This window comes from Nuphar pumila, chromosome 12 (genome assembly GCF_984573655.1).
Source record: "Nuphar pumila chromosome 12, dmNupPumi1.hap1.1, whole genome shotgun sequence".
NCBI classification, from domain to species: Eukaryota; Viridiplantae; Streptophyta; class Magnoliopsida; order Nymphaeales; family Nymphaeaceae; genus Nuphar; species Nuphar pumila.
Genome location: NC_143260.1, coordinates 11,840,272 through 11,912,360, shown reverse-complemented (window position 1 = coordinate 11,912,360; position 72,089 = coordinate 11,840,272). Strand labels below are relative to the sequence as shown.

Sequence of the window (72,089 nt, the reverse complement as noted above, 5' to 3'; positions counted from 1 at the left end):
TTCCATTAAATAAACTTTATAGATCACATTTATAGTGTCTGGTTCACAAAACATGCAAAATTTGAACACTAAATCATCCACACTCTAAGCTGGTATAGAGAGAGAGAGAGTTTTTTTTTTTTTAATTTATAACCCGAAGAAAATGCACTTGGTACAAAGACTTGGTCACGCTGACTTAGCCCGTCATATCTATGATCAGTGCGCCAGCAGCGTAAAGCTAGAACCCCTGATCCTAGGGTCTATGCTTAGCATTGGCTTGCGCAAAGAGGCAACACCCATGAGAATAGAACCTTGACTGCCTGGCTAGCAGCCAACGCCCCCACCCCACTATGCCAACCGCTTAGGACGAGAGGGATGCATCATTTTGAGTGTCATGAGTGACACGAGTCAGACCCACTAGGTGTGACATGCTTTCACGACCTTAACACGTATAGATATTATTTTAATGTTTTTTTTGTAATATTTTAATGATTTTTAATAATATTTCATAAAAGTATCTTTATGTATTAAAATGTCAAAAATAAATTTTTATTAGTTACATTTAAAAAACTTTTTGTCCTTCTGACTTATTTTCCAAAAAATTCTTCAAAAGTTTCAAGCTCTCATGTCCAACTCAAGTCGTACTCGTACCCCTATATATCCTTGTAACATAATAGTTTAACGAAATGAATTTTTCATTTGCAGCATGGGAGCGCATTTGCCTAGCTAGATGTCACATGGACACGTCTAAAAGAACATGTTACACGCCTTTTTTTTTTGCAAATTTTCTTTATGAATAATCTGACAGGGGCATAAATTGAAGTAACACTGTGACATAGTTGCACATTTAACATTGATTCGATATCTACTGACTGAGCATGAAATTCCTTGTTCTAAGCCACCAGTCCCTTAGCAAGAGTAGGCTACTTATCATATACTCGACATTCTCCGAGCAAGTCAAAGGTGGTCTATTCTTAGCTTTGCATATAGATTTCTCTACGTTGGGAAAATATGGGATGCCATCGATTGTTATGAGCACCGGATTGGCCGAACAAGGCATGCACCATTTATAGGCCAAGCTACTTCTTTTTATACTGATCGTAACATGGTATAGTTGTTTGTCTCTTTTCATCTTGTTCAATTATTTGTGTGGATATTGTGTGTCCTAGTTATCTAATGACCCAAATCGGGGCCTCTTGAGCCCGAGTTCATGAACGTTAGTTTTCAAAAAAAAAAATTTACTTAAATAACATCAAAATCTGTCAAAAAAAAAATTCATAAGAATTAAAGGTTCATATATCCATCAATAATAATTATTACCATCCAAATAAAAGTATCATAATTACATAAGCAGAATCAATAAAAACTGTAAATTGAATAATACTTTGAATGTTGAGAAGTATGATAGCAGTTGAATCAAGGTCCACGATCAACTCCTTCGGCTAGCAATAATCCTTTATCCTACAGTTGTAATCAAAAGAGAGGATGAGTATACAACTCAGTATGTTTTTATTTATAAATTAGACACAATTGTTACAACTATAGTGAACTCTAAGTTTCTAATCTTAGTTTAATTCGCTAACTAAGCACACATATTATTTATTAATTTTACCTGCTTTACAATTCGTCATTATCATTCTCAAAGTAAATATTCATATTCTACTTTAATTAGATTTTTCAGAAATAACCTTTCTGGACATAGCAACCCATGTAGACAACTCAAAGTCTACGATGTTGACTAAAATATAAATCACTCACAACAATATAGTGCAAACTGACACAGACTATGGATTCACAAGTGTTGCGGTTGCTCGCAGGTTGCAAGCCGGAAGCCACAAAGTGGTCATCGATAGCTAACCGAAGAACTCGAGAGGCTATACCTGCCCTAAGGTACTCAAGGAGTTATGCATGCCCCCAAGATGTAAAGAAGTTATAACTGCCCCAAAGGTTTTGTAGTCCATGCTACATCTTACATGTATCTAGTGGGAATGTTTTAATCCTTAAGGGTCACCTAAAAATTTTTAAGCAAATCCCAAGGTACGAACGAAGAACACATCTCAAACCATGCCTCACCTAGTAGAGTTTCTTATCATGCTTTGTATTGTTATCCTATGTACATTATTCTTTCAACTTTTATTTTTAACGTTAATGCCTTATACAATCATCAATATATTTCACTAACTACTTTTAACAAGTATATACATATCATATATTTAAGGATAACATCCCACCGTAGAGTCAACTCACTAAGTTACGACACTTGTAATGCCGCTCCCAAGGCATAAGTGTGATATTATCAGGACAAATACTATCCTGAAACTCTACACTCATTTCTTAAAGTCATATATCAACCTTTAACAACATTTTACATACAATAATGACATGATTATCTCCACACAGGATACAGTCATAATGAAGTGAGGCATAAGCCTCGAGGCGTTGAAGCGTAAGCTTAATGATCAAAATAATAAAAATTTTAAATAAAAACTACTAATAAATGACAGTATAAAATAAATACTACTTTCCTATAATTAACTCACATTATTCAGCATGTACATGTAAACCACAATTAAGTTAGACTCATAGTGCAAGACAAAACAAGTTATATCTACAATCATGAAATCATATTGAATACATGCGGGGCCATCTCCAAATCGACCTGTTCTAGAAATACCTTTTATGCACAAAATTTTTGTTATAATAATAGAGTTCAAATGCATAATTAATATAAAATAAGTTAATTCTTGAACTATTGTACAAAACTAACATTCACAGAATCACAAATGAATAAATAAAATTAAAAATATCTCTTCAAATATTTAACAAAATATAAACAAGATACCTCTTCAAGTCAAATAACATCAAATATTTAATAAGTCATAAGTCTTAAATGTCTCCTTAAAAGCAAATAACATAAAATCAAATCTTTTCAACGTCACAAGTATTAAATAATATCAAATATTTAATAAGTCATAAGCCTTAAAAAATATCAAATATTTTCAACAAAATTGTATTCACTAGGACTAGATAGCTAGTGTAAAAACATTTTATGTTATCTATACATAGAATATATATATGCATATATATTTATATATATTTTACATGTTATACTTAATACTTTTTATTTTATGTATATATTTTTCATTCATCCTTCCCTTTTTATATATATTTTATACATTATTACTTTTATGTTATACATAATATATTATTTTTATTATACGGGCTCTCTCAAGCCAAATCTAACACCTTGTGTTCGGGCTGTTCGGCTCGGCAGCCAAGTCACAAGCTGCTTGGTTCGTTTACCAGCCCTGGATCCTATCAGTGCTATTTGGGCCGGGTCGAATCGGATCGGATCATACCACTAACCCAACATGCTATCTTGCTAGTGTCGGTCTACAGTGCACCCATTCAGATCAAACTCCTACTTTTTGTTTTGACAGCTTTTCCATTAATTACTGTTCTTCACTTTTTTGACTCGAGCATTTATTGCCATGTGTCAGGCGAGAGAGATCCAGATCAACGCCTGATTCCAGCCTATCATAAATACTATGGATATATTGAATTTATCGTTATTTTCTGCTATAAAATCATTCTATGTGATGCATACGCCTCAGAAGCAAAGCGCACCTCTGAGGAGTACGCTTCAGGTACTGAGGCGTTCGCCTCTAACAACCCTGGTTAGGATAACCTCTATGTGATGGAAGGTTTGACTTAAGAAAAGATAGGTGCTTATACAAGGTCCCTAAAAGGTTTTCAGCTCATAGATTTCAATGTTCACAAGTATCCATCTACTGAGTGTCCTGGTTGAAGAAAACAAGGGTTTAATAATATTGACTAGACAACCAAATCACAAGAATAATCTTTGAGTTCCCATTAAAGGGATGTACCTGATAACACCAGTATCAATTTTGTTTAGATGCAAGGAAATTCATATTGCTTATCTGCAGATTTCAACTTTGGATTGTGATTTTCTTCTTGGCTATATTTCAGCTGAGTTTAGTAATTCCTGGCATTTCCGCATCACCCTGAGTTTAGGGAAAGATTGTCATTACAGTCCAAGACAAGAGAAACATGTATCAACATGTAGAGGGCATTGAAAGACAACTCACAAAGAGAGAGAGAGAGAGGGTCGGCGATGGTGGTGGCCGGAGAGAGCGGGCCGATGATGGGGGCAAAGGCTCGGCTGAGAGAGAGCAGGGGTCGGCAATGGAGGTGGTCGGAGAGAGGGCCAGCGACGGTCGTAGCCAGAGAGAGCTGACGGTGGGGACAAGGGCTCAGCGGAGAGAGAGAGGAGGATGGCAATGGAGGTGACCGAAGAGAGAAAGGGCCAATGATGGTGGTGGCAGGAGAGAGAGGGCCGGCGATGGTGGACCTCTGCTGAGGGTTTGGGACTGCTGAGAGGGAGAAAGATAAATATATATATAGAGAGAGAGAGAGAGTCTCGAAATTGTGGAAGGGACCCGACCCCTAACATCGGGTAACCTTAATAAAATGTGGATCGTTCGATCTGAGATGATGGGACAATCCTAATTGGTTCAGCAATGGGTGTTGTTTTAAACAAAACAACTGTCATTGTGCTTCTGGGTTGCCACTAAAGAGCAATTTTCTGCCCCAGTTCGATGATTGAGCATCCACTATTACACCCTTTTTTGTTATAGTCTTTTGAGTGTGCAAATATCATTTGCTATAGTCTTTTGAGTGTTCAAATATCATTTTCTTTTTTTTGTTAAACTAACATCATAGATGTGCTCTACTTGTTTTGTTTAGAGGAAATTTGCACTTGGACTGTCCAATTACAACATAGGCAAGACTTTGGAAGGTTAAAAAAAATCAAATGCTCATAATGTGTGATATGTTCATGACACCAAAAATTATGCTTTTAAGTAAAAAAATTGTGATTCAAATAATGGTTTTCAATATATATATTAAGAGAGAGAGAGAGAGTTCAAGCTTGGCTCATTCTAGTGCCGAGCCAAGCTGAGTTTGAGCTCATAATCAGTCTGAATTAAATGGTCAACTTTTTGGATTTATAAATGATAAATTTTTAATTATAAATGTTTTAATATCGATAAATATTCATTTCTCATATATTTTGGGAATCAAACCAGTCAAATTCGAGTTTGGATCAGCCCCATTTGGATTCAGAGGCATAATCATAGATGATGTGCTTTTTGGGTAAGAGACATTACTAGTGTTCCTAATAAAGAGTTAGGTTATTTTGTCCTAAAGACAAAGAAGGAATTCCTAAAATAGATATTGATTTTTAAGAGTCATAGCAGTCTTATAATTAGGTCAGCAAAAAGGGGCAAAATAAGAATAAGAAAGTTATGAAGGGCATCTTGGCCATTACAATGGGGTCAGCTATCATTAAAGAGGGACAACTCAGCCCTCACCGACTAAGCATGTCCTAACCTATATAAAGTAGGGGCCCCGCCCCGCCTCGCTCCGTTTGGACCGGGGATGAAGGGTATGAAATGGGGATGGAGGCGGGGGTGGAGGATAAAATCCATCCCCGCCGTGGAGGCGGGGCGGGGGTGGACGTGCACTTTTCCCCGCCCCGCCCCGTCCCCGCCACGATCCCCGCCAAATCCCCGCCTAATCCCTGCCCCGACCACTTTTCCCCACAATATCCCCGCCCCGCCCCGCCCCGCCCCACTGTCATCCCTAATATAAAGGGTTCATTAGGCTACTTTAAGAACTCATTACGCATAAAAAAAATCCTCTCTCGCCACCTTCTCCTCCTTCACAAACCCTATAACTGAATCCTCCTCTTCCACCCTCTCACTCACCTCCATCCTCTTCTTTTTTCAAGACTTGCAGAGATTATGGCAAGAAGAGAAGTTGAACTAGTTGAATCCTTTTTTTAGGAGAATTAGTGCCTTGAGGAGTTCCTGCAAATTGGGATTGAACTTGATTAGTTTTTGGATTTTTATTTTTTGGCGTTGTTGCATGCTCCAGGAAGGTACAGTGCCCTACTCCTATGATTTCTAGGAAGTATGCAATATGTTATGTTTTGTTTGCAAGTGGTTTTAAGGAACCATGTTAGAAAATGAGAGATTTTTTAGAAACTTCATGGCAAAAGGAGGAGCTAAACTAGTTGATTTTTTTTTTTGAGGACCATTAGTGCCTTGGAGAGTTTCTGCGAATTGAGATTGAACTTAAATAGTTTTTGGATTTCTATTTTTGGGTGTTCTTGCATGCTCAAGGAAGGTACAATGCCCTATTGTTGTGATTTCTAGGAAGTATGTAGCATGTTTATGTTTTGTATACATGTATTTTTGAGGAACCACGTTAGAAAAGGAGAGATTTATGAGAAACTTCATGGTTTTGCTTAATATATGACTTGAAATATGTTTAGCATGTGTTTCTGAAGCTTTACATAGTATAGTTTTAATTTCCTATGCAAAATACTAGAATCTACGCATGAACCCATGCTTGAACCATCATTTTTTTCTAAAATTTTTGGATTGTTTTCAACTCTGTCCAAACCCAGGAATCGACCCTTGTCATTTCTCACCTTCGATTGGTTTGTTTTGTAGCAAAAAAGTCGACCCCTTTGTTGTTCCTTATGTAAAGCTAGGCAAGAGGCGACCCTCATGTTTAGAGAGTCGACCCTCATGTTCAGAGAGTCTACCCTTTCTGAAAAAGAGCAGACCTCTGAATGCTGAGTCAACTTTTTCTGAAAAGAGTCGTCCCCTGTGAGCCAAGAGTCAACTCATGAGTTTCTCAAATGGGTTTTTTTGGTATTTTGAATTTGGGTTTGGGTTGGATCACCTTGGGAATAGATTTGGAGGCTTATGTTTATGGTATTTTTGGTATTTTGAGTTTGGGTTTGGGTTGGATCACCTTGGGAATAGACTTGGAGGCTTATGTTTATGGTATTTTTGGGTTTATTGCATAAAATTATGTTTGGTACTCTAATTTAGAAACTTGGGTTGTATCGAAATGTATGAGTACATGAGCATGCATGCATGATACGAAATTTTAGTTATTGTATACAAAGAATGTGCATTAAGTGACTGAATGCATGACATAAGAATGATGTCAGTTGAGTATGGCTTGTATGGGCATTGACCCGAGGTACTAAGAGGAGTGCAGTGTTATTCATAAAGAATTAATTTAAAAAAAAACTATACTAAATGATTGATCTGTGTTCGTCAAAGTATGTGGCTGGAGCGAGCTTGTCAAATGTGAACAAGCATTAGCACAAACCTTGTGGCAAAGAGTGTATCGTTAGTTGGTCAATTGTTGACCGTCCCTAGTTATAGGGATTAGGAGATCAGGCCTCCAATACTCGAGGCAGAGATAGAGTTGTTGTAGTATATCTAGTGGTGCATTACTTTAACTTTAAAAAAAAAGGTCTCATATCTTGGTTTTAGGGAGAGAGATGCCTTGAGGAAGAGTCATAAACTCTGGCGCAAGTGTCTAAGTATTTTTCAAGGGTTAAACACCTACAAGGGGCCAAGAGAGTGGTGCTCCTTAGATTGAAAGCAGAATGGTAACAAAAATGAATCTTGTGGTGTATTAAACATGATAAAACCTTTTAATATAGTAAATAAATCATGCTAAATACATCTATATGTTTAAATATACCATTTGTGTAGAAAATTTCAGATATTTTAAAAGCATTGATTTTTATATTATGTACGTAAAAAAGTTTGATTTTAAAGTCTATTTTATAGTTTTTCGACAATGAAGATCATATTCATACAATCAGATATGCCAAAAAACAGATCTACAAACAGTTTTTAAGGTCGCTGCAGATAGGTGGACCATTTAGTTTGAGAACCCTCTCTCTCTCTCTCTCTCTCTCTCTCTGCCATTCTTGACGTTTGACGTGGCTGACTTGATAAGGATGAATAAATCATAATCAAGTGAACCAATTTCCAGGATCCATTCACCTATAGCCTTTAATCATAAGTAGCATGCATCCAGGTACCTTTCCCCATCCTCTACTGCTCTTAGTTTTCTTTGTACCATCTTGCGCTCATTTTGCAACAAGCCCCAACAATAATTAGGCTAACAACATGTTGGTTGACGGAAGCAGATCCGCCGGTCATGCTGAAAATGAGGGTTTTTGCTCATGCGGACATCGTGGCCGTCTGTTTGCATTTTGGATGAATGCCATGTGGGTTTGTTGACTTTTGAGCTTTTTAAAATGCAAATCGGATGGCCACGATGTCAGCATGAGCGAAAACGCTCATTTTCAGCATGACCTGATCTGCTTCCGTTGGTTGACATGCCATTGATTAGTTCAAACCCTCTCAATCACCACAAGACAGTAGCCTAACCTCAGCAACCAACTTGGTGAAATTACTAAAGAACTCACTTCAGGTAATTATTAGCACAAGCAAAAACCTAACACCTAAAACTCAACAGCTAGGCTGAGTTCTTTTCTTTTGGGCAAAATGGTTGGTTCCATGCGTAGGATGGTGAGGGATCTGGTTGAGTTTGGGCCAGTTTTGTTGTGGGTTGTCGTCATCATTGGCCGTTGATTGTATATGACTCAAGCTCACGGGAAATAAGGTTGAGTAGCTCGAGCACCAAGCTAGTACCAGCTTGTAAAGACGTGAAATTGAGGTCAGATGCAAGCCCACATCTAAGAAATCAATTAGCTGGCATGGCGATTTATTACAGTATGACTAAGCAACACTTAGAAGGACAAGCACATGCACATAGACAAGCATGCGTCTCTCTCTCTCTCTCTCTCTCTCTCTCTCTATATATATATATATATATATATATATATATATATATATAGTGGGTTTTTACCCAGATACACTTATTTGTAAGGATTTAGAGTTTTATCTAAGTGGGGTTTTTTTTCATGGAGGTACCGGGAAAAACGGGGTCCCTCCCCGCTTCGCCCCGTTTGGGCCAGGGATGGACGACATGAAATGGGGATGAAGGCGGGAATGGAGGTTAAAATCAAAACTCGTGCGGGATGGAGGCGGTGATGGACTTACCCTTTCCCCCACCTGCCCCATCTCCAATTCTTTTTTTATGGATGACAATAGATCGAGGAGAAAAGGGGCTTCGCCCCACCTCAGCTCGTTTGGACCAGGGATGAAGAACATGAAACGGGGATGGAGGTTAAAATCAAAACCCATGCATGGATGAAGGCAGAGATGGAGAGCGGGATTTTGAGGCAGGGCAGGGGTGAAGACCTTGTCCCCCGGCCCGCCTTGGTCTACTGCCATCCCTACATGGAGGACAAGGAAACCACCTCAAAATCATATACATAGTAGTGTTGGGAAAGTCTGTCATACTTACCGTCACTGTCCCAACACTGTAAACCTCCCTTGCCCCCCTTAATGAAAGGGCTGATGCTCATGAGAATGAAACCTTGACCACCCGTCTAGCTGCCAAGGCCTCTTGCACTGCACCAGACCCATGGGGCTTTGATCAAAATGATTATATTTCTAGGTTTTCAACCGTATGGTCAGATTTGCCAGAAAATACGTTTATATACAATTTTTTAAGGTAGGGACTGGTAGGTGGACCATTTAATGGGAGAACCATGCGCATTGGTGATTTAATGGAAATCAACCCTTGAAATTTGAATCATGTTCTTTTTTGTTTGACAAAAGACAATGGTTTTCTTTTTTTATAGTTTTGAAAATTTTTTATACGCTTACAAGTATCGGTTTTTTCACCACTGAGAAAACCTATGCATACATTGAGATCGGACAATCTAAAAGTAGATCACCATAGATCACATATAATGTTAGTTTTACTAAAAAAAACCCAAAAAAAGAAAGTTTTGCTAAGTGATTGTAGGTACAATCGGTTGTGGCATATATATATATATATATATATATATATATATATATATATATATATATATATATATATATATAATCCTCCTTATGATTCTTGATGGCAGTAATTAGGGTTGCAAAGAGGTTGGATTCAGGAAGCCAAATTTGCAAATTTGGCCGTCCCAGATTCCGAGTTCCCAATGTATTTTGAGATCCCATATCTGATCCGTTTGCAACCCTAGCAGTAATGATCGTTGAACTGAGCACGAAGCCTCTGAGGTGACCAAGTCCAACAAAGCCACCTCCCGTATGTTGAGGAATAAAGTGTCAACGTCCCTAAATGGATAGGGTCAAGTGCGAGGGCTAACTATTGGTTTGAACTTTAAACTTTAGAAAAACTATAAACTAAGTGGACAGAGACCCATACTGGCTATTAAATCTGCCCTCAACCCTCGAGTCATGTCTTTTTTTTTTAACAAAAGATCATGTTTTTTTTTTATTTAAGTTGAAAATTTTTAATGAAAAAAGCACGAAAAATCCAATAACATATTTCATTTAGCAATGTACCCATTTTGTAGGTTTTCATTTTCATATATATATATATATATATATATATATATATATATATATATATATATATATAAAATGATCATATTGTATGACAAAAATGATATGTTTTCTGAAATGCTTCACAAAATTTGAAATATCTTCACTTTTAAATTCACAAATGTTCAACTTTTTTATGACTATTTTATCCTTCGCATGATATGTTGCGTTTCAAAAATATATGAATTTATTTTTAAATATATGAATTTTTTCTTAAAATTTAATTTTCTCTTTCAAATATGTGATTTTTCTCTTAAATATATGCTTTTTTTTTTTAAATATGCGATTTTCACTTTCAAAAACATGATTTTTTTCTTAAATATGTAAAAAAAATTCTAAATATATAATTTTTTAAAAATATGTAAATTTTCTCCCAAATATGCTAATTTTTTCCTAAATATATGATTTTTCTTTCAAATATGTGAATTTTCTCTTCAATATGCATATTTAAAAAAAAATCACATATTTAAAAAAAATTATATATTTGAGAGAAAAATCACATTTAAAAAATTCACATATTTAAAAAAAAATTGTATATGTGAAAAGAAAATCACATATTTTAAAAAAATTACATAATTGAGAAAAAATTATATATTTTTGCAAGATTTGCTGCAATTGGATAGGGTCAAGGGAGACGGCTATAACTATTGGACTTGAGAAAAGGTATCGACTAAGTGGTTGAGGATGAGGGCAACCCACCACCTCAAGTGGGGCATGTGGGGGGCTACCCTTTCCTTTTTGCCCACTCAACCACAAAAATGTATTGGGGATTTCACACCAAAAAATTGGAACATACATGCGGTCAAGAGATGTCCTCTTCTATATATGTCCCACGTTTTCATTGGTCCACGTCAAGTCCTCTCTTATATGTCATACTGTCATTGGTCAACCTCATCTTGGCACTTAAAGGCTATGATTGGATGATATCCAGTGCAGGGAAACGAATGGGGGCTTTTCAATTTGTGAAAAGATCAGGTGCAATATGATTGCACAAATATTTGTGCATTAGGCACCTGATCACCCTCCATCTTGGGGACACGCCTGTCAGTTGTGGGGTCCCAGGCCTGACGGAGGCAATCAGGCGCTTAATGCACAAATTTTGTGCCATGTGATTGCACCCGATCCGGACTCTTTGAATTGGACCAAATTTTGGGAAAGGGAATAATAAATCCAAAAGCTTAAGAAAAAACCACTACCTTGATAAATTACTACATTTCTGCCACTTGCATCAAAGATGAACCTTGCAAGTGGAGGTTTTGGTAACCTTTTTATGATGTCTTTGATGAAACAATTTATCAAGAAATGTACAAAACAATTTTCCAACTTACCCTGCTTTTCAAATAAATCAATGCATTCAAAGTTCCAAACTCTGTATAACCTTCTCTAAGTCACAATCTTTTTCTTAGCAAAATCTTGAAAATATAAATATGGATAAAATAAATGTATAGGTTTTTTTTTTCTAAAATTTCACTGTACGGATGCAATCTAGATGATTGATTTTTATAGAAACAAACTCTTAGATTATCCTGTTACAATGTATAAAAAGGGTCTTTTAAGGCATGAAAATCAACAAATAAGATTTTTTGTAAAATATTCAAGCATAAAAATCATATTTTTATCTGATTACGATGATCTAATAGTCGATTCCAAGCAAATGGACCACGCCGAATGCGCTTGTAGGGTTAGATTTGCAAAAAAGAACTATGAGAATCTCGGTTCACACCAGTTTACATATTTTGCTGGTTTACATATTCTAATTTTCCTATATAAACATGCCAATATATAAAATATAAACAAAAAAATAGTAATTATTACAGAAATATTTTATGACATTTAATATGTGTTCAAGAACACAGTATTATGAAAATAAAATGATAATTTAAAAAGTATCTTGTTTTTATGGTATTACATTGGCCTTTCAAAATATAGCAATAAAAACATGATATTTTTAAATATTCACTTCTACGGATATGTTAAATATGGAAGTTAAGGACCAAGTTTGCTTGGTTTGAACTTTGGATAAACTAAAGGTTGAAGTGATTGTGTAAAGCATAGGCAACAACTTCCAATTGAGCAAATTTTAGACAAAAACTAGTTGAATACTAACTCCTCTTTGAACTCATTATCTAATTTGGTCCACACCGTCTATCTCGGAGAAGGAGGGTAGATGTGACCACAAACGTATACTAAAAGGTTTGGTCAGTTTACACCTCTCAATGAAATACGTGTACCAACCAAACTGCCAACTTTTTTAGTGATATCATTCAGATGACTTTGTTGCACTGTGAAATGGGCACATGCCACGTGTGTTGCTGCAACCAATGTTGTCAATATCGGCCTGTATGTATCGTATTGGCAGAAAATTGATACGATACTAACCTGAATTGATTATTTTTTAATAAATATAAAAAAAATACTTACAATTAATTTTTAATATTATTTTAATAGTTTTAACACATGTCATGTTTTGATTGACACAAATTTTTTTTTAATTATTTTTTAGCCGATTCAGAACTATTCACTTGAGAATCGGTCGTATCGGCTTATTCACCTGAATTATTGGCCAAACGATTCAGGGCAGATACCACAGCAATGGATGCAAATACTTCATCCTCATATGGAAATGGGAGATGTGAGGCTATGGGTGCGAGTTGGCCAGGTTTGATCGGATGTTTAAAGTAAAATTAGAATGTAAATTCAAATTGGATTTGGATTTGGATTTGGATTTGGATTTGGATTTGGATTTAGATTTCATTAGTGGGATTATTGTTCAGATTCTGATGAGATTCAGCTTTCCTGTTGGGATCCATGTCTGGATACAGATTTTGTATTCTTTATGCATGAAAAGTTTTTTTTTTTTGGTCTAATTTAGTTCCTCACACTTTAGTTCTTGGTGGACAAGAAGTGAACAAAGGTACGCTCACTTGTTGTCGTTTTCATAGCCACGGACTGGTATCGCTCATCAGCTAGGTCAGATTAAAACAACATTGTACGAGAACATACTACCCATGTCCCGGGACAAGGGGCGGAATGACCTCTTGATCTACTTACTTTAGGTGTTCCGTATTGCTCTGATCTCCCCTAAGGCTATAACATTGTCTAGGTCAAGAGCTATAGTTAAGTTGCTATCTTAGCTTGGTTGTTTTTTCTTATTGTTGGTTGGTCAGTGGTGAGAGGACTCTTAATGCCTGCATACCGAAAGGAGGGGCGGGTGAAAAAAGCATGAATTATATATATAGTCCATTTTGCTAGAAATTGACTGTTGGATAATGTATTTTCAATAAAAAATACAATTTTTTGATGCTTAAAATTTTATGAAAATTCTAAGCCATTAATTTTAAAACCTTAAAATATCTTTCTTATGCATCATAATTGATGATCTAAGAACATAAAAAAAATAAAAACCCCATAAAAATCTTGATTCATACTCCAGTTCACATATTTCTAGTTAACATATTCTAGTGGCCCATATATAACTATGTGAACTGGACTATGAACTGAGATTTTCATGGTTTTTTTTTTTATTACTTTTCTTAAATTTCATGGTATGGACGTGTTCTAGATATTTGGTTCTATAGAAACAGACTCTTGGATCATCTGATTATGATGCATATGAAGGATTTTTTAAGGCTTGAAAATCAATGACTCAAAATTTTCGTAAATAATCAAGCATCCAAAAATCTCATTTTCATCAAAAATACATGATCTAACAGTCGATTCTTAGCAAATGGACCATGCCGAATGCATATGCAAGGTTGGATTTGTAAAAAAATGTCAAAAATGCTTATTTCACACTCCCATGATCATATATATATATATATATATATATATATATAAAGAGAGAGAGAGAGAGAGAGAGAGAGAGAATCCAGATTCAACCCTATTGTATATCATTCAGATTCAAAATCTGATTTCCATCTATTGCATGCATTTTGGATTCAGACTCAGATATACCCAATCCGGTTACACCTACATGATACACTACTGTATGTGTGGGAGAGCAAAAAGAAGTATTACTAGTTTCCTAAATTCATGAAAAAAGTGGGTATATTATGCTTCACATGTGAATCTTTTCTTTCGTAAAAGAAAAAAAATGAGTAAAAAGAAAGGGAACTTGACATGAGAATTTTTACAGGTAGTGATAGGCAAATTAAAGTAGTTGGCTTTATTTGTTTGATGGATGCAAATGCTCTCTCTAGGGCAAAATAATAAAAAAATAAGATAAAATGGTTGACTTTGTTAAAAAAAGGTTTTACTTCATGGTTGGTTAATCATATTAGTACCCAAACAATATTAATCCACAAAATTTATGGCAACTTTCATTACTTTAATAAATATGAAAACCATATATTTGTACTAATTAGTAATTAAGTTTCATTTCATGTACATTTCATGAAATCTTGTTGCCCCAAGTTAACCCATATTAAGTATATATACCTTAGGAAGGGTGAACCTCTCTAGCTTGAATCTAGTTGTATTTGAGATGCGGAAAAAGAATATGAATGAATTTTTCTATCACTTGCTCAAGTCATTGTCAGATCCTAGCATTTTGGCAATGATACTTTTTCAATCAAACAAATTTTATAGTGCATAGGTAACTTCGCTAATTAATATCCAAAGAAGGGATTCGGGTTGCTCTATTCCAAATGAATGGGGACAAGAAACTTGGCCCTGATGGATTTACTGCATTTTACATGGTTTCTCAGGTGTTTTCCAACTTCTTCCTAAAAATGAAATGTTAATGCCTATATAAGAAAGACTCTTGTGATGGTCAGTTGCACAGGGTAATCCCTACATTTCTCATATAATTAACATGTCGGTGTATAAAAGGACGCATGCGACTACAACAGACACTTTATAGATGAAACACATGGGCCGAAAGTGTTTGGATGACTCAAACAGTCATGTTGTCTCAACCATATATATACATGATGCACGAGACTCAACGAAGTGAAGGGAATTTCATGATATTGTGGATAGCATGCATTCATTGCATGCAAGCAACTCTAATTAAGCAAACAACTCGTGCAAAGAGGCAGATGCTTTAGCATTCATCCATTCTAATTATTATTAGCATCCATCAAAGCATTATGCTCTTTGTTATTGTTGTTGTTACTTCAACATATTCCATCACAACAACTGGTAGTGGCCGATTTGGTCTAACGACTTCAACAATGAAATCCGAATTGGTAGCTCCACCAAAGAAGTGAACGACTCTCTTGGATTCCAGATTATTATGTTATACACAGTTATTGAATGCTTTCAAAACAGTTTGCATCCCTGGTCTGACGGCTTCAACAATGAATTTCGAGTCAGTAGCTTCACGAAAGAAGTGAAGGACGTTCTTGGCTTCTAGATTGTTATGTTCTACAAAGTTTATTGAATACATTCAAGATGGTCATGTCATTGGGTTTCAATTTCTACCAATCATACTGCAAGTCCTTGAAGTTTTTACTCCATGGGCTATGATGTGCACCAAGGATCCAAGGGAAGAAAAGTGAAGCATGTCCCTTTGGTGCATGAGCAGCTTGTTGTGATGCCTCGATACGTCTGTCCAGGGGAGCTCCTTGAAGAGAAAATCATTAATAGGCTATTGATGATCAATAGGTAGCCTTGAAGAAGAACTGTCTTGCCCGTAAGTCAACTACCCACAGAGTCCAAGCAAACAATTGCAAACTTGTTTGTGTAACATGCAAAACAACAAAACCAAACTTTAGAACAAGCCATCGAATGTGCACACAGGGCATTCCCTATGCAACAACATCGATGTATAAAGAGGCACATGGGATTACAACAAACACTCTATGGATGAAACACGTGGGCCAAAATTGTTTGGACTACTTAGTTATTGGTACTGAGATGCAATAGTCATGCTGTCCCAACTATACATAATGTATGAAACTTAGTGAAGAGACAATTTCATAGTATTGTAGATAGCAGACAACTTGTGCAAAGAGGGGGGTGTTCTAGCATTCATTTATTCCAATGATGTGTAGTTTGCATATACAATGAACTAGGGGGCCATCATGCCCTTCAGGCAAAATGGTGCCCATTCACAATTGCAGCAGTAGTCCAATTGGACATGCATCAAGAAACTCTCCTAGTGTTCTTTAGTCGAGACTATTGATGTTATGCTTATATGAGATGCACTTGGTTGCCTACCACCCTTGGTAAAAAAATGTTGATCACCAAAATGATGCAATAAATTGTTGGGATTCATAGTACTGATATATAGCAATGTTATATACTCGTGTGTGAGATCAATTTAGTCATTTTTTGCATGTCCAACAATAGTTTGTTGGAACAATTAGTGATCAAAAACAGGATTTAGGAAAATTGAGATCTAAAGCTTAGAGGTACGTTCTTAAAATTGTTATCTTTATAACTTCAATCGCCTCACTTCAGGAATTTCGAAGATGCGAAAAGGGTTTATTCACGATTAAGTTTTTAGGATACAACTAGGCTTGAACCTCAAGAGAGTCACTGCTTCGCAAGATCAGGTGACCTCTTTCACACATAAACTTGTTATGTCAAATCGAGAACAAAAGAATAGAAAAAAAAAAGCTTGAGAATTAGAAAATTAATTTGATGATCCAAAAGACGAAAAATAAAAAATTTATAGATTTTAGGAAGGATAAGACATTTTTTTGTGATAAATGAAATTAAGGGTTATTAATCCAATGGTTTGAAAATTGAACGAAAATAACCCTGAATGATCACCCATCTTTGACTAACGATCAAGGACCTTTAAAACCGTCCAACAGTTACAATGCCTCATAAACGCTATATAAATGCATTTTAAAATCTTTCAAATGATCAAACCATTCAAAAAATAAAATGTCAAAAGACAACTTGGTCAAAGCGGACCCAACACCTAACATACGTACGCCTTGCGCCGCTGCAAGAGTGCGAAGTGCAAAGTGTGCCTCAAGCGAGGTGGTATGTGATATCTATGAATGAAAGTATATTGTTACAAAGATAGATCATTGTTCAGTTATGGGAGAGTTCAAAAACTTTAGTAAACAGGCACGCTATGTCAAGATATATGAGAGTGTGTGCAATAACATACTAGGCTTAAGTTTCTCGTTAGTTCGGCAACTTATTGGACCATCGCTACCACAAGGGCACATGCACTAAGTGTGAAAAGCTCAAGTAATTCCCTTATTGTCACCTTGTGATAACATGACCAATGTTTTTCGTTTGACACAAATATTTAATTTTTTTTTTATAAAAGTTGTTATTTCAAGCGAAACCAGAAGGAAAATGAAGATATCTACATTCGAATTCCGGTTAAAAAACAACAAATATCGTATTATAGTAAGGCCTTGTAAAATCCTGCTAAATGAAATCACGCACTAGTTCCACTGGATATACTCCACCTAGGGATGCAATCGATTCAAATTCTAATCTAATGTGTGGTTAGTACCAGAACCAACTAATTGGATGTTGCCTAAACAAATTTGGACTCAAAATTGAACTTTGATGGTGAAAAGGTCATACCAAATTTGTTTTTTCACAAGCAATTGGATCCGAATATCCATCAAAACCAAATATCCTTTGGATTCAATAACAAAAAATCAAGACACATGCAATTATAATCTTGAATATGGTTTCTGCTTACCCAAACTGAGTTTGGATTGGGTCAGATATTGGGGAAAATACGGTTCGTTGACATCGATACTCTACCTTCACCAGTTCACCAGCTACCCAACCTAGATTTAGATCAGGTATCTAGACGGAACTGCCATTACTTGGACATAGACTCCCCAAAAGCTAAGAAATTGCTTTAGGAGGACAAGATGACTTTAACTATCCGACCCATTAGGATGGACCCAAATCAAATAACAAGTTATTGGTTTGTGAGTTACATCTTGTCGTGAAAATAGAATCTAAAACCCCACTGAGTGTATTTGGAATATATTTTTGTAATATATATATATATATATATATATATATATATATATATATATATATATATATATATAATGTTAAAGAAAAAACTCGAACCAAAAGTCATTTATTGGGTTCGCCTTCCTGCAAGGTAAAACTCTAGGTTGAGGTCATGACCACCCAGCCATACTTGCCCTAACTGTGATAAAACAACAACAGTCCACATACTCGTACACCAGCGAGATTTGATCTTGGGCCTTCACCTTGACAAAGAGGATTCCTCTGACCACACGGGTAACCACCGAGGTGGTAAACCTGACTCGTGTTTAAGTAGAGACCTGAACAAAGATTGATGTCGGCGCCTACAGGACCCAATCCGGTATCCGGTTCAAAACCGACCCGTTGACAGGCTTTCCAGCCGGGACACGTGAGGAGAGTCCACTTTCGGGGCTTTCCCAACTCGGCACTCAAACCTGATTAGAAAGCAAGGGAGATTCTCGGAAGACTCCCTACGGACAAAGGATAAAATAGTATTTCCCCGTACGTTTTAAAAATTCGTGGGCAGTTCCTTCGTCATCATCGATCACCGTCATAAAAACTGCGATGAGATGAGAAACGACCAAACCCACACACCCACCGCTTCCTCTCTGTTTCCTAATACGTAACGAATTCCTTCGGCCGCCTTCCTTCCTTCCTTCCTCCTTCCTTCCCTCTCTCTCTTCTTAAGGTTTCCTTCTCCTGAATCTCCCCCTGAAAATATCATCTTCGTCGTCGGATTCTCGACTCTCTGACCGTAATTTGGAGTCCCCGATCGCAGGCGACGACGGGGAATCCGGTAAGTTTTTTCCTCCTCTTTGGTGTTAATTATGGCTTATACTGTTGCCCCTGTGATTTATTTTAGGATTCCGGTTTTTTTTTTTTTGGCTTTTCCTGTTGAGGTTTTCACGTCTGGACGATCGTATGGTTCGATTCTTCGGTTTTCGTTTCTTGCTTGAAGCGGCAAAGTCTTTTGCCGATTTGAGAATTTTTTGTAGATATTTTGAGGGTTGTTTTTTCTTCAGGAGTTTGCTGATTTCGTGTCTCATTTTTTCTTTTTTTCTTTTGGGGTGATATGCGGCGTGTGGTCTTTTTGATGTTTTCTCTCAATCGAGTGATCGAATATCTTGAAGTTGATTGAACAACGTGCTATCGATTTGTCGTTCCCGGTTGTTGTGGTTGAATTTTTGGGGGAAAACAAAAAACTTGATTTCGGGAGATATAGAATGCATACATGCTAGGCTAAATTCTGGTTTGATTGTGGAACCCATCATTCTATACGCACTAGTTTGTGCTAATTGAGATTCCTGGGAGTAATTGGAATCGGGGGATTACGTTAGCATTCATCAGAAAACCTGTACCCCGACCCTCCACGTAATCGGTTATCGATAACATATATTTTACTTATTTTCTCTGGATTGTTATGCAAAGATAAATCCTTCCCTAACCGGTTGCCCTCATGGATTGCTAAAATATGTTCTTTCTTTTTTATTGTGATATTCTTCATATTTTTATGTGCAAGTTTTTTTCTTAATTTTTTTGATGTATTAAAAAACCTACAATTCCTAAGATTTTGCTATATAAAAATCTAATAGTGGTAGCAGCAGATACCCCATACATTCATACGTACGTGTGTGTGTGGTACGTGCTTTTGTTGGTTTTATGCCTGTAAAAATCTTGCGCAGGTCTAAAACATCAATACTTGCATTTTCAGTCGAATACATGTTATCAATTTGGACTCTTTTCCATACTCATAGAGCTGTTAAGGTGAGGCATTCATTTTTCACTCAATTTATCCAAGACCAAGCAATTCTTCAGATTTATTGTAACCCTTTGCCCTAGCAAGGGACAACTCCTGAAGTGGATGTGGGTCTTACTATCAATATATTTTATTTGAATGTCTGCCATGCAGTTATGTTGTCTGATCTCATTTGGGGTTTCCATTTTGGAAGTCTAAATTTGAAAAGCAGCCAACATTGACCAACCAGTGCCGGTGAAGAAGTAGCAAATATGAGGAAGTCAGAAGGAATTCACACCTAAGAATTATACAAACAATGCAAAGCAACATTGTCATGTTATGCGACATACAAGGCCAACCACTCATTTAGAGAGGGTTCTTGTTGTCCACTTATTGGCCGTTATGCCAAAAAGTGATGATTTTTACTGTGGTTCGATAGGTGCTTCTTTGATTAAGAGGTACTAGGATATAAAGACACTTTGTGTTGAATTTTGTAGGAGCTGGGTGTATCATTTTTCAGTTGGACACAATCTCATAATAATTGTTTGTTTCACATGCATAATGATTGAGTGGTGACTTTTGACATGGGCACACACGTATTAACTGGTCCATAAGAATGATGCTTCATAAATTCGTGATCAATTAATGTATCCTTTAGAACATGTAAACTTTGAGTTTGTTTGAATCATCATATAAAAATTAACATTATTCTATACATGGGGCATTGCTCATGCTCCAAATGAATTTAGTGAGTTTAAAGTGAATGAGATATTAATTTCCTTTTACTGGTCAAATATTTATAAACCTTAGTCTGATATATATTATTCTTGTGCATGAGCTGAGTTCTTGCTTATAAAAAGGTGCCTTGTCTATTGAATGTGAACATTCTATTTTAGGCAAATATCAAGTGCATGAGTTGAGTCTGCATATTGGAGTATGAACTTTCTATCTTAAGAAAGTTTCAGGCTGCAGGTGTTTTTGGTGATGTTATCTCTATTGATCAGCACGAGTTTTATATTGTAGATGAACTATATGTCATGTTCAATATAAATATATTTTTTATTTCTTTTGAATCAAGGGATAGCTAGATGTAGGGTTCACAGAATTTTCCCTTATTTCCATACTTTATGAATGTGGAATTTGTGATATTTTTAGCATGTTGAACAGATTTCATATTTTTCATGTTTCTGGGAGTATTTTCTATCTGTATGCAGTTAAAAAGTTTTAAATCCCCACCTACCCTTCAGTTACAATTGTTTTTGCTTTATCTTTGCTCTGGTAGTTTGTACATCTTAATCATGGATAGCATGCTTTTGAAGTTGTTTTGATGATCTCTCATTTATGAAATATCTGATTTATTTTTAGTGCTTCTCTATAAATTTTTATTCAACTTTGTTACTAATATTTTTCTCAGTTGTTCATTATTCTTTAAAGAAAAATCTTAGCAACTGTACATGTTTCAGTTGCAATATAGGAAATTCTGATTAAAAGTATTTAATAAAATCTTTTTGTCTTGATTTTGAGCTACATCATACACATATCTAAGAAAGAATGGTCTAGTTGACTAGTGTTATATGACTATGCACGTTCTATTATAGAGTATGCCTTTGTGGTAGTTAACAGGATTATTTAAGATTTTCTATTTTTCACTTCTACAATGATCTGTTTTTATGTGAAATAAACTGAATAGATCTTTCTATATGAAATGATTTCCATACATTGGTCATCAAGGCTTATATTTTCTTGTTCGTCTTTTCCTACTTTGTGTAAGTCCTTATTGAAAAATGCAGTGCTTTCCAGTTGTTTCTTTTAATTCCTGTTTCGGTTTGAATTCTCTTTGCTTGCATATTGTGTATAAATCTCTTTGCTCATAGATCTTTCAAACACAATGTATGATTGGACTGATGTTTTCCACTTTCAAGTGTATGAATGGGGATGTCAAACTATTGTTCAGTGTCAATCAGGAAACCAGTCTTTTGTTTTAGCACACACTAGATGCTCCATTTGTTTTCCTGTTAAAATTATGTGAACTTATTAGATTTGTAATGATGTAACCTGTGTGATCCTTGATAGCATGCCATTTCAGTATCTCCTTTTGCCATGATTCTTTTTTCTAGCATTTTTGTGGATCGTTTGGCTGCTTCATCTGCAATCCCTTCCCCGGAAGTCTTCAAGACATTGCCAGCAAATGTGACTATGGTGCATGAAGGTGTCTGCACCAGAGCTTTTTGACCACTGCTAGATAACCTCTAGCGGCCTAACCAGTGTGACTGCTGCTACATGTGCTGTATCTCGAAGTAGCACACTAATGTAATTTAGTAAATGTAGATCCCTTTTCAACAGGTTATAAAACATCTACTGCAGCCACCACGGTTATTACCCATGTAGTCAGCATGGTCCTGTGTCAAGCTGAAGGCCCATGATTGAATCCCACGAGAGCATGGAGGCTGTCGTTGCTTTATCACTGTTAGGGCATGTTAGCCTGGGTGGTTGTGTCCTCAACCCTGAGTATTACCTTGCAGGGAGGTGGGCCCACTAAGTGACCTGGTTCTTAATGAGGGTTTTGCTTCATCATAAAAAAAAACAAGTGCAAAGTTTTTGGCTTCCTTTAGAGCTTTTTTCCTTTTGACTTATAGGAGATTGTGTACCATATGGTGACAAATATCTTGGAGTTGCCATAAAGGATGCATCATATACCCTACTCAAACACTTTCCACTTAATTTTTTTATGTACTTAAAATGGTTGCTCTAAATGGCTAGAGTTCAGTGACCTCCAATATGCTGATATAATATGTAGATGGATGACACATTAATACATTTTGTTTTGAATAATTTCTACATGCATGCCCATGAACAAATGTTCATGTTTAAAACTTTAAATGCAGGTTATTAGCTGATCTATGTAATATGGACTCTTCTAACAAGGAAACACACCTGCATCGATGTGGGTGCAACACTTGGATATGACTTCCTTTGTGTTAGGTGAAGTCAACCACATTGAGGTCTATTTTTGTCCCAAAATAGATTCGGTTAACCCTAACCGAGTCCAGTTTTATCTATAATATATATAAACACACACACACACACATGTATATCCATGGACAGTGGTGCTTTGTGTTATGACGGCTTTTGGCAAGAAGATAGAAAAAGGGATAGTTCTTCTCAGTGTCCCATCACTATTTTGTAAGTGATTCTCTATATCTTATTGTCTGTGCTTGGGCCTGCCTGCCCTAACTATATATATCTAAATGTTCTATTCAAAGAATTAAAAATGAGCTATCAATAACATAATAAGGCAAATAAAAAGGAAAGCCAGGGCACATTTAGGCAGAGTACAATGGGAGTGTGCCCTAATCCTTTTTACTTCATTACCAGCCCCCATCCCTCTCTCAAAGAATAAAAAATAGTTCCTCTGCCTCTTTTGAATTCATCAACTGAATTTGTTGACGTCCCACTAGTTAAGGCTAAGTGGAAGCCGTGGTAGCATGACCAAGTTAGAAGAATAGGCCATAACTGGATTTCTTCTATTTGATCATGCTCTACCCATTTCTGCCAATTCATGCTCCCAGGTAGGGGTGTCAATGGGCCTGGTTTACCTGGACCTGACCTAAACCCAACCCTATAGGGTCTGGGTATGGTGATAAATAATAAGACCCGAGTCTGGACCCAACGATCCAATTAATACATGGACCCGGATAAAGTTTGTGAAATTTTATACCAGACCCAGACCCAACCCGATTTCCGATTGAGACCCACAATTTTTTAATGTAAAAATGATAAAAAATATGGTTTTAACGGGTATAGTCCGGGTCTGATTCATGTAGTTCTTATCGGGTCCAGGTATGGTTTTTCTTATAGTGGACCCAATTAGACTCGGGTCCAGACCTGATAGCATACCTGAAAACCGGGTCCAAGTCTGGTACCACCTGGGTCCGAATCAAACCTGACCCGTTGACACCCCTGCTCCCATGTGGGCAGGGACTTGCTTCCATCAATACAGGAAAATAATCATGGAAAAGTGTACGTTTACAACCCTAAACAACTGCTCTGATTTGTCTATTTCCCAAAGAGAATAATCTCAATCACCTTAAGATTTGACTTGTCATCAGACAAGTTTTATGTGTATATTCTCATAATCTTATACATCTATACAAGTTAAAGGTTTATGATATTTCAAATTCTATAGTTGTACGTAGGTTTGAAAATAAATATTAGGCAATAACCTACATTAGTAAGATATATTTATATTTAGTAACAAAACATAAACACTTAGACATTTATACAGAATAACTCGATGGATAATTCCCTTTACATGCACATGCACACACAAAAAACTCTTCATGGGCAAACCCTTTTTTTTGGCTTTGCAGTTCCATGCTTGTGCTCCTAATCCTGCAAATACTACCTTTCCAGCTCCTGGCTTGTTAGACCCCTCAAACAAGCATCCTCCACAAGTTTATGGTTGAGGCTTGATGTGAAGGATGAGATTTGGTTGTAAAGAGTAAATTATGTCTTTGGAATTGCCCTGAAATGGAAGTAAATGGCTAATTCTGAGTTTTGGATGGTATGGCTCAAAATTTTAGAAATTTTTCTGAGCCTCCATCAGAGAGATGTCATAATTGATACAAACTGATGCTGATGTTAGCCAAGCAGTTGTCATCTATCATCTATTTAGTGGATTACTTTTTTTGTTTTTTTTTCCAGATTATCCCCCTATATGGAAAACAAGAAGGAACCTGAAATTGTTCACAATTATGTTTCATTGTTTTTGTTGCTGATAAAGAAAACTTAGAACAAGTGTCTATATGTGAGACTGGTCTTGTAAGAGAGGGATCAACAAAGTTCTGGACATATTAGTGTCAAATGGGAATTTTCTTCAGTTTTATGAATACTTAAAGGAACACAATGAAAGGATTCATGTCATACGAAATAGCCAAATTAACCAATTGGATGTTGGTATAATTATGGAAACAAACCTTTTTATTTTTTTGTGCTCAAGGATGACAACTTTTTTTTGTGCTAACTGTGTTTAACCAAAAAAATCTAATTGGCACTGAAATTGAAAAATCGTTGCATCATGTCTTCTAGCAGAAAAAAGTTCTGTCAAGGGGACCACCAGTGCAAAGTCTATTTTGATCTTGTACCTGCTGGTTGATGCCTGTCTAATGTTGAAAAAGTGGCTTTATCCAACGGAGTCGTACTTCATCACCTGTACAAGCAGTTAAGGTTTAGTAGCATGATACATGCACTTCATATTTGTTACTTTGAAACAAGACATGAGAGTGACTTACGTTTTGATCAACAAATCTAGATCCTTTTAAAATGGTAAATTAGTTGTCTATGTGGATAATTTTTTAATAGAAATATCTAAAATTGTTCAGTAATCTCATGAGGCCCATGCAGTCTGAGAAAGTCGTCTACTTCCAAAGTATAGTCTAGAAAGAGTTAGTTGAGTAACATGGAATATTGGCATAAATAGTTGAAGTTGTCTTGCAGATTGTTGGGTTCAGTTGACCAAGGACAACAAATCATCAAAATATTTGGCTTTCTGAGAGGTTACTCTCAAATTCTGGATAAATTGCAAATTGGAAAGGAGAATCAGAAGAAGTAAATTATCATTTTTAATTTCCAATTTTGCACGAACACCGCATCTGTAAATAGCAGAATAGTTATCTAAAATTGGTGTAATGTCTATTGTACAGTGAAAATGTGAACTTCACATCAGAAAGAAGAACCATTCCTTGTATCAATGTATATGACACAAAATTTAGGGCTTGTTTTGAATCAATTTTATTAATCGTTATAAACAAAAATTCAAAATATTGTTAATAAATAAAAAAACATAAATGAGCTAGTGCTTGTTTGGATGAGAAACTATTTATACTTATTTTTAATGTAAATCTATTTGTATGACAAGCCCTGGTCCCCTTATATCTCCATTGCTGACCTCCTTTTCACCATTTATTCCCTTTCTGACATCATTGCATCCTATGGCAACGACAGCTTCTTAGTTGCATCATGGAGGTCTTCATTTGGATGCTTTGCCTTGACTGCCCCTAGACCGTTGGCATCCACAACTGCCTCCTCTCTGTGCTCTGTTGTTCCCAACAAGGTGAAGTCCATGCCTTGTTCATGGGGGAGATCGCTCTGTGAGGATTATAGCGGCCCATCTGCAACCACAGCCTTTTCATCAAGGGCGTGCTCAGTGGCAGCTTTTTCAGAACAGCAAAGGGCCTCATCTGCAGATGATCAAGGATGTTGTCACCCTCTGCTGCAGATCTTCAATACCCTGCTGGTTGCCATGTTTAGTGTCAATTTGCTGGGATGGAAGATCAGCCAATAGGTTGGCCCATCTGCAGAGGTCAAGGTTGTTGTCACCCTCTGCTGCAGAGTTTCAATGCCCTGCTGGTCCCTTTTTGCAAAGCCATTGAGGCCATGTTTGGTGTCAATTTTCTGGGATGAAAGATGAGCCAAGAGGGTTGAGCTGCTTGAGCATGTAATTTAGGGTTTTGAACAGGGAATGGAAGACAAACAAGCGTTGATTTGTTCCCAGGCTTGTGTACACTCTTGATGAAGGAGCTGCTGGTTGCGGTGATGGTGATAACGCTACTGCAAAAGGTGTAGAAAGGGGAGTTTGAGTCTAGGCAGTTAGTGAGTGACCTAGTGGCTTTAGAGTGTGAGGAATTACTTTATGGGGGAGAATCATAACCCCCGTGCCCCGTCCTCCTCCCCCCCCCCCCCCCAAAAAAAAAAAAAAAATAGAAATAACAATTAGAAACAGCCCCCACCTGTTTTTAAAAGGTGCGGTTTTTTTTTGTTTCTATTTATTCAAACTTCTCAAAGATAAGTAAAAACAAAGCTTTCAAACAAGAAAGGCTAGCTTATCATTATGGCAAATTACCAATAGTCTGAAATTATCATTAGATTACATAAAGATCTTGTTGTGTATGGGCATAGAGAAAAGATGCCACCTCTATCAATAGATTACATAAAGATCTTGTTGTGTATGGGCTTATTTATCTATGATTAATATATAAGGTGAAAACTTAAGTAGGTTCAGTTTTTCTAGTGTGATGCCCTTTGATCTATGGTGCTATTGTCAGAAACTGGTTATAAAACATTGTTTTAAGCAACTTTTTTCTGGTTTTTTGTTTGTTTCTTCCTTCTGCAGTAGTGCCTTTTAAGTCTACTCCGGATATTTAGATTGTTTTATATTGGACAGCTCTTCAGTTAGAGTTTGAATCCTGAATACAAGCATCAGATTATTTTGATAGAATTCAGCAACATTCCCCTTTTTCTCTTTTTTGCATTTTTGAACTAAGCTATTTCTTCTTTTTTATTGATGGTGTACCTTATCATCTGCAGTTGATAAATTTTGGGATTGTTGCTCCTTGGAAAACGGTGTAATCCAATGCATACGGGGCAGAAAGACGCGTGCAGTCCCCAAGTGTTAGACACAGAAATCATGCCAAGTAATAGATATGTGCACCCAGAACCACACATCTTATTGGGGAATGTTGCCAATTCTTCAAACCAGCATAACAACAATACGAACTTATTGCCTTCTGAAAACCCCTGTGGTCTAGATTTGGGTTGCTTGCCTAGTCATCTGGGAAATGACAGTTTGTATCCCAACCATTATAATCGTCATCCACACCCTATTCCTTGCTCTGATTTAGGTGCAACTCATGCCAGCTTTATACCGAATGGAAGTAATAAACCTTACATGATCCATACTGCTAACTCCATGTACCCTAGTCCATTGAACCCCTCTGATCATTTGGCATCTTCTAGCAGTGATAGGACATTTGGAGTTGGGGTACACCACTATGCCAGATCAAATGGTTTTATTGATACTGGTAGAGGGTCATCCAAAAGGAAGAGTGAAGAAGCACCACTGGGAAACTACCCTGTTACTATCTCAACTAGCGCAAGTTCTTCAGGTGCTTGCATAAATTTTTCTCAGCAGCAATCAGAAGATCCATCCAGATCTGTAAGGGGAGATAGGGATCGTACATCTTTCTACCAATCAGATCATAGAGAGAACAGTACCATCTCCATCTCAGGGGGTTCCCAGAGAAGTGTGAGGAGTAGGTCTGGCAGTGTGAGGACAGGCACAAACCAAGGCATAGCCTTTCATAATCAGTTCCTTCGAGGGAATCATATGGATCGATACCCTCCATTGGCTGGCAGTGATGGAATGGTGGCACCATTGGGCATTGATGGTGATGGAGGCAGCTCAAATTGGAGCCACTTGCCTGTTCCTCCTGGCTTGCACAGGAGGACATATGCATCCACGGGTGAGTTTTGTATTGCACAAAATGGATGATGTTCTGGTGCAATTTCATGGGTTTGACTTTTGTTTACTGCAGGTCTTCAAATGCCTCTATTTTGGGGGAAAACTACATTAAAATTGCTCTTATTTCACATGATGTTATAATTGTTAATTCAAATGACTCAAGTTTGCACTGTCCAATTCTACTTTAACAATTTGTTCTCTTCTAAATAAATTTCCTAACAAGATTTTTCTCAAGAAGGAGACCGATTATTTTGAACTGTCTGCTTGTTAGTTTGTGGGTCTGTAGCTCATTTGGCATACTCGCAAATCATAATTAGGTTGTGCTTGCATTGTCAAAATAGGTAAGATCAGAGCCACACAGGATACAGCTTTTAACCCTGCACGTTTTGGTTCTACTGAAAGTATGTTCACTTACAAATTTTCATGCCATATTCTTGTCCTTTCCTCCCTTTTCCTGATGGATATTAATTTCACAAACATTAGCTTGATACTACTCTCTTCAACTTTTCTTTTCTCACCTACTGTACTGAAACAATGGGTCCATTGCTGCTGGCATTTTTTGCCTATTGTGGTGTTAGTCACTAAAACTAAGCTCTCGCGAGTTCTTACAGGGCCCAGTGTTAATGTAGGTCCTGCTGATGTTGGAAACATGATGAACCAAGGGTACCAGGGTCCGTTATTTGGTAGAATCCCTGCAGTTGTATGGCATGCATCACCCATGCATCATGTTCGTTCTCAGCCCATGCAGCCAATGGTAGGGGATAATAGCTACGGGTTCTATACCCCCGTCCCAGCACCTCTCAACAGAGAAGCGACTAATCTTCCCTTCCACCAGAACATGCAGAATCCTCAACATGATAGCATGCAGTTGGTACCTAGCAGGTACGTGCAAGTTTTGCAGCCAAATGGAGACAGGATTCCTAGACACCCAAGAAGGATCTCTTATGAGCAAGCACCAAGGTTTCCTCGTAATAACAATCGTATGCACTTCACTACTCTGTCGTCTCAGGTAATTATATTTTTGTCTATGGGAAGAAGTTAGCGTTGTTTCTCTTTTATGCCTTTGGCTGCAATGTTCTTAGTGCTGCTTGGTAGGGAGAATTTTTAATTGGTGCTGTTTTATGCAGAATCTAGCATTGCTAGATTTCTCAGGATTTTATGGTTCTGGAGACTCCATCGATCAGTACAGGGATATGAGGTTGGATATCGATAACATGTCATATGAGGTAAGGAGACTGTTTCTTTCTTTTTTTCTTTTTTTCTTTTTTCTAACACCTATGCCAGGGGGCAGGCCCCCTTTGCATCTGAAAATACCCTCTTCTAACTAGTTCAGCTATTTCATTCAGCTGCACATTCTGAATATTTTTCACAATGTAGTTACTGTTCCCCGTAGACATTGAAACAGCAAATTTATTGTGGTTAATTTTAATAATAATCTGCTTGTAAAGTCTCGAGGAGGTCTCATGTCCATAAAATGCTAAGAGTATTCCTCTGAAGCACACATTTTGCATCATGGAATTTTCAGTTGGCCCTGTTGTGTGGTATGAGCAGCAGTAGGAAATTTGAGCAGTGCTCATGCAAATTCGGTCTGAAGAAAATGGCAGAATGTGCATCTTGTGCACGGATCAGAGATATTTTTTTTCTGTAGCACCAAATCTGACTTGGTTCATTCTCTGCCTTTAGTTATCAGAATGGAACCAAGTTGCTCAGCTCCATTTCTTGTGTCTGGTGGAAATGATTGTGCATTCCATATCTCTTTTTACTGGTTTCTCTGAGCTTTTAGCATTCTTGTTACTTTTGCTGTTGCTGCACTTGCCTCACGGTTATGTTACTGGAACTACAGGAGTTACTAGCTTTGGAAGAACGGATAGGGGATGTGAAGACTGGATTGTCTGAGGAATCCATTTCAAAACGTTTAAAGACCAAGAAGCATATTTCTTGCACATGTTCCTCTACTTGCAGTGAATGCAGAAACAAGATCAGCGAGAGTGGAACCTGCATTATATGTCAGGTATTTACACATTTCACTTATAAATTCTTTGCTTGTTACTGTAATTTTACTTTTTTCTTTTGGTTTTTTCATCAAGTCCTAAACATAGTGACAAATATCGGTATCAGCTATATCTGGCCGAGGCTATTTCTCGTGATATTATAGGTTTGGTGGATGAGTCTCAGGAAAATCTCGGGGCTTAAACAATATAAAAAGTGACAAAAATAAATAAATGTAAAAGAAATAAGTTAAAAATGTAAAAGAAAGAAGAAAATCATATTTAAAATGTAAAAAATAAATAAAAACAGAAAAACTAATTGATAAAATATCACAAGAATATCATGATATTCTCATGAAAATATTGTAGTAGTTTACCTATATTAATTTGCTGAATTTACAGCGATAATATCACAATATTTTGGAAATATCGCCGATATCTGTGACTATGGTCCTAAACTATGATGGTATTTGCAGGAGGAATACAAGGAGGAGGAGGAAGTTGGTTCCTTGCATTGTGGGCATGAGTACCATGCAGCTTGCATCAGGCAGTGGCTGCTAATCAAGAACATGTGCCCAATCTGCAAAACACATGCACTAACAGAAGTTGAAAAATAAAGAGGACACAGATACTGGCCTCTCTTAACAAACAATTGCAGTTTCTGACCCATTTATTTTTACAAAGATTGTTTCATTTTGTATTTTGTATAAAGTAGGAAGTCATGTTACAACATTTATTATTCCCTCAAAATTCAGAGGGAAAAGCATTGCCATTCATGCTTTGTATAAAGAAATTCCATTCAGTTTGCTCATTCTCTGTGCCCCACGACATTTCGTGCTTAACCATTTAGCATTAAACACGGGAGAACCTTCCCTGGATGATTTCTAGTCTTTCTTTATTTGACACAATTTGCATGCTTCATAAAGCTTTGGAAGTGTCCAGATGTACATGTATGTCATGTAAATCAATACCATCATACTCATTCGAATCCCTCTGCCACATGGGACTTAAGAGATATCTGGTAGGGGTCTGCTTAACCCCAGCTTGCCTTTAAAAAAAAAAATCGTGGAGCTGACCATACAATGTGATTTCTACAGTGATTTTAATGGAGTATGTCGGATATTTTAATGTTTGTAAAGAATATAAAAAAAAGTTCTCTAAATCTTCGGTATTGTATGTAGGTTTTTAAGAGCTTCAAGAATCAACTGTCCATAATGCATCCAAGTCTTATGTTACAAAAAGTTATGTTTTTATGCTGGAAAAACATGATCCATTGTGCCAAGCTTAGTAAAACAGCAAGTTTATATAGCCTCGCCTGTATTTTCCAGCTAGATATTATGGTACAGTTGATGTAGAAAATATATAACCTTGGTATGGATATGTGAGGTTTGTTGTGAACGCTTGTGTAATGGTACACAAGGTACCTAACATCATAGTGGCAAATATTGACAATTTTTTCAAAAAAAAAATCATGAAAAAAATGCTAGAAATTGCTAGTTGATAAAAATGTAAAATATTGGTAAATATCGACATAAATTATTTTTTTTAAACATTGTAATTTTTTTTAAAATCACTTTTTTTAACTGATGTTTTGCGAACATGGGTTTTCATTTTTGGAAAATCATCTTATTGTACAAATTATTTGACTCATTTTTTCTAAAAACCCCACAATTTGTGATATTCTCTCCATGTCCAAGATTGCAAATAGCTAGCATTGAAATGTCTCTTTTACCCTTTACATGTGCGGGACTGATGAAGTTTGTGCGATATATCAATCCATTGCTCAGGTGTTGCATACACCCACTTAAAATCATGTTTTTTTTGTGGACTTCACGAAATTCACATAAAATTATATGCAAATTTCTTGTTAAGTTTGAAAAAAATGATGAAGTTTGCATATATTTCATGCAAACTTCTTCAAGTTTTCATATATTTTATGCGGACTTGAGGAAGTCAACACATATTTTATGCGAACTTCTTCTGTATATATTTTATGCAGACTCAAATAAGTCCACATAAAATATGTGCGAACTTCCTCAAGTCCGCTTATATTTTATGTGAACTCCCGATCTGTCTCTTTTCTTTTTCTTGATTTTTCAGATTTCTGGTGCAGGTAACCAAAAAATAGCATAGAACAGATGAAAAATGCACAACCCTAGAGGGTGTATAACTTGTTTCTATTCTGGTTTTGAAACTCAGAAACAAGAATTCTAGAGGAGTTTTCGGTTCTAACTCAAAACATGAAAGTTATAGGCTTATGTCTCAGCTTTTCAATGACTATAAAAATACAAGTTTTGGACATTTGATAGGAGAGATACCAATATGAGAACAGAGATTGTTTTGCAAAAAATAATCATATATTTAGGATAAAGTTTGCATATATAGGAGAAGTTTGCATCTATGAAGGATAAAAAAGGTTTTTTAAATTCAGATATTTGCAGTTTTGGACATGGAGAGAATATTGAAATTTGTAAAGTTTTTAGAAAAACACATCAAATTACTCATACGATCATTTTCTGTTTTATTTTCTCACTAAAAAATGATAGCACTATTTGTTTTAAACTTTTGGTGCTATTGGTAAACTCTTAGTGTAACACACCCAGATTTCTAAAAACAATACTTTATCTAAATTTCATGGATTTATTTTTTTTGTAGTGGAGTTTCAAAGAGACTTTAGCAGCCGAAATAGATTATAGTTGATCATCGATTTTAGAAGATGTCAGTCAAGACACAGGTATGTGATCAATCACTCATTGTCTACCAAAATATTTTATTTAAGCAAACAAAAAAAAGTTATTTATTATAAATAGTATTGCTTAACAAAGCAGTACTAGATAGACTGAGTTTGCAAGCAAAATATTCAATAAAGTTTAGAGAAATCCTAGATCTTGTTGCCGCCCTACTCAGCATATCATACTTGAATGCTTTTCTACCGGAGGAGAGTGAAATGAGCCAAATAGGAGAGTGTTCAAACTTAGTTATTTTATGTGGCAAGTGAGTCGAGCTCAAGCTCATGGCGAATCCAAGTTAAATGAGCCAAGTTCGAGCTCATGGCAACTCCAAGTTAAATGAGCCGAGCTCAAGCTGACTCACTAATAAATAATTTATATTTTTAAATTGAAAATACTAGAATTTACACTAAACCCTTGATTGAAGCTCAAACTGGTTTATTTACAAAATTAATTGCATTATTTCAAAGTTGTAAGCAACAGAATTAAACTCTAAGCTTATTGCTTGCAAGCCAAACACTTCAACCAACTACACTTTATGTTATGAAATATATTTATTACTGGTTAATGAGCTATACGAGCCAAACTCCTGTCGGTTCATGTTGGCTTGCTGAGCCAATTTCACGAGTTCAAACAAGGTGTTTACGAGCCAAACACGATACCATATGATGTTGGCTTGCTGAGACATGAGTGGATTGTTTCATTTCCCTGCCCTAGGTGGTGGTTGTGTGCATGTGTGTGTAAAACACGATACCATATGATGGCACGTGCTCTTGTTTTGGTGATTCTAACCACCAAAATTGGGTCTAACCATACCTGTTTTCTTAAAGCGTATATACATATGTATTGATATGATTTATTTACCATGTTAATCAGTTTAATTATCTCCAAGATATCATAAGATTCAAATTTTTGAATAGTGCAAAATCAATGGCTTATAATTCATGAAGATGAGAATGGCTTAAAAATGACATAAAACATCAAGATGTATATATCATGCTTTGACACATGAAGATAGTAACTATATCATGCTGAAAAGATCCAAAGGTTAATTTTTTCTTTTAAAGATCAAATCTATGTAAACGGGCTATTGCAGAAGAATTAGCACTGAACTACATGAGAAGCATAATGGGCCTTGAAAAGATCAAGCACTAAAATAAATTTGACATCCCCATGAATGTATACTAGTTTGCACAATTTTCACATGACCACGTAATGAGTAATGTGTAAGTTCCAGACTATTTATCTTCCAGACCATCCCAGACCTTTTTAAAACATGTATTTGAATTTGTTTTTGTTTAATTCAAACCTTTAGATGTGTTTATCATTAATTATTCACTAAGAACCATGCTTTGGATCGGATCAATTTTGCAAGAATTCTTGATTTTTAGTTACTCAAGTTTTTGGTGTATTATGAAGTATTGATTTTTTTGTTCATCTAAAAACATATCTAAATATAAAAATTATTTAAATTAATACATATTTTCTACTAAATAAAGCACATAGATCATATCTACACATTTAGATTAAGTAAAAAATACATGTAAATATATTTTTTAAAAGGGGTCTACAGATTACTCCCAACACAATTTTCATGTAACTAACAAGTATATTATCTCATTAGTAATCGGTCTATCAAACAAGACATTCTTTATCGTCTAATTTAATAAATTAAATAAAACCACTCATCTTGTGCATTGAGGTAGTGCCTACCCTGACCCGATACCCCTACGAGGAGATTTTTTGGGTCAGGTTGGGCAAGCGCCCACCCTGGCCCTACCGTGGCTCCGCCACTGATCAGCCCTCACATATAAATAATTAGACCAAAATTAAAAAGAAAAGACAAGGCACAACTTATTTTTAATATTACTCTTTTGTTCTTAGAATTTTTGCTCCTCAATCTCAAAGTTTTTTATGTGCATCTAAACAATACATAAGCAAGTTATTTGTTCTTTGCTTACGAAAAAAAAGTTACTTGTTCTTTAATGCTAAAAATTTTTATGGAGGCTTTCTGGAATTTATAAAAGAAAATTATCAGGAAGGAGATTTAAATTATCTTGAAATTTGAAAAGAAAAAAATAAAATAAAAGGGAATACCTCTTGGTGAGAGATCCTCATTTAAATTGGAATTTCCACCCATCTGGATCTATGCAAGTGTCTCACTGAAAATTGAACATAGACCCAAAGGGCTCAATATTTTGTTTGAACTAATGAAATGTTTGGCATTAAGATTTCAACTTCGACATGCTCCTGATGATGATTTTTAGTTATAAATGCTTTAAAAATGGTAGCCCAATTGCCCCTGAATATGGAATCTTCCATTATATGATGTCATCTTAGGGTTGTCCTTTTTGGAGAGTTGTTTTATGTTTATCTGCCATTGTATTTAATATGTTTGGTGTTTTCTTGATTTTAGATTTGACTAGTCTACGAGTGATCAAAATCTTGAAGTTTGACGTTAGAACTGAATTTATCTCAAACTCATAGTACAATTTTGGATTTAGTTAAGATCAAGGTTGAGACACTATCCACTTTTGGAAGAGTTTGGACATTTTCTTTTAATGGTACCAAAGCAGCACAGATACAAAACTGATATATTGTACCTTAAAGTTAGTGTTTTGATATGTTTGACTTTTTTAGACTTTATGCACTTGCGGAAAGGCGAACCTGAGTTCAAAAGAGTGTGTAGTGATGCAAGAAATTGCCATATACAGATGGTGTGATCACAGCCTCTTGCTGGTTTGATAAAAACCTCTTGCCTATCTAATTCGATTTCTTGTATTCCAAAAACAGATAATCTCAGTACTTGCACTATACTCAATTCTGGTATGTCGGTCTCTTCTTGTAATCCTGAAAGAGAGCTAGAATGGGACATATCCAATGGAGGAGTGTCCCTTCAACCCCAAGGGTCACAATTCCTGAATTAAACTATGTAATCATATGTTCTTGTATTTTGATTATCTTGTATTTATTTTTTATTTAATATAAAATGATTGTACTGAATGGCAAAAATGATGCATTTTAAAAAAATGTCCCGTAATTTACCAAATTTGTCAAATGGACAAACTCGCAGGTTCCTAATTCCTTTTAGATGATTTTACCCTTTGCAAATATGAATTTTTTATTTTCATGCATCATGATGCTAAAATAATACACCCACAAAACTCGTCAGCAAAATCACATCGGAGGTTGCGATATTCTAAAATTCCAAAAAAAATGCAAAACCGGTGACGAGTTTTGCGATCACCTACAAAAGTTCGATAATTATGAAATTGCAGACGAGTATTGCAAGGCACGTTACAAAAATCTGTTTAAGTATTGCGGAAGTCCGTATCGTGTGAAATTTTGAACGAGTATCACGTGAAGTTTTGTGAAATTCTGAAATATTTGCAAAAGTCTGATATTGCAAAATTATGCTGAGTATCGCATATCATGTTGCAAAAATACATTTTAGAATTACGAAATTTTGAAAGAGTATCGCATGGCATATTGTGAAAGTCTGATATTGCAAAATTTCTTATTCGCATTGCACTGGTATTGTGAAAATCATTTTTCTTGCAAAATTATGTCCCATATAAATGCAGATTGATATTTTTTTCTCGTTTGTATCTATAAATAGCAGTAACCCTATTCCTCCTCCCTCTAGAACCCCAACTCTTTCGGCGATTCTTGTGAAAGTTGTTCGCTCCACCTCATGCAAGGTTGTTATATCCTTTTCTTTCACTTTTCCAGTTAGCTATTAAGGTGGGTTTCATATAATGTATCTATTGTTTTATTGTCTTTTCTTTTCTTTTTACAATGTAGTTTTTTCTTCTTTTTGTTTGGTTATTGATGTAAACTTACTATGTATGTTTTGTTGTTGTAGTTATTATCCTATGTAAACATGTAATATTTGTCATCGGATTTACTGTTTAAGATTTATGATCTTTAGGAATTTTAGCATATAGTTACTTATTTTTGTTTGTTGCTTATCAATATTCAATGGTTTTTGTCAATATTTATCTTTATTTGATTGGGGTTAGGGTTGATTGCACTGAAGCATTCAATTATATAGATGTGATTGGGGTTGATTATGCACAAGAATTGAATAGGGGTTGTGAGGGTATTGTGGTTTATTGTGAGTTATTGGTTTTTAGAGTTGTTAACTTAAATAAACGTTGTGTGGTTGGTGTAGGCAATTATGATGGCTACTTAAATGGTATATGTAAGCTACCGTAGCATTGAGCAACTCCTTTGGTGACCTATAATGGTCTCTAAAAACAACAACTATGATAAATTTGTAGCATTAATATCATATAAAACTGGATATATAGAAGAGTTAATGATCATCTGGTATAAGTGTACTCCAAAATTAGATGGTGAAGATATATGGATACATCTCTTGTTTGATGATGATGTACAATCGATGTTATATAGGGGTAATATTTACTTAGTTGCTAGTAAAGCTAAATGAATTAATAATGTTTACAAAGTTAAACAGGAAATCGGAGGACACAGTTAAACATCAAGTGGAAATCTAAAGTGATGTACAAGATGTGTTCGGAAGTGATGTACAAGAATGGAATGAGAAAAATCTTGTGGATAATTTGCATATATCTCAGCCACCATCTATTGAGCTCACTCCTCTAGCGAACATCCCACTGTTTCCAACGGTTAATGATGAGAGGATCAATGCACATGTGTCCCTGTGACACAGGATTGAATGTTTTTGACATGCTTTGAATGCTTAATGCATTGCTTGAGCACATGATTTTATTTAACAAGTTTTTAATGGATTGGATCTGGATACATAGATCCAAAACTGATATGTTTAAGTGATGATTTACTTTGAAAATTAGAGCATATAGCACTAAGTGTGCATGTTTGGTAGTGAACATATTGATAATTTTTATGTTTCTCACTATGTACATGAAAAGTGAGAGTATTTACCATATTTTGATAATTTGAGTATTTAAGCTTGGATTGATGAACTCAAATTTTAGTCCTAAAGCATATTATAATTGTGTATAAAATTACATGAAATGTGACTAACACTTTTGATTTTGGATCTTGATATATGGATCCAAGGATGCTAATATTGCACAAAAATTGCTCGTGTTAATAGTGCATATTAATAGTGGGAGCATATATACTTACCACTAAATATTGGTGTAGTGGAGTGTCTTTCCAACAGGATATTTATGAAAAATAAGTGATTAAGTTTATCATCATATATATATAAATTCTAACTATTGTTGCATTTTATTATGCAAGAAATTGTTTTATTAATTATGTCAGCTATGGAAGAATCATATGAGCTTATAGTCAATAATGTGGGACCCTTAAGAAATAAAATATTGAAAATCTCTATGGTGCTACTCTGGCTGAGTGGTTGTTTGTTGCTGTGCAGTATTTTTCTCATGATATTGAAAATTGATTGTATATCTTTACATATATAAGGTTTGCTTGTGAGTATATCCTGATAAAACCCATATAGATATGTGAAATGTTTGTATGAAAAGGATCAATAAGATGAACGTCCATGATCAATATGGGCAGTTTGGCAATGAACCAACTACTGATTAAATTTTTTAGTAAACTAACAATGAATGGACTACCGGTGAGCAGTTTGACAACTAACCAACTGCTGGATTTTTAAGTGAACTGACAATGAATTGACTACTGGGGAGTAGTTTGACAATGAACAGACTGCTGATAGATTTTGTAGTAGTCAGACAATGAACCAACTACTGGGGTTATTCAATTTCAAGTCAAACAATAAGCAGTCAAAATGCTCTGCCATTGGGAGTATGCTTGGAAAAGTTGGAGCAGAATTGATCTTAAACATGGATCTTGCAATTATATGAATGTCATTATTGAGTTGTCCTTCATAGGGGAATTGTTTTATAACTATGAAAATTGTGATATTGCATGGAGTTGATTCTCTTAGAATAAGAATCAAGACAATAACATATGATGAGCATGCATGGAGAAATTGATATTGACATGGAATGCATGTTCGTCTCCTATGGCCAAGTGAAAGATGTTGGATCTAGGTCTGGAATCCATATTATAGTCGTAGAGTCTCACAAAAGGAATCCTATGAACCACAAACTGGTGGGCTCGCTTAATCCAGTTAGAGATTTATGGGAGGTTACAACCCCCACAATTCAAGGGTAGCAAGTCTAACCAATATTTGGCTATGGAGATGGGTTACAGAATTCAATTTTTCAGGTTGACGTGATAATTCCAATCATCAGGGATGCCTATATATGAAACACCATGGACATAGTAGAAAGTAATACACATCAAGAAGGTTGTGTAAGGATGGATTGAGAAAATCCACACTTGGAGAGGCTAGAATAGCTCAAATCAGATAGAGCATGTGAATACACAAGGTTGGAGGTTCAAGCCTCCTTCTAGAACATGCCCCATATTTCCTCACCCCACCAAAAGCAGGATTTAGGAACCTATTATCTCCAACATGATAGTCAACTGCGGATGTGCCTCATGCTTTTTACAGCTTAAAATTTCTTTACCCCAAAATTTGCAAGGAACATTTCTCTTTGATGTTTAAGATATACATCTAGAGAGCGACATTTTTTCAGCCTTAATTGTGACATCTTAAATGATATCAGTTTTAAAAAAAAAATGGTCTTAATCATAGCAAAAACAAAATATTGAAGAGGTGCTTCTTTATAAATATAAGGTTTGGGTAAATATTTAGACTTTGAGAAATAAATATTTAGACTTGGGAAATAGGCCACTTGCCATCAATTTGCATCACTTGATTTAGCCTCCAAATTTGTTTGCAAAAGTAACCATCAATATATCGATCCAATGGATCTTAAATCAAACAATACTGCACCCTTTTTTTTATATTTACATGAAGAAACCACCTTCAGGATCAGAGACCTAGCTGGCTCTGACTGCCGTACGATCACTGTCCTAACCGTGTAAAACTCCATGGGCTTACCCCTTGCCCGCAGGGAGTCTCGAGATTAGGCTTGCGCAAGGGATGACGCCCATTAAATTTGACCCTAGACCGCCTGCCTAACGACCTAAGCCCCATCCCACCGTGCCAAACCACGTCAAGATTGGGAATGTGTATGTGAGTGAAGGTGTAATACCTCAGTACCGTAGATAGAACTGTCGAGTTTCAATTTTGCGTTATTTGAAATTTGAGAGACCAGACTCGTGCACGATAATTCGATCATTTCATCTGCAATGACAGTGGTGGTTGCAGTTCGCATAAGAAATTAAGAATTTGTTTACACGGCAGATAATGTGCAGTCCTGCATTTGGGCTCATCTGTTCAATTATGTAATTGACCAAATAGTGAAAATAAGAATCACATCAGTGCTATTTAGAAGCTGCAAGGAAGTTCATGCAATATGTCCTTTTTTATTAGATCATTTAAAACATTGATGGTATACATAAAATTGAGCTATAATTTTACACCACTAAGCTGATGTTGCCGACTCTCTCTCTCTCTCTCTCTCTCTCTCTCTCTCTCTCTCTCTCTCTCTCTCTCTCTCTCTCTCATACATCTGTCATGGTCCACGTTCGGACAATGAAATCTAACTTGTAAAAAGATCAGATTTGGTATGAGTTTTTTTTCATCCGAATTTGAATCCCAATTCAAATCTGTGTAGTCAACTTCTAATTAGTCAGATCTGGCATTGGCTACATATCCAAATCATTTTACATCTCTATAGAAAAACTTGTTTCGACATGGATGAAAAATGAAACCTTCCCAACTATTAGCAGGGCATTTAGAGGATTTGGGGATGAGGCCCAACAACCACAAAGAGAAACTTTTCTTAAGCAATCAGATGCTCCCCAGAAAAGTTCCGTTAGCTGTCAACAAATCCCATTCTCAAGTAAATATCGGAGAAAAAATCTCACAATATTTTGGAAAATATAGTTTTTAAAGAAAATGTTTGTGTATACAAAAATATAAACAAAACATGAATAATATAAAACTCTGCAAGCAGTGTTTTTATCGTGTTAATATCATCATATTTTTAAAATAAACAATAGTTTGAAATATCACACTTGCAATATAATATCAGCTTCTGAAAATATTGCGATTTCAAAATATAGGCGATATTTGTGACTGCAGTTTCATCACATTGAACACAAACAAACTAGAGCAATCATTGTCGTCCTCTTCATCTCTAGTCGTCCTCTTCATCTCTAAAATGCTCTCTCTCTCTCTCTCTCTCTCTCAAAAGTAGCTCATGAGAAAGGAATAAATTTCATTTTATTTACATGAATAATAAAAAAAGTACCAAGACTTCCCAGCATTATCGAGTCTCAAAGAAATTGGAAGGACCGAGTCGATAAACTTTGGTACTCCTATTTCCTTTCTATTATTTCAAAAGACTTTGGTACTCTTATTGATGAAATAGGTGAGATTGCTACATGTAGCTAGCTGAGAGAACTGAAGACCACGAATTTGCTTCGATCCAGTCAAAGGCCAATGGACTAAGATAAGCATCAGGTATTCCAAATGAACTTACTAGGGACAGTGCATAAGGTCGGAGCTCACTGCAGAGTTTGGCCACTTCTTTCCTAACAGCAGCTGCATTGGTCACTGATAGGTGCCCATAGCGAAGGAATGATTGATCTTCTTCCATGCTGACTAATGCATACATTGTCCGCAGCAGCCCCAAAGCATTCTTTTAACCGCTCCCCAGAGAGAGAGAGAGAGAGAGAGAGAGAGTTAGCAGTTCCATGCTGGCTAGATCATGCTATTTAACACACACACACACACACGTTCATAAATGCATATCACAATATTGATCACAATCTTTTTTGAATTTTTTTTAAAGCCCCTTGCATCTTCCCAAGAAACCCAGTCATTTTCAGAGAGAGTGTCACCAATTCCTTTTGCCCCTTAAAGGATTTTTGGAAGTACTAAATTCCATTCAATAATTGACACCATCAAGGTTACTTAGTAATTTTGTAGAAAGTAAGACATCTATTAGTTGTACTTTGACAACATAAGGAATCCTTAAATTTGGATATCACATAAAGTTGCTAAAAGACCTTTAGTGGTTAAACAAACCAACGCTAAGAGCCACCCAGGTATTTCAAAATTCGTGAAAAGCAAGGCCATAGGGGGCTGAGATGAGCCCAGCCTAGACATTTCAAGCTGAGCACAGTAAACTACTGACTACTGGTAAGCTTGAGATCGGCTCAAGCTTGAGCTATCCGGTTCAAGGTTTAACTCAGTTGAAAGCTAACCAACAACAACAACAATAATAATAATAATAATAATTATTATTATTATTATTATTATTATTATTTATTACTATTATTATATTATCATCATAATAATAACAATGAGAAAAAGAAGATGAAGAATAAGAATTGGTAAAGGCAAGCAGGAAGACCACACACACATACACATCCTTACCTTTATAGGGCCCGTGGTCAAGGCCATCTCGGCATTCAAAAAGGACTGGAGTATAGCTCTTTCAGAGAATGCACGTGCTAAATCTTCTGCCAGTTGATAGCTCTAAAAAACACAAAAACCAACATGTATAACAGTATTGAACCAGGGAAAACAAGCAATAAAAGAAAAAAATGAATATTCCATGCTTACCAGGATAAGAGCATACTCTTTGTTTTTTCCTTGTGACACATGCTCAGAAACTTCCCCAGCGAATTGGTTCAGCAAATCCCGCTCTCTCAAAGAAAATATTTCATTCTGATACATGCAAAGGAAATGACATGATCTTGTATGCTCAAGTGTAGAGCCAAAATAAAATAGACAAGTAAATGATTGTTTGTACTACCTGAAATTGGATGCTTCTAAGAAATGCCGGGGTAAGAATTTCTGGAATCACAGGACGAGGACTATTCATGTGTTCCAAACCCAAGCCCTTAAATGGCTGCTGCTTTTTTTGAGCCGTCATATATTCAGCTAAAAGTGCTTTGCTCACCTGTCATCCAACATGTCCGGAGCGATATGTATTAGCAATTCAACTTGTTCAAGAAAAAGCCCATAAAACAGTTGACAAAGAGATCATACCTGTTGTAATAACACGTTATTATCCCCTTCAAATGTGGACTGAACATCATATTCTCCAATCAAAAGACCAACTCGGTTTTCTGTCTTCAGTCCTTGCCCACCACAGGATTCACGGCATTCCTGACAAATAGATAAATATTAATCAATCGAAGGTAAAGTCTACAAATACAGTGCCTACAGTGACTTTATTACCTGAAGGGTTCTCATGTTATGCCAAGTGAACGTGGCCTTGAATGCACTAGAATAAACATGTATAGCCTTTGTGTCTTCAGCAGTTCTCTTCACATAAATCTTCTTCAAATCATTCGCTGCAAAACTCATAGCATATCTGCAGCAAAATTGTAAAAATTCATGAATCAAATACGCTCCTGACATAGTACTGAATCTTGCTACTGCATGCATGAGAATGACAAGTTACGATTTACGAACTACAAAACAATTGGGGAAATACTTGTTCACCTACATGATATGGACAAATTCTTCGGACAGATATACACATTCAGATTCATATGCACCAGATGAAGGACAAACATAACATTTGACGCAATAAATGAAAAGCATAAAAGACAAGAATACCAAAGGATCGTTTGTTGAGGTTTCATATTGGCAAAGGATTTCATCCAAAAGCCCCTTGGAAATAGGCTGCCCAATGCCCATAAGCCTAGCAAAGCTCAAGCCTGGGCCGTCTAAAGCTTGGCTTGGAACAGAATATACAAGGATCGAGCTCAGCTAGAGCTTGATGCAAGTGTTCAAGCTCTATTCACGACAAGCTCAAGCAAACTCGAGCTATGCCACAATTAAAGAAAAAAAATTCTTTTTACAATATGCGGGCTAAGGCACTCACCCGGGGTTGACTACCTAGGAGGGGCTCATTAAGCAACCCCTGTTCCTAGGCACGTTCCTTGTCTTCCAAAAAAAAAAGAAAAGAAAAGAAAAAAGAGATGGAAAGCATGAGATTTGAACCCATCACCTCGGGGTTGGCAGGAATGCTTCTAACTGTCTCAGTATGAGATTCTTTTGTATTAAGAGGTTATGGTATAATGTATATCAATACCAAATCTAAGATCTTAATGAGCTTATTAAGCTTAAGCTTTGGCTCGCACAGAGTCATCTACCCAAACAAGCCTAAAAGTGGGCTTAAGCTTGGGTTGTTTATTAAAATATCCAAGATTAACTTTAGCCTTTAGCAGCCAAGCACAAGCTTGTCGCAAGAACCGCAGCTTATTGCCATCCCACAGGAACCTCCAGGGATGAAGAATGCAGCAGAATGTGTATAAACTATAAAGACCAAAAGTTTAAGCATAGACTCCCTATACGGATTTCATAGGAGCTGATAATAGACTCAAAAAGGGAAGGGAGGTGCTTGGCTCCTTTTCAGACCCTACTAGGAACCTTAGGAATGAAGCGTGCAGTAGGGCATCCATACAGTACAGCCTCCACATATGGGGATATGACTGCTAAACACTAATGGGAGAAGCTCAAAACAACAAGAGCCAGAAAGGGAGGAGTCTAGTGACTCCAGTCAAATAGTAGAAGATGCAATAGATGAGATTCATAGGTTCTTTTATCCCACAAGTTTACAGCAGCCAATCACCCAATTTGGCACTAAGTGGTTGATTTGCTAAGAAATTCAGCAGGTGCTGTACCACATTTTTTTCCCCAGGTGAAAATGTGTCATTGGGTTTGCAACTATGGCACGTAGGTAGGGGTGCAAGTATGGGATACAACATGGATATTGAAGGGTATGATAAAGAAATTTCTAAAAGATGGGTACGGGATTATGGCTATATATATATATATATATAAACTGCACAATTTCTTACATCTTACCAAATCCTCTTGCATGAAATTATATTGTCAATCATCAACTAAAAATCCAAAACATGTCAAAGATATATCACCAACTAACAATTAAAATCAACAAATACATAATTAACATTAAACAATTTTGATTTAGCACATTGACAAAAAAGATGACCAGATCATAAAATGGATAAAATAGGTTGGTTCAAGTTCAACCCATTATTGACCCTACCCAAAAGTACCCAGCATCAGAGCACATGACGGCATAGTACAACAGGGGTACGGGGGCCTGGTAGAAGTACCCATGTTTACAAGGGCTTGCAAAGTGCAAACACATCCATAGTGTGTCTCCGCTGATCCAGCTACAATATTTGATTTACATTATTGGTGCTTTCAATGAATATCACATTTTCATGTGTTCTATCTAAGTATATTCATAAACAGGGTAGAAAAAGTAAAATCTGAAGCAGCATACGTCTTTGCTAGGAGAGGCAAAAGTCGGTGTTGATGACTCGGGTAATCAAGCAACAAAGTTTCAGACTCATTTGAAGAAATTGAAAAAGCTCGCCTGGACAATGAGTATCTTATTGCAATTGCCAGAGCAATCTGAAACATTGAAAGGAAAAAGAAGATAAAAATCATAAGTGACATGGTAAAGAAAAATCACTGCCCTAGACTATGAAGATGTTAAGAAGATGATCTACATCAAAAAACATCACTTTTGGATCAATTATCCAGTGGTACCTTGGATTGGTAAATCGCACTGACAGCGATATTTATACGACCAGTAGTCAATGGGGCCAAGAATGCTGCAAACCTCTGTTACGAACAATGCAACATTGATCACAATGGACATAAGGAGGACAATACAATAAAATATCTGGATTAATAATTTTGATGGAAATTGAAGAATAGCCACTGGACGGGTTTCAGGGTGAAAGAGTAAATTATCCTATTGGATAAACATGCATGCTTCAATGCACTTATCATCACATAACCATGAAAAATCATAATATATTGGGAATTTATTTTACCTGATCTGGATCTTTTATTGCACTTTGATATTGTCCATCTGGGGATACATCAGCAACAGAATTTAACAAGTTTTCACGAGGTACACGAACATTATCAAACCTGAGGCAATTGACAGTAATGAAATTTTGAGGGCCAACATTCATAAATCTAAATTCTAAAGAAATTTACAGAAGGTTGATACAGAAAAAAATCGCCCTTGAAAAACTTACCATATGCGACCATTATCTACTCCATTCAGGCCAATTTTATGACCACAGTCAGCAATTCGGATATTTGGCAACACATTTCCCTCTGAATCTCTTATCTGTGCTATGAATGCATGGACGCCTTGGTTACTCCCATTTATATGGAGTTGTGAGAAAACTATGGTATGGGTTGCATGCTACAAAGGATCAAAAGTTCAGGTGGAAAGTAAGCATTTAGCACACTAAAATAATGTAAGGTAAACTTTACTGCAAAACAGAGAAGCTGATAAATTATTAGAGTCAGATGCCGATGCACAAAATGGAAAACTTTCTGATTCTTACCTTAGCAGCCCCTCCAATCCAATACTTCTGAGCTGATTCACAGGGAGTATTGATAATAAATTCGCTTGTATTTGGGTCATAGATGGTGATAGTTTCGATTCCCCGAACCTAAGAAAAAGATTACCATAAGGAATATCAAAATAAAGGGAAGTGAAAAAGAAACAACATCACATACTAGTGCAAGAATTGCTGATATTGACAGCATACATTGCTTCCATGGCCCAGCTCGGTCATTGCAAAACAACCCTTTACTTTATAATTCTCAGTGTCTTTCAACCATTTTTCATGATGACGCCTAGTCCCCAGAAACTTGATTGCTCCACCCCTGTTATAAGGTTAATGGGAAATGATTTTAAATTGTCCCACATAAAGAGATCCTATATAATATGTACCATTCCTATTGAGATTTTTGGAAGAAAAGCATTAACTATATGGTCTCATGATCATTGATTTCATTATATCTATTTAAGAACAGTGTGTGCTTAGAAATGTAGGCCATGGAAAAACTACGTTTACAACCTCTTGTGCTTTAAAATATCACTCAAGATTATTAAGTTCATGCTCTAGCATATACCTGTTAATGTAAACATATATATATATATATATATATATATATATATATATATATATATATATATATATTCCTGTACATTTGTAGTCCAGGGGAATTTTTGTCTTTTCACATGTACATAAGTGTATTTTTATATTTTTCTTCTTCCTTTTCTCATTCTTATTTTTGTATTTATTCACAGCCATCATGGGCATTATGGGAATAAACTAGGCGCTGTTAGACCCTACCCAACGGTTAGATTTCTAGCCATTGGATCTTACTCAATGGCTAGAAATCTAGCCGTTGGGTAGGTTCCAACGGCTCTCTATGAGCCTCCTAATGTATATAAAGGGGTCTGCCCCCTCTCTCATTGTACGGTTTTTACAAGGGTTGTTCCCTAATAAAGTTCAATATTTTTTGTGTTCTCAGCCCTTAAGTGGCTTGTTCTTGTATTTTCATTGTGTTGACCCATAAGTGGTCATTTTCTTAAAGTGTACTTTAGCCCATCAGTGACTCTCTAAAGCATAGCATCAGTTCGTGACATGGTATCAGAGCTAGATCAACTTCTTGGTGATATTCAACTCTTCTTCAAGCATATTTGAGTGTTGCAAAAATTGGGTCTTATATTCAACTCTTCTTCAGGCATATTTGAGTGTTGCAAAAATTGGGTCTTTCCTTGGAAAGCATGTCAACCAATTCTCTTGAAGAGTGATCATCTCGTGAATGCATAGAAGCATTGGTTTTTCAAAAGAAGTTGAAATTTGTTCCAAGTACTTATTCATCTTCTCTACTCTATTCTCTTGTCTTATATTTTTTTATTTCATGGCCGACAAAGAAGTTGTGAGGGTAGTTCCAATTAAATTTGATGGAAAGAAATATAATCTATGGGTCAATCATTAAAAGGATTATTATTAGAAAAGGCTTGTAGGGGTATGTTGATGGTTCTGCAATTGAGCCTCAACTCACTCTCACAAAATCCATAAAAGAGAAAGATGGAACCATTAAGGAAGAAGTGCTCAAAGGAATAGCACATGCCAAGGTACTTTTCCTATTCATGGAAAATATGAATGAAGATACATTGCGACTATTTTGGAATTTAAGAGAGCCAATGAAGCATGACTCTTTATTAAACAAACATATACTCAATGTCATATTGCTTTTAGATGAGACTTTCAAGATAAAATACACAATTGTAAACAAGGCGAAAAGAGTGTTAGAGAGTACTTTGGCTCTCTAAAAAAATTATGGGATCAAATGGCCAAATTGGAGCCCATTTGCGAAACTCCAAACGATGCTCAACTTAGAAATAAACAAATAAATAATGAGCAATTTTTTCAATTTATGATAAGATTGAGACCTGAGTTTAAGCAAATGAGAAGTAACATCATTCATAGTAAACAAGATGAGCTTCCTCTTATCCAAGAGGTTTTACCTCAAGTTTGTATGAAAGAGACTAAATTGAGGTTTCAAAATGAATCAAAAGAAGTCAAAGACAATGTATTGGCCGTTTCAAAACCAGGAGCCAACACCCATACATACAAACCATCACACTTTTATAAGAACAATAACTATGGAAAGAATCGTATGTATGGGGGAAAAGGAGATGAAAAGAAAAAGAGTATTATTGTTTGTCATAATTGCAGAGAACCGAGACATATTAAACCATATTGTCCAGAATTTAAGACCAAAGATGAAAGAAAGGTTGTTTCAATTGGTCCTTTACAAGTTGATCAAGAACCTTCAAGTAAATCAATTTCAAACATGTCTCTTTCTCAACTTGTGAAAGCATTGCAACATCTTCTCAAAGAACAATCCGTGACCGGTGCTATCATCTCCACCTCTTCTCCTCCAAGTACGGCTCCTAGACTGTTAGACTCAGGTGCCTCATTTCATATGACTTATAATGGATCTATACCCTCTAATTGTAGTAACTCCACTAGTAAAAAAATTATTTTTATTGCCAATGGAAACTCTCTTGATATTAATAGAATTGAAAACTTTAAAAAAAATCTCTTAATTTTAGTATTTCAAAAATAAAGATTGTTCTAAAACTAAATTTAAATTTGCTTTTTGTTTCTCAAATCATGGATCATAGACGTACAGTCTTCTTCGCTTCTAAGCAATGCTTAATACAGGATCTCTGGTCCGAGAATCAGATTGGGGAAGGGCATAGAGAATGAAACTTGTATTACATGGATCAGTTGAAAATTTTCATCAAGACTTTTTGCCTGGATATTAAAAAATTGGATAAAGTTTTGTGGCATCAAAGACAAGAGCATCTTAGTATGTATAAATTATTCAATGTTCCTCACTTGAGGACTTTTTGTAATGAACAAATTTAATATACCGATTGTATTCTTACTAAAATGAAATCAATTCCATATCAAGAGAAATCTTTCTCTGCTTCTAAACCTCTTAAATTGGTTAACTCTGATGTTTGGGGTTCTTCCCATGTTGCCTCCAAGAGAGGATATACTTATTATGTTTTTTTCGTAGATGACTACTCTCACATGGATATATTTTCTCAAACATAAATATAAAGTATTTAAGAATTTTTAAAAAATTTATAAGTTTGTGACAAATCTTTTAAAGACCAATATATCTATCTTTCATTCTGACTCAAGGGGTGTATGTCTAATGATTTTCAGAAATATCTAAGGAAAAATGGAATACTTCATCAAAGGTCATGAGCTAATACACCACATCAAAATGATTTAGCCGAAAGAAAGCATCGGCACATAATAGAAACCAGTAAAACCTTATTCATATCTAAAAGTGTTCCAAAATATTTTTGGGTTAAGGCAACTCTTACTGCCATATACCTTATAAATAGGTTGCCCTCCTCAAAAATTCAAAATCTTTCACCATATAAAAAGATTTATAAAGTCTTCGCTAATTATCTTAGACTAAGGGCCTTTGGGTGTCGATGATTTGTGCTCACCCATAAAAAAGATAAACTATCTCCTAAGGCCATCCCATGTGTTTTTTTAGGATATGGAGAAAGTCAAAAGGGATTTAGGTGTTAAGATCTTGAAAATAATAAACTATATATTTTTAGGAATGTCACATTTTTAGAACAAGAAAATTGTTGTGATACTATCACATTAAAAGATGAGAATGAATACAATTTTCTAAAAATTTGCCCTGAAAATAATGCCACAAAAAATGAAGACATTGAAAAGATAACTTGCAATGAATCTAAATCTGATAAATCCCAAGATCATCTAACTATCATTCAATACCAAAAAAGAAAGGATAACGAACAACTAAGTGCCTTAGAAAAATATTCAAACATAGAAGAACAAAAAATCTCAACCATTAGGCACTCAGAGAGACCACGTAGAGATCCATACCATATGAATCATTTGAGCCTCATTATAGAGCTTGTTTAGCAAAAAAAAATTAATATTTTGAACCGTCTACATACAATCAAGCAAAGGACTATCTTGAATGGCAAGATGCTATGGATGAAGAAATTAGTCTCAGAGAAATCTCAAACTTGAGAATTATCTAACATACCAACCAATAAGAAAACAATAGGTTGTAGGTGGGTGTTTAAAGTTAAAACTAAAAGTGATGGATCTCTAGAAAGGCATAAAACTAGGTTGGTCGCCAAAGGATAGCTCAAAAATATGAAATTGATTATGATGAAACTGCTGTCCCTATAGCCAGAATGACTACTGTTTGGATTCTCATAGTCGTAGTCATTTTGACGAGGTGGTGATGTTAAAAATATATTTTTAAATGGTGATTTAAAAAAAGTATATATGGATCCACCCTTGGATATAATGTTCCTAAGGAAAAAGTTCTTCGGCTTAGAAAAGCTTTGTATGGTCTTAAGCAAGCTCTAAGGGCTTGGTAATGATAGTTTCAGTTACATTATACTTAAACTTAGATATACTTCATGTTATACCGACACTACTTTGTTTGTTAAGAATTCTGCGTAGGTATTGTTATTCTCCTACTTTACGTTGATGATATGATCGTAGCTAAGCAGATAAACAGGGAGGAGATCAAGTTAAACTTATTCTTAAACAAAGTTTTGAAATGATTGAGCTTGATTTTCCCAGATTTTTCTTAGAGATTGAGGTTGCATATTCTCCTAGAGGGTACTTGTTTGTTAAAATATATGTAATTCATATATATGTATATATTTATATACATATATATTTGTATAATCTAAAATACCCGATAGGGGTATTTTAGTCATTTCACAAGTACCCGATAGGGGTACTTGTTTCTTTTCTTTCTTTTTGTATTTTTTCTTTTTTATTTTTTATCTTTTATTTTTTTGGTTTTTTGTGCACCTAATAGGGGCCCCACCATGGAGTCGATGGGGGCCCCCAACGGTCACATTTGTGACCGTTGGGGGCTCCCAACGACTCCATGGGAGCCCCTAGGTGGCTCTTCTTTTAAGGCCATATGGCCACTCCTCCCCTCCTTCTTTTGTGTATAAATAGGGGTGAACCCCTCTTGTATTTTTCACTCTTGAGAGTTCTCTCTCTTTCAATAAGAGGCATTTATATTTTTATGTTGTGTTGTCTCCTTTGGGTTTGGGTATTAGCCCTTGTTGTTTGTTCATTAGTGGATGTTGTAAGTGCTTAGAGCACTCTTTACTTTTCCGCATATTTCATTACATGGTATCAGAGCCTTGTGTATGCTCTTCTTTTTAATATAGCTAGTTGTGTAGCTATATTTGTTTTTTTGTTGGTTCTCTCTTCTTTTATCCTTTTAAGTGTGATTATTATGGAAGGAGAACAAAAGATTGATCTCTCCTTCAAGCTCAATGGATCCAACTACATGATGTGGGCCGCCGCCATGGAAAACAACCTCAAAGGGAAAAAGCTTTGGGGATACGTTATGGGCACCATTCCGGAACCACAACTCCAACTAACTAAGATGGAAGGCGATCAAGAAAAAGCTCTTGAAGGAGATGCCCGCATGAAGGCCATTGAAGATCACCAATCTAAAATAGAAGATTGGGAAAGTAAGCATGCCAAGATTCTTGCTTGGTTCATGAACAATGTGGAGCTTAAGATTTGCGCCAACATTGCCAAATTTCGGATGGCAAATGAAGCATGGTTCTTCATGAAAGGTATGTTTACCCAAAAAGACCTTGCTCGCCAATTCTTTCTTCAAGAAAAAATTCGGACTATCAAACAAGGAGAAATGAGTGTTAGGGACTACTTTAGCACTCTTGGCCCTCTATGGGATGAGTTATCCTTGCTAGAACCAAAATGGGTTTCTAGTATAGATGTGGAATTAAGGAGAGAACAAATGGAAAAAGAACACTTTTTCCAATTTTTACATGGGCTTAGGCCCGAGTATGAACAAGTTAGATCCTCCCTCCTACATAGATCAAAGCCTCTTCCTTTGGAAGATGCCATTGCCGAAATATGCCAAGAAGAAACCCGTCTTGGCATGATTAAAGGAGGAAATGATGTCTTGGCCGTATCTAAACCCGGCAACCATATGAAAACCTACAAACCTCCTCATTTTGGAAGGCAAAATAACTATAATGGCAACTATAGAAAAGCCATTTGCCATCATTGTCAAGAACCGGGTCATATAAGACCTAATTGCCCTAAGTTGAATGAAGGGCCAAAAAATAAAGTTGCTTCCGTTGAAGAAGCCACTCAAAAGAAAGAGGAAGCAATCAAAGGAACGGACTCTTTTTCTCTTGCTCAACTATCGGAGGCACTACAAACTCTACTCAAGATTCCATCAACTTCGGGTGCCGTCGTAGCTTCTTCCTCTCCTCCAGGTATGTCGTCTTGGATCCTTGACTCTGGAGCTTCCTTTCATATGACCCCCCTTGAAAATGAGCTTTCCGATTTATGTAATAATTATAAAAACTCCTATGTTTCAACTGCCGATGGTACATCTTTACAAGTAAAAAGTTTTGGAACTTTAAACTTTTCAAAAGACTTCTTTGTGCCAAACGTGAGAGTTGTACCTCAACTTAATTTAAATCTCCTCTCTGTTGCTCAAATATGCGATCATGGATGTAAAATCTCCTTCTCAACTAAGGATTGCTCTATACAGGATCTCCGGTCCGGAAAGCTGATTGGGCAAGGCCATAGAAGGGGAGATCTCTATTACATGAGCAACTTGAAACTCCCCATTAACTCTTTTTGTAACCATGTCCAAGATAAAAATATTGATATTTGGCATCAAAGACTTGGACATCCAAGTTTCTCAAAAATGTACTCCTTTCCATTTGGAAAGAAATTTTGTAATGAGAAACATTTTGTTTGCAAGAATTGTATTTTTGGCAAAATGAAATCTACTCCTTTTCCAAACCGGACTTTTGTGTCCAAAAGACCTTTTGAGTTAGTCCATTCGGATGTTTGGGGTCCTTCCCCCGTCATGTCTAAAGGAGGGTACTCCTATTATGTCACTTTCATCGATGACTACACTAGGTATGTATGAATTTACTTTCTCAATTTAAAATCCGAAGTCTTTGAGTTCTTCAAAAAATTTCATATGATAGTTAAAAATCAATTTTCAAGTAATATCTTTACTCTTAGATCCGATTCGGGTGGAGAATATTTATCAAATGAATTTCAAAACTATTTAGAAGTAAATGGAATTTGTCATCAAAGATCGTGTCCTAGGACTCCCCAACAAAACGGCTGGGCCGAAAGAAAGCATAGACATATCATGGAAACCACTAGGACACTCCTTATTTCCAAAGAAATTCCAAAGAATTTTTGGGCCGAAGCGGCCTTAACCTCAACTTAATAAATAGAATGATATCTTCATCCTTACAGAATACATCTCCATACGAAAAACTATTTGAAAGAACACCAGACTTCAATAGATTAAGAGTCTTTGGATGCAAATGTTTTGTCCTTACTCATAAACGGGACAAATTATCTCCTAAAGCTATTGAATGCGTTTTCTTGGGTTATGGAGAAAATCAAAAGGGTTTTAGATGTTTTGACTTGAAAAATAACAAACTCTATGTATCCAAAGATGTAACATTTTTGGAAAATGAGAATGGTTTTGTGAAAACTAAAGATATTGACGAAAGTGAATATACTTTTTTATTTGATCTTCTATCTCAAGAAGATGAGACTCCTCAAGAAGAGGAAATCTCTAATGAGTCTTTGAATGACCTAGAGGAAATTCCTCTTGATAATGCTATAGATGAGAATAATAGACCAATCCAAACATATGTTAGGCGTGGTCAACAAACTCAAATAAGTGCCTTAGAAAAATACTCTCAAGGATCCAACATTGAAGAAACATCTTTAAAGAGATCCAGTCGGATCTCCAATCCTCCTAATAGGTTTGTTTCCTATGAGTCCTTAACTCCTAGATATAAAGCATGTCTAATTGCGTTGCATTCATTTCATGAACCTTCACACTATAATGAGGCCAAAAATATTCCCCAATGGGTTGAAGCCATGAACTTAGAGCTTAGTGCCCTTGAAAAAGCAAAAACTTGGGAAATAACTTCGTTACCCACTGGAAAGAAATCAATAGGATGTAGATGGGTCTTCAAAATTAAAACCAAGAGTGATGGTTCATTAGAACGTTATAAAGCACGGTTAGTAGCTAAAGGATATGCTCAGGAATATGGTATAGATTATGAAGAAACCTTCACACCTGTTGCTAGAATGACTAGTGTTAGGACTCTTATTGCTATTGCGTCAGTGAAAAAATGGCCTATCTATCAACTCGATGTTAAGAATGCTTTTCTAAATGGCGAATTAAATGAAGAAGTTTACATGGATCCCCCACCAGGAGTATGTATTGGTAAAAATAAAATTCTTAAACTTAAAAAGGCATTATATGGTTTAAAACAAGCCCCAAAGGCTTGGCATGATAGATTTAGTAATGTAATGACAAGTTTGAATTTTCGTTCATGTTATACTGACACTGCTTTGTTTGTGAAAAGTGCAGGGTCTTCAGTAGTTATTTTACTACTTTATGTTGATGATATGATCATCACAGGAAGTGATGAGAAAGGCATTAATGATATTAAAAAGGTTTTGAAAGAAAATTTTGATATGTCTGACCTTGGATTCTTAAGATATTTTTTAGGAATTGAAGAGGTGTACTCTCCTCGAGGGTACATTCTCTCTCAGATGAAACTTGCTGCTGACATCTGTTCCAAATCTGGTATTTCCGACGATAAGAAGACAGAAACCCCAGAAGTCATCAATGCAAAATTAAGGTTGGAAGATGGAACACCTCTCGAGGATCCTACTCCCTACCGACAACTTGTTGGGTCTCTAACCTACTTATCCATCACACGGCCAGACATTGCTCATGCCGTTCATTCTGTCAGTCAATTTCAACATGCACCTACAACTGTGCACATGAGTGCAGTCTTAAGGATCGTCAGATATATCAAAAATACCATAACTAAGGGAGTTTTTCTTTCCTCTGCCTCATCCCTTGATTTAATTGCTTATACTGATGCAGATTGGGGAGGAAATCCCAATGACCGAGTCTCAACTACCGGATTTTGTGTTTTCTTAGGTGACTCTATGATTTCTTGGAGATGCAAGAAGCAACACAAAGTATCCTTGTCCTCAACGGAAGCCGAATATCGTGCTATGGCCACTACAACCATGGAACTTGTGTGGTTAACAAGCCTCCTCAGTGATATGGGCATTGTCATCTCTACTCCTTCGAAGCTGTGTTGCGACAACAAAAGCGCAATCTATATTGCAAGCAATCACACCTTCCATGAGCGTACTAAGCATATTGAGATGGACTGCCATTACGTTCGTGATGAATACCTAAGAGGAACCATAGCACTACCTTACGTCACATCAGAGTACCAGTTGGCGGACTTCTTCACTAAGGCTCTTGCAGCTCCTCAGTTTTTGTTTCTTCTTAACAAGCTTTCGGTCATATCCCCGTAAAGCTTGAGGGAGGGTGTTAAAATATATGTAATTCATATATATGTATATATTTATATACATATATATTTGTATAATCTAAAATACCCGATAGGGGTATTTTAGTCATTTCACAAGTACCCGATAGGGGTACTTGTTTCTTTTCTTTCTTTTTGTATTTTTTCTTTTTTATTTTTTATCTTTTATTTTTTTGGTTTTTTCTTGTATTTTTCACTCTTGAGAGTTCTCTCTCTTTCAATAAGAGGCATTTATATTTTTATGTTGTGTTGTCTCCTTTGGGTTTGGGTATTAGCCCTTGTTGTTTGTTCATTAGTAGATGTTGTAAGTGCTTAGAGCACTCTTTACTTTTCCGCATATTTCATTACATTGTTATCTCAATCCAAATTTGCAGATGAAATTATTGATACATACAGTTCATGCGTAACGACCCCAACTCATACCCCTTATAAAGTGCGATTTTTTTTTTTAAACAAGTGCAGAAACAATCCAAGAGACCCGGAGCCTTTAAAGTTAAACACAACAACCACCACAAGGGATCTTATACTCATCTTTCATACCAAACCATAATCAAACCAAACTTCATTTATTCAAATATAAAGAGTCTGAGACATAATTAATTAAAAGTAAAAAAAGCAAAAGGAAAGAGCAACACCATCCAAAGAATCTGCCATGTAGTCGTGTAGTCCCCTCGTGACTCTTCTCAGAAGCAGGTCACCCTACTAGGCATCTGAAGCTGCAAAAAACACAAAAAGTAGGGTGTCAGAATCCAAAGAATCTTGTGTACATGTCCCTCTAATGAATCAAATAAGTAAAAAGAACATAAATAAAATTCATGCAATATTTTGCAGGGACATAAATATATCACATTCATAATTCAAATAATCATTCATGCAATAGAGAACATTTATTAAGCATGAGAAAACATTTAATAACAACAAAAATCACAATCTAAGCATTAAAGACATTTAACATGCATTAAAGAACAACATCATGCATTCATCAATATATCACAATTAAAGGAACAAGTAAATATGCATGTTCCTATTAGGATGTACACACATTTAAGTTCCACTTTTTATTATTACCATTATCCGAGGATACTCAAAACGGATAAAATCTCTGAGGTCAAGTTAGGTTCTCAGGGTAACTTAGCACACAAGTTGTATTTTATTACGCGGTTCCAAACTTAGCTCTCGACCGATATTAGGAAACAGTATCATCCATCAGAACATTAGAAATCAGCATCTAATGTCGGGACACCAGGGACATCATCATCCACAAGTACAACTTTTCTTGGTATACCAAAACAACAGTTGTGTCTACACACCACTCCTAGGCAAAGTGGCGGACTCTCCCTAAAACTGTAGCAAGGAGAAGAACCTCAATATCGGGTTCAAGGGCAACAACAACACACACAGAGTTTTAGTATCCTCACGGTTTCCCCAAAACCGCAAAATTTAAGATTCACACACTAAAGAAGATTCATCAAGGAAATATAAATTACAATGTTCTTTACTTTCTTTTATCTTTTTATTAATTCATCTCTTTTACATTTGCAAATCAATATGCAAAATTAATAACATAAGTTTGCAAATCAACAAGTCAAGCTCTTCATGGGACCACAACCGTGGCATTATGGAACAATGCAATAAAAACAATAATATCACATTTGATTTTTGCAATACATAAATCAACTAAATAAAGAGCAACACCTGCCCAAGGCCCACACAACCTACGATGATTCATTTTGATCATCAATGCATTCATATGTAAAAATCATGAATAGCATGCCAATATGCATTCATTCCACATGCTTTTCAATGCACATTCATGTATATAAATTTAAATATGTGCATGAAACAATAAAATTCACATGCATGTGCATGAGTTCACAACTTCATATTCATTGCATGTTTTCACTCAATACATGTATTCACGTCCAATGCATGCTTTCATTTATGAATCAATTCAACTAAACATGTAAATATTCATGTCGCCACGTACATGCCAAACATATCTATTTCATGTATGCACATGAATAGGAAACAACTATGCATCACTAATCCGAACATGCATTACATGACGAGCATAAGCATTTAGGAACTATCGTTCTTTTACATCCATGGAGACACTCATACCACTATGAGTATATCACTCTCATTATGTGTATGCACATGAAAAATAACTATGCATTTATACTAGTAATGTGCATGCCAAACAAGACTAAGCATGTGTAAATATATGTAACTCCCAAAAAAATTTAACCTTAATTATAGTTCAAATATTGAAATTTCGAGACTATTTTTTTATAAGTATAAGTAAATCAGATCTTATAACGCGGAAACGATTTTTAAAAACGGTTAAGACTTTAGGCGCGGTTACACTAAAGATAACAATCAAATCAAAATGTACGGGATATATACATTTCAAACCACGTACGATATAAGACTGAAATATAAAGAGTTTTAATTTCATTTTAAATCAGAGTATGAAAACAATACTTCAGTCTCTACATGATCAAGTACTTAAAACGAAAAGATCATGAATACCAAGATCGCAAGGTAAGAGTAGACCCTCGAGAATGCAGCTCGACCAACCCTTCGCTCCAACTACTTATCATACTTTACCTATATTACCTGTCCCCCATAAAACGGGGTCAGACTCGCTAAAGTCTGGTAAAGCAACACAAACTCAAACTTAAAGAAAACATATCAAGCATTTAAAGGTAAAGATATATTATTCATTCATCGTCATGTGATAGACAAGGGAACGTCCTATGAGTCATTCATTTCAAGCATTCGAACATAAAGCATTTAAAAGCATTTCATCGTTTAATATTTTATTCAACCTTAACTCACGTAATAAAGCATAATCTATATGCATTCAAGTCATACAAGTCATCGCATATATATATATATATATATATATATATGCATCTGAGACATTCAGATCATTGCATCATTTTCATATGCATCCATAATTCTTATAAACAATAAGTCAAATCACATTTGACCATTCCAACGTGAAACACACGCACATACTTTATAAGTAATTTAATTAGATATTCATGATACACATCAATCATGATACATAGGTGTGATATATTTACTCATACAATCATAATGCAATCATTTGAAATGAAACTATGTAGGCGTGATGTATCATTCACCTAATAAGTCAAAACTAGTCATTTGTAGGCGTAATGTGTCATTCACCTATACGCTAACATAAGTGTCACAATCATAACTACATATCAAGATCTAAATTATCATATCTGAGTTCAATATATAATCATGCTATAATAGAAAAGCCAAATCTATAGATTTATAACTGGCTATCTCAATCAACTCATAAGATCATTACAATTCATCATAACATTTCATTTAATCATAATAAAGATTTACAAAATCTAAGCCGGATCATCTATTCTGGGAAATGTACAACTTCACAAGGAGTTACCGTCCTAGACGGATGGTCTACCTGGTCTTAGATAATGCACTTCCTCACAGGAGTATACCGTCTTCGCGAGCTATCCGCTCTTAGACAATGCACTTCCTCACAGAGACTTACTGCTCTAGCCGGATTACCTGATCTGGTCATGCACACCCTCACAGAGAATCCTTTGAGAACAGTTCCTCAACGGGTACCATATCTAGTGAAAACTATTGTGATACATGCATCAATACAATTGACCACTGTCAGGGTCGATAGCCATCAACACAGGCATAAGCATGTATACAATCAAAACATCACTTCATATGACATTAAAATTATAAAATCACACATTTAACCAATAAAGCTTCATGAACCAAAGTTCACTATTAAACTTAAACATTTATCGCACGCATTCATAATTTCATTTCACGTGGCATTTAAATCATATCATACATAAGCATATTATCCTACGCATGATATCATCGCCACAAAGAAAATTGCACTTCGTAAATTGAACCTCAAAGCATGCATAAACAAAACATGAGTTCTATGCATGCATACGTGAACATGCACATTTCATAATACGAAGCAACTAAACCTCAACATACATAACTCCTACGTAGTTCGAGATTTGCACACACGATAAAAGTCATATGCATTTTCAACCATATGAATCAATATATCACCTTAGATATAATTGTGTAAGGGTTGGTCAAAATCTCATTGATCATCCTACCATACATCATACGCATATATTTCTCAAGCAAACAAGATATACAAGTTCATATTCTACTAATTACAATCATGACAAGCATGATCTCCGAACTACAATCACAAGAGTCCTAGATATCCACAACTATTTGAAGTGTGTACGCATAACTTGTATTTGTAATTCATTTAGATATTCAGTGCAACATCATGTTTACACAATTAGTGCCTAAACATGCTCTCTATAAGTTTAGTTAAGGTATCTTACCTTAATAATGTGAAGAACAATGAATTGAAACTCAAAAGACCGAGGAGTTTCGAAGTCCGCAAAGACCGCTACCCAAGCATACAACGAACCCTTCGTGTGCGATCGCAAATGCCAAAAACTCAAAAAATGTCAATTATAACAAGATTAGCCAAAAATAGCAAATTACCCTATAAATCATTACCAAGAGCCAAATAACACACAAATACACTCCAATAATTTACAAACTCCATCAAAAATATATTTAAATATAATATATATATAGTGATTTATAGCCCAAAATAGTTCTATAAATGCAAATTATACCTTGATTGGCTTGAATGAACAAATGAATATGTAATAAATAAATAAATGAAATTCAAAAGCTAGAAACACGTTTCTAATTTGGAGATAAAAAAAATAAGTCCTTTATTTATTAATAATCCTTAAAAATTACGGGTTTTATAATATATCACTCTTATGTATGCATTAAACCCAATCCATTATTAGAGAAGGTCTGAAAATTTGTGCATTGACTGGATTTTTATAAGTCCAAATAGGTGCCATATATATATATATATATATATATATATATATATATATATATATATATATATCACCAAAATAAATTCCAAAAACAATGCCAATACATTAATTTTAACCATGGATCTTGGAGTAAATAGTCAAGTTTACTCTCATGGATTTTTATCGAAAATATTGCATGGAATACAAATCCATGCTCTTTTTCTCATCCGAAACAAGAGGACCCGTACCATGAATCCAAGATGAAGAAAACGATGGTAGATATTGAAAAACGTGAGTAAATGGTTGAAGATGGCCCAAACTCCTCCTTTTCTTCCTCCTTTTTCCTCTCTTTTCCTCACTTTATCTCTCCTCCTCTCTTTTTTCCTTCTCTTTCTCTTTTCTCTCTCTTTTTGTGGTCTTTTTATAGTCCCCATAGGGGAGGTCGCCCCTCCTTCTCCAACTCCTTCTAAAATGGGCTGGAGAGAGAGCCTTTCTTTATTATGACTCTCTCTCTCTTTTGTTTCCAATTTTTTTAAAACTCTCCAAGTTTGACTTTTCAAAACATGGTTTAAAAAGGGACTCTAAGTCTCTCAACCTTCCTAGATGTTTCTAGAGATGGTTAAGGGCTCTTGCAAGAGTCCTAAACAACCATAAAAATACAAATTTCGGAATTACATTAAATTAATTAATTATTTATTTAATATTAAATTACAAATAAATTTCTAAAAGTTTTTAAAAATTACCAAAATAATGTGGGAGGCTTCTTAACATAATTAAACTCCAATTTAAAGGTGTTAGATGAATTTAAAGTTGAAAAAATGTTGGGCATGGTTTGGGTCTGGATCCGGATCCAAGATCCAAATTCATCTTGGAAATCCAAATGGGTTTTGAACTGGATCAAACCCAGATTAATATGGGTCTTGGATAGGGTCCAAATCCATATTAATTTGAATCAAATCCATCATGTCTGATCCGATCCAAGTTCGGATCCAACCCGACAAACTGCTCAATTTTTAGAAAAATGTGATTTTCGACTCAACCATAGCCCGAATCAAGAAAAATAAAATATCATTGCGCTTAGAATTTCGAGACACATCCAACGAAATATAATACGAATATCAAATTCTGAATTTTGTCTGAAAATAACCTGAATTTTGCTTGAATTTAAAGGTCAAAAATAAAACTTTTTCTCACGTTTTGATTGGCTCATTTAGACCTAGTTGATGAGACCAGGGTCAAATCCATACTCAAAAACATCAATTTAAAATCAAGGTTCAAACGATTTTCTCCCAGACTTAGCCAAATTTTCGAAAAAATCTCAAAATGGCTAAGTGTAAAAATACACGATATTACATCATGAATGTTGTGATGTGTATTATGTGTATTATGTGTATTATCAAATATTTAAAAAATTCTGCTTCTAAAGAATTATTCTTATCTTCTTCTTCTCCTCTTAATTTAATTGCATACTCATACTCTCATTGGAGGGAGACCTTAATGACAGACGCTCAACTACTCATTTTTGGGGTTTTTTAGGAGATTCTTTGGTATCATAGAAGTGTAAAAGCAACATAAGGTATCTATATCCTCTACAAAAGTCGAGTATCAAATCATGGCAACTATTAAGACTAAAATTGTATGGTTGAAGCGTCTTCTCAAGAATATGGGAGTAATTGTGACAGAGCCATCAAGACCAAAGTTATCAGAAGCTTCTTAGGTAGGTGGGAAGCTCGCTTCGCAGAAACTCGCTTTGAAAGCGCGATACTCTTCACTTTCGAAGCTTCATGGGAATCTTGATTCCCCTACGCTTCTTCTATACTTCCCACACACATGATCTATGCTTCCTATATGTTTTTCTCAAGTTTCTTTTCATGTTTTTCATGTATTTTCTCTCACGCTTTCACTCACTTTCCATGTACTCTCTTTAAATTGGTAACCATCATTGTTAGATTTTAATAAAAACTTAACTCTTTTACTTAAAAATCATGAAATATAAGAATGATAAATTTTATTTTAGTTTTTATTTGTTTCTTGTTTGAATTCCTATTCAGTTACCATATTGCTTCATTTTTTATTCATATTTCGCTTTTAAATTGATACTTCACTTCCCACTTTCTATAAATTTTAAAATGCCTCACTTCTCACTTCTCACTTTCACTTCCCATATCGTTTCTCGCTTCTGCTTCCTAGTTTGGCAAGCTTTATAAAGATTATGTTGTGACAATAAAAATACCATCTACATTGCCGGAAATCACACTTTTCATGAGCGCACTAAACATATTGAAATGGACAGTCATTATGTTAGAGAATAATTTTTGAAAAAGACTATTTCACTGCCATATGTGACTTCAAAATATCAGCTTGCACACTTGTTCACAAAAGCCTTGCCTTCCCCAAAGTTTTATTTCTTGTTGGACAAACTTTTGGTGATTCTACCATAAGTTTGAGGGGGAATGTTAATGTAAACATATATGTATATGTTTGCATATGTATTCTTGTACATTTGTAGTCCACGGCATTTTTGTCTTTTCACATGCACATAAAAAATAAGTGTATTTTTATATTTTTCTTCTTCCTTTTTCTTATTCGTATTTTTGTATTTATTCCCAGCCATCATGTGCATTATGGGAATAAACTAGGAGCCATTGGACCCTACCGAACGGCTAGATTTCTAGTCGTTGGACCCTACCAAACGGCTCTCTATGAGCCTCCTATTGTATATAAAGGAGTCTGCCCCCTCTCTCATTGTATGGTGTTTACAAGGGTTGTTCCCTAATAAAGTTCAATATTTTTTATGTGTGTTCTCAGCCCCTATGTGGCTTGTTCTTGTATTTTATTTGTGTTGACCCATAAGTGGTCATTTTCTCAAAGTGTAATTTAGCCCATAAGTGGCTCTCTAAAGCATAGCATCAGTTAGTGACAATACCATCAAATAGAAGAGCCAGATTTACAGTTTGAATTGCAGGCAACAGCAAAATTAACAAAAAAACAATGAAGAATTCATCTTGTTAGCTTCTTACATGAATGGGTGAGCCACTTTAAACCCATTTGTTGCCATACATTATCCAAGAGAAGAGCTCAAAAAGATCAACATAAATTCACAGACAACATGCTACGGTAGTAAATACATGATTTTTTAATTCATTTTGTGTACCATGCTCATTAAAGGCGTTTCCGGTTCACATGAATTCCTAACTTTTGTGGAGTCAGCTAATTGTTGTATTTTACATCTCGAAATTATAATTCTAGCCTACATTTGACTCCTCCCTATCTGGCACAACCTTGACCAATCATTGGCTCTAACCTACAAAATTTTACACTTTTGGGTTATGCTAATGAGGAGAGTAAACGCTGGTGATTTTTTTTATGTAACATGGAGAAACCATTCTTATGGTTCTGACGTCCCATATGGGCCAAGAGGTATCACACTAACCATGGACCAGAGTCAGTTTCCACAGCACAAAACTCCATGATTACTCCCTGCCTGGCCCACCGAGGATATTTCTCCATTTGGCTTAGACCTTGCAACTTGAAAGCTTAAGTCAACCCACCTCGTTAGATGTGCGGAGCCCTTGTGAGCAAATGCTAGTGATTTGACAACTACACAAATATTGAAACATTCTCCACTGACCGTTAAATAGCCATTTATTGGGCTGTCATATAATCGCGGAGCATTCATTATTTGACTGTTAGGATATGAGAATTGGATATTTTATTTCTTGACTGCCTGACCATTTGTACCTAGCTGTTGGGTTCAGGTCAGTATAAGCTTTACTCCTTCATATCCACCCTCGATGAACCGACTTCCTTCTTAGTTATCTCCAAATTTCTTTCTCCTCTTCTCTTCCTTTATTGTTATAGAGGCTACACAAATGCGGTAGTTCCCAGCTCTTATATCAGTTGGCGCAAGCTGTGCTCCAGCCTGAGAAAAGGTAAAACTCAATTGTGTCCCAGGAGAGAAATTGCGCCCAAGCCCACTATCAAGATTTTCAACACTACCATTTCCTGATACTGGCTCCTTTTCATTAACTATTATCCCTAAATTATTGAATATGACAAATAATTCTTCTCTCCAAGTTCAATTTTCACTAATTTCTCAAAAATGGTGAGACAATAAGCAACAATTCTGTATTATAGATTCCAACAATCGATGATCAGGAACATCTGTTGGTGCAAAATTAAATACTATTAACCGTATTTAAGCTTCATACCTCAGCAAAAAATACTCACAACCATTAAATCTCCATCATCATCCCGACCATATGGAAAAAAATAAAATAAACCCAAATAAGAAAAAGAAAACCTAAAGTGTCGCGTAATTCACAATCACAACAGCGCAATTCAATCTCCAACACAGAAGAAACAATAACCATGAGGAAAAAGAAAAAAAAAACGCATCAATTGAATGGATTAATCGATAATCGATCGAAGTCTTACCAGAGGAAGAAATGAACGCCGAGCTTGATCGCGAGCGAATGATCGAAAATCCCCAGGCACTCGAAGGCGGCGAACCTCTTCATCGCGTACTCGGGGCCGGAACGGGTGAGCCAGCCGTCGTAGACGCCGCGGCCCAAGAGGAACTGGATCCGCCTCATGGTGGCCTCCCTCTGCTCCTCCATCGGCCGGTCGTAGTCTGGGGAGGCGAAGACCCGCGACCCCAACCTCCTGGGGTTGAAGAGCTCGCAGCCCTTCATGAGGGCGAAGAGGTATTCTCGATCCTGGACGTTGTGGCCGTCCATCAACCGCCTCATGTCGTGGGCGTTGAAATAGAACGGCTCCGACGCCTCCGGCGAGGAGAACCGGAGGCACGGCGAGGATCGCAGAGAGGGAGTTGTAGGGTTTTCGGCGAGGAGGTGCCCGCTCAGAACTAGAGCTCTCCGGGAGATCCGCTCTTCCGACGACGCCATCGCCTCACCCTCACTCTCTTGCAGAAGGGATTGGTTCTTGCTAGACGATCATACAATGAAGGTTAAAGAGGTATCGATGATGATGATGATGATGATGGGTAGGTGACTTGCAGGGTGACTCTTAGAACACGTGAACGGTTCGGGATCGGTTGGGACAATGGGGACGTTACGGGAATCGGATATATGTACCGTGGTTTTTTTTTAAGACATTCGTACGTATAAAAAACCATACGCAGTGGTTTACCCTTACCCATGTGATCAGCAGGGGGTTGTGTCAAGCTGAAGGCCCATGATCGAACCCGGCTGGCCCATGGTGTGTGCGGGGTCACGATTTTTCTATATTTACACGGAGAAACCAACCTCGGGATCTGAGACTTAGCCCCGTTGGCTCTGCCTGCAATACTTACGATCACTGTCATGAGTCATGACAGTCTAAAACTTCATGAGCTTACGTTTTGATTCAAAGAGTCGCCACGCTTTGGCTTGCGCAAGGGTTGACGTCCATGAGATCATCACAGTTGGTCATCGTTTGACGCACAAAAAGCTGGTTGATCGTGTCCTTGACTCAGAGTTTTACTTTTTGACGAGGTTCATCAAAAAAAAAAAAATCCTTAATGTAAAAAACTGAAAAAATTTCATTTAAGAGCCGATCTTTTTCCGTTTATAATTTAAAAAATGAGCCCAAATTTTGAAGTTCTAGATGCGAGCCAAACTTTTATTAAAAAACATGATTCCTTATTGGTTTTTTGCGTTGTCCATTGAAAAAGTTAAAAAAAATACTCATTCATTCTCAAATTAAAAACAAATAGATTTTGAACGTGATTTAATTTTAGTTGGACAATAATAAATGTAAGCACTTCTTTGGCAGTTTTTAGAAAAAACTGAAGCTCACATTTAAAATTTCAGAATGTGAGGCTCATATTGAAATTAGGGGCAAAAGGTTGAACTCTAAAAAAGTTCAAATACAGGTCTCCAAGTCTACTATAAATTTATTTATTTTTTTCATAAAAAGTTTATCGGCTCAATAATTCAGTCCATGCCAAGTGACCTGATGCAATATGATTACACAAATATTTGTGCATCACCCTCCAGGAAACAGGGTCTGTCAGATGTGGGGCCAAGGCCTGATGAAAGGCAATCAGGTACTTAATTGTGTGCCATGTGATTGCACCCAGAATGAACAGGATAACTCCAGATCAATGATAAAACGCAGTTTAGAAATTAGAGCCCTGCCAACCTATGTCACAGGAGCTAGGGTCAGGTGCCAACATAGCACACTCTGAAGTGTGCCGCTGCACCTGATGCCCTCCATCTTTGGCTGACAGTCGGTCGAAACCCAAAAGCATATGAAGGGTAGTCAGAGGCACACTCAAAATGTGCCATGTGATGACACTTAATCCTAGCTCTTGTTGTAGGGGCATGCCATTTTGGTGGCTTATTGGTGACACAATACATACGGTTTATTATTATTTTATTATCTTTTTATTGTTTTAAGGTTTTATTTTAATGAAAATACATTTTTACATTAAATATCAAAAAAAAAAGTTTTTATTTATTTAAAAAATAAAATAAAATTCTGTTATCGTATCTTATTTAAAAAAAAAACAAGCTACAAGCCCAATATCTGTGTCACGCGTCCTCACCTCCACGTTTCTCTGTGACATAGCTGCCAACTTAGTAATGTCCTGTTGCTCTTTGGCATGACAATTAAGCATGAAGAAGAAGGGTAAAACCTAGTGGTGCCAACGGGTTGTGTTTAGTTCTTATCCTTGTAGAATCAGACTCAGACCTGATTTGAGAAGGTAATATCAAGTCTTGACTTAGGTCTAATTGAATCCACTATAAGAGAAATCATACTTAGATCCTATAAAGATTACATGAACCAAACTCAAACCATATTGGGTAAAAAAAAAACTTTTTACATTGAGAAATAGCATAGCATTATCGGGACTTGAGTCAGTTCTGGCTCTGGTATGAAAATTTTCAAACCATACTTGGCTCCATATTAATCCAACCTAAATTTTAATTAAACCTTATTTATCACCAAACCCCTGACGCAATAAGATTTGGTAAGGGTTGAGTCTGGGACAAACCTGACCCATTGACACCCTTAATAAAACCAAAAGATAGATCACAACTGATTCTTGATGGACGAGAGTAATGTTGTCAATATTGGTATAGGCCATGAATCGTTTGGCCACCGATTCAACTATATCGGTGGATACCGATACTCAAATGAATCCTTCTATATCAACCAAAAAATAATAATAAAATATATTATGTCAATCACCAGGTAATGTTGATGCTCTGATATCAAGTTGTCTTTACCTAAAAATAAATAGGTATTTCTAGATAATCTAATATCTACTTTAATACCAAGTTATAACACTCTAAAATTTCTATCCCAAAAATTATGTAAAAATTTTTTTAATAATTTTATAAAATTACAGTGAAAATTTGAACAAGATAAAAGCTTTAGTGTAATATAGTTCTATCATAACATTTTTAAATACACTTTGAATTTAAATTTTGAACATTCACAAATAATTAAATGTCCACTACAACTTTGAATTAATAATGACAACCTTTTCAAATTAAATAAATAGCAGTCTTTGAGCACTTGTCAATGCTCGCAATTTAAAACAAAGTCCAAAAATATAAAGGGTCTGACTCAATTCTCACTGCAACATCCTGCAATTGCATGATTGTTTATTCACTACCTAAAAATATTAAATAATAATAAGGTCAGAGAATTAAATCCTCAATGGGGCAGAGTTATTCAATACACAGATTAAAACAAGCATGCGAGGGTATATTCCAACACTCACACACGCTGATATTAAACAACACATTAAACTCACGTATAATAAAATGCTCACACGATTCTCAATCAACCAAATTTGCATATTTCTTTCAATAAAAAGCAGATACATATTCAGAAACATTTAAACATGCATAAACGGTTAATAATGAATACACTTACCATTACCAAATTCAAATTGTATGTGTCAGTGGCTTTAACATCTTTAATTAAGTTTTTTTTAAATGATGCATGCTATGTCTAACTATATGCACATTCACTTTATGTTTCAGTTATTATCCCTGTGGGTACAAACACAGGCAGTAACCTAAATCAGGGTTTTGGCGCATGCAGTGTTTTTAAACAATTATTGCTTTGGCTTAGTCAGGCACCATTCATCAGTGTCGGGTGAAGGACGACAAGAGCGAGAGAAGCTTCCAATACCACCATCCTGATGCCTTGGACTTTACTCATAAGATTTTTTTCCTCCATATTACGGTCTAACGTAGAGAGTTCTTCTATCTTCATGGCTGAAGAGGGGCAACCTTTTGTGCTCAAATACAGTATCCACGAAGCCAAAATAGTATTGCTTACCCTTTCTTTATAAGTTTCAGCATTTAGTGTTACATGTTTAAACTCATTTAATTCATTGATTCTATGCAACACTCAATTGAATTATGTTGCACAATTTGACTCCTCCAGCGCTCATGGATGCACATGTTTTGAATACAAGACACTACTTATGTGTCAACGCATTTTTTTTAACTTTACAATCATTTATGAACATGCTGAGATCATACAAAATTTATCATTCACATTCATTTACAATACATGTTCATTTTACACAGTTCAATAGTAAGTGACGATAAAGCCAATTCGTGCATATTTCATTCAATTGATGCATAATCACTTCATTCAATCGACGCATAATCACTTCATTCAATTCGTGCCCCCATGTTTAGCATTCATTCCCTGCATAACAATTAGTTTAACAGTGGATATGCAGTGTAGTACGATTTATAGAAACATACTCGAAAGTTGCATTGAGATTGCACGTATTTGCTAACCAGGCCTTTAGTTGGTTCAAAACCCGTCGAACATCAATTCTATCCAACTGTTATAATTGTCAAATAAAATTGCACAGTCATTGGACAGAGCTAAATTTTTTATAAGTCACAGATAATTTTATCAGCTTTTTGATGCCATAAATCATTCATAAAAATTTCGCTGGAAGAAGGAGATACAACTGATTTAGTACACGCTTATACTTTTTTGTTCTGACTATCACGGTTCAGTGATCAGTCTAAGAACAGAGCTGAAAATTTCACAAATTCTGTAAAATTTTGTTAGCTTTCCAACACAATAAATTGTTCGTAAAAACTCTTTCTAACAAGAAAGATACGAAAGATTTATAGGTTGGGTGCCAGACCAGAAATACATAATAGCGGACAATATGCATTCAGGTGAGTAAAAATATGCCACCTGAATTCATAATTCTATTTTTTCACTTAAACTCATTAAATAAAATTTTCAAAAATATCAATATATGATTTTTACATAATATATCATAGATAAATCTAATTTTTGCAATCGTTAGGCTGAAAAATTGAATCGTCTTCCCGAACACTATTTTCTCATAAATAATTTTGGTATATTCACAATTTCAATCATAGAGAAGCATATTTTTTCATTACAAAAATAACAAAATCATAAAAAATGGCATACTACATGCATAAGAACATTAGATCATAAATTTTAACTAAGACTTTCCCAAGAAAGCAATGAATTGTATCCTACTTTAATTCAAATACGATTTTTGTTTTTCAAAACTCATAATACGTGGCATACATAAATTTATTTGTTTCTTTTTCAAGTAGATTGTTCTTTCTAGAGGATGAACCAATTTTTCTTGGAAAAACTAGATTAAACCCCTCTTCACTAATCCAAATTAAACTTTATAAAATGTCCTGCATTGAATCGTCGAAATAAAAATCGAACTTTGAACCGCACAAGTACATGGTTTGAATTGTCAAAGAGGTTCGTTGATTGAAAACACTAGGGTTGAATGGCTAAACACCTTCCTATCAGCAACACCACCCCCTCTAACGAAGGTCTCCACAAGCAAATGAGAAGAAGATCAAGGAAGAAAGAGAGAGAAATTAGAGAGAGAAGAAGCCTAAAAGAAATCCAAAACAAGGGTCAAAAGGGGTGCAGAGGGGGGGGGGGGGGGTTGCGCCCCCCTTGGCTTTATACACCCTTCCCTAATTCTAACAAAAAGGAATCTCGGCCCGTTCATTTCCTTTTTTTAACTTTTCTTTTTTTTATTCCTTTTTTCTTTCCTCGTATAATGTACTAACATGTACATTATGTGAAATATGGCCTCCCAGTAGGTTGGATGACACCCCCTTATGGGGTTTTTCTTTTATATTTTCAAAACAATCAAGTTTGACTTAATCTAGATTTTTTTTTTCATCTTTCCTTCCTCCTTTCTTTCCATATTCATTTTGTTTTTTTCTTCTTTATTATTCAGCCCATCTTAGAAGATTCTAGGATGGGACGACCCCCTCCTTGGGAGGGTTTTCATGGGTTTTGGAATATTTGACTTAGTCTCTTTAGAAATTGCTTTTTAGTAACGTTTAAAGCTTTCAATTTAAAGTTTTAAATTCTTTTTTTCTTAACTAAACTATGAGGTGCCACATAAGATGGGCCCCATAAAGGAGGACCTACCAATAGACCTCTACTATTTTACGGATTATAGTTAAATCTAATTTTTTATTTTATTTTAATTATTTTACTAATTAACTTTATTTATTATTTTGAATTTCAATTCTTTCAAAACTATAATTTAAGTTTAAATAGAATAACTCTAAATACAAACCAAATTATTTTTAAATGTATTTTCTTTGTCTTTATCGCTTCCCTTGAATTGTATAGTCAGATTCGATTGCGTGTATATCTTATCCTTTATGGCATGCATGTTGCATATTCAATCCAATTGCTCAAAACATGAATCAATGGAAGGTACCGGATATCTTAAGATATAGACTTTTACATTTCATTCAGAAATTTGTGTGCCACCAATAATTAATCTACGGTCTGGATTACAAACAACCAATTATGTCTTTTAATAAAAATTAGATGAGTTCTGATCTAGGGAGAGATGTTGAGAAAATATGTGGCAACTAAGCTTAAATTGAAGGTAGGCTTAGAGGCGCGCGTTGGATATGCAGTTGAGAGAGAGATCCTCTGACCTTGCTAGGTGGGTCAGCTCAAGGCATTCAAGATGAAGAATGTCACACCACAAGGCGAAAGCAGCAGGCTCTATGGTGAGCAAGGAAAATGGCATTGGGGTTTTACGCCACCAAGCATGGTAACCATACTTGGGTGCAGTGGCAGAGCCACATTGAGGGGTTAAGATCAAGGAGGGTAGTGCTCACCCTAACCCAGCGAAAGTTAGGTCATTGTGTGCAGTGCCCACCCAGACCCGATTGCCACTGAATGAGAGATCCAGTTAAGGTGGGCACCACTCGACCTGACTTCTTTTTTGTGCCAAAATAACAAGCGGAAGAGTTTTTCATTTTTAGAATAACCATGTTAAATCCATATTCAGATTTCAGTTTGTCATCTCA

General features: G+C 35.8%; 2 protein-coding genes across 3 annotated transcripts; one reads left to right on the top strand and one right to left on the bottom strand.

Moving 5' to 3' along the window:
* The first annotated feature begins 18,892 nt into the window (after positions 1-18,892).
* LOC149820000 (uncharacterized) lies at positions 18,893-31,108 on the top strand. 2 transcript variants are annotated; one of them, XM_089983160.1, is made up of 6 exons: positions 18,893-19,071; positions 27,376-28,310; positions 28,921-29,318; positions 29,437-29,535; positions 30,153-30,320; positions 30,774-31,108. In XM_089983160.1, the coding sequence occupies exons 2-6, from the start codon at positions 27,422-27,424 to the stop codon at positions 30,912-30,914; spliced, it is 1,695 nt and encodes a 564-aa protein (XP_089839286.1). In that variant the 5' UTR covers positions 18,893-19,071; positions 27,376-27,421; the 3' UTR covers positions 30,915-31,108. The 2 variants fall into 2 exon arrangements, with proteins under 2 accessions (XP_089839286.1, XP_089839287.1); XM_089983161.1 differs by having other exon boundaries at positions 18,894-19,071; positions 28,939-29,318.
* A 10,141-nt stretch (positions 31,109-41,249) lies between these two features.
* LOC149819999 (acyl-coenzyme A oxidase 3, peroxisomal-like) lies at positions 41,250-65,816 on the bottom strand. Its single transcript, XM_089981697.1, has 13 exons — positions 65,191-65,816; positions 46,620-46,737; positions 46,413-46,520; positions 46,095-46,267; positions 45,885-45,984; positions 45,595-45,669; positions 45,326-45,456; positions 43,240-43,375; positions 43,048-43,167; positions 42,812-42,958; positions 42,619-42,723; positions 42,430-42,531; positions 41,250-41,689 (listed from the first exon to the last, which is right to left on the bottom strand). Exons 1-13 carry the CDS (start codon positions 65,658-65,660, stop codon positions 41,429-41,431), a joined length of 2,046 nt encoding a protein of 681 aa, XP_089837823.1. The 5' UTR covers positions 65,661-65,816; the 3' UTR covers positions 41,250-41,428.
* Positions 65,817-72,089: the final 6,273 nt, after the last annotated feature.

Coding starts and splice junctions, on each gene's coding strand:
- LOC149820000 (XM_089983160.1), top strand. CDS start 27,422: ATGCATACGGGGCAGAAAGACGCGTGCAGTCCCCAAGTGTTAGACACA. Junction 29,536..30,152: donor TCGATAACATGTCATATGAG/GTAAGGAGACTG, acceptor CTGGAACTACAG/GAGTTACTAGCTTTGGAAGA. Junction 30,321..30,773: donor GAACCTGCATTATATGTCAG/GTATTTACACAT, acceptor TGGTATTTGCAG/GAGGAATACAAGGAGGAGGA.
- LOC149819999 (XM_089981697.1), bottom strand. CDS start 65,660: ATGGCGTCGTCGGAAGAGCGGATCTCCCGGAGAGCTCTAGTTCTGAGC. Junction 46,738..65,190: donor GGCGTTCATTTCTTCCTCTG/GTAAGACTTCGA, acceptor ACCTTATAACAG/GGGTGGAGCAATCAAGTTTC. Junction 43,376..45,325: donor TTGCCTCTCCTAGCAAAGAC/GTATGCTGCTTC, acceptor ATTTTGCTGCAG/ATATGCTATGAGTTTTGCAG.